The sequence below is a fragment of the Benincasa hispida genome, chromosome 11 (assembly GCF_009727055.1).
Source record: "Benincasa hispida cultivar B227 chromosome 11, ASM972705v1, whole genome shotgun sequence".
In the NCBI taxonomy this organism is placed as follows: Eukaryota; Viridiplantae; Streptophyta; class Magnoliopsida; order Cucurbitales; family Cucurbitaceae; genus Benincasa; species Benincasa hispida.
Window position 1 is genome coordinate 39,528,555 of NC_052359.1, and position 72,089 is coordinate 39,600,643.

Genomic DNA, 72,089 nt, shown 5'->3' on the forward strand with positions numbered 1-72,089 from the left:
TTGATAATAAGCACACGTATGACCATCTGCTGGATGCACATTAATACCATAAAATATCTAAATGGACCGCTTGGTGGGTTAATAGGTCCACATATATCACCATAAATTCGTTCTAAAAATGTAGGTGATTCAATCCCCACTTTAGCTGGTGATGGTCTAATTATCAATTTTCCTTGAAAGCAAGCATTACATAATAATTCATTAGATTAAAGAATCTTCTGGCTCTTCAATAGATGTCCATTTGAATTCTCAATAATTCTTCTCATCATTATAAATCCTGGATGACCTAATATGTCATGTCAAATTGTAAATATGTCTCAATTCATGAACTTCAAGTTCTTTGTAGTATATGTTTCAATTACTCGTATATGAGTATAATATAATCTAGAAGATAAAACAGACAATATTTCCAATATACGTTTTTCATATAAGACAGTAGATATGATATAAAGATATTCCATATTATTCTTTCTATCAGTCTCAATATGATAACCATTGCAATGTATATCTTTAGAAGTAAGTAGATTTCTCTTTGATTGACTAGAAAACAATGCATTGTCAATTGTAAATTTTGTTCCTCTAGGAAAAATAATATTTGTTTTTCCAAAACCTTCAATCAGGTTTGTAGAACTTGGTATCGTATTGACTTTTTCTTCCAACATTGTCACTATCTGTAAATATTGTATGTGTAATTGCACCTTCTGCCAGGCATAGTATTCTTTACTCATATTTTAGTCATCCAACATATGAAAATGATACAGGTTTCTTCATTCAAAGAAAATAATTACAATAAGAAAAATAATATTTGGAATATACAAAGGTTAACATATACTAAGAGAAGAAAAGAAACATGGAGATGAACAAAAAAATAACATTAAATATAGATATTTTCAAAATCAAAGGAAACACGTGATGTTCCATCAATATTGTCAATTTTCTCTTCAGAAAATTCAAAGAAGTCCGCCACAACCAAAATTTTCATATAGGACGGGTCAAATATGTCATTACTTGGTATGCAAAATTTACTTCCACATTTTTTTCCTTCAAGGAGGCTTGAATGAGATCTGAAGGAACTCTAAATTTAGAGAACCAGTGAGTGGAAGCGGATCGTTCCAAACTCCATTGTAAAAGAACATATACATTTATAGTCATTCCATACAGATTGTGCATTAAAGAATAAATTATAGCATGCTTCTTAAACAAAATACAAAGGATCGAGTACAATAACTTTGAAGAACCCTTTCTTCACGTATTTCCCTCGATCAGTCACCAATGCGTCCAAACAACACGAAAGCAACGATCAACTCGAAGATCCTCGATCACCAGCGAGTGAAACTCGATCCTCAATCCTCGAACAAAACTAGACACCACCACAAGATTACCTTAGTATTCTCGGTGTGAGAATCCAGAAGTTGTGGGCTCTGTATGATTTTGGATAGAGGGAAGGAAGAGGTAAACAATCGAATAGACGATCGAGTATGCGATCAAACAATCATGTAGAAAAAGAAGTCTATCGTATAGACTTTATACTCGATCGTGTAGAAGAAGAAGTCTATCGCATAGACTTGATACTCGATCGTGTAGTCTCTCAAGCTATCGTCTAGTATACTCGGTGCTATTGCATAGACACTCGATTAGTAATCCGATTGCGATTTCTGTGAGATATATCCAATTCAATGGTTTGAAAAAACTATTTTTCCTTTTATCTCACAGTTACCATAAAACCGTGAATAACCTCCCACCAAAGTCGGTTATTTAGAAAAAAAATATTAATTATTATATAATTAATAAATATAATAACTAACTTATCATATTATATTTATAACGTATAGTTTTAATATTGCATCATATGCAACATATAAACCATAGTTCTTTTTCTATTTTATGGTATATAATATAAATCGTATTTATATTGATTCCTCCGATCAAATAATAATATATCAAATACATCATATCAATTATATCATATATAATTGAATTAATTTAATTATATCATATATAATTAAATTCCCTTTCGTTAATTCGAGGGGACCTTATGGACTTGTAGCTTGAAGCTCCAACGATACGTGAATAACTAACTAAACTCTTTAATCACGATATCCACCATCCAGTAACTGTTGGACACTCCACTAAAGACCGACAGTTGCACTCTTCGTACTACAGATATATTTATGTGTTTATTGGATATAACCAATCAACAGTGCGATGACTCTTCACAAATCGCTCGTAAGTACAGGTAGGCCAATTTACTATTTTGCCCTTGTATTTACATCTAACTCCTTAAGTACCATTGATTCCTCTAATAAACAATAACTCATAGTCCCACTATGATTGAGTCTTTCCTATGACTGAGTTCTCTCTTCCCAAGAGAGGGTGTGGCCGCTATATTCAAGACCCGGAATCAGCCCTTAAGGGAGCAATTTATCTACTTATCCCTACATCAAGGAATAAGTGAATTTCGTCTTGTATGGCTAAGTTTCTAGCTTCCCAATTAGACGAATCCCCAAAATGGTAGGCTTGTTGAGTTGGCAATCTGGCCACTTTCACCCATACAAATCAAAGGACCGCCTTCACGAGCAGGAGTTTCCAACTCACTCAAGATTCAGGTCATGTCACCTATGGTCATCCTAGTAAAATGTAAGTCTCTCTTATCTTATATAAAGAGACTAATCATTTCATGGTCCGATCTTATACAAACTCTTTGTATAGGATACCCCATTCACGTGTCTCCACATGAATGATCAGGATCAGATCATTTATAGCACTTTACAATACTTGTAATACCTACAAAGTGGACCGTATCCGTAATGTCACCAAGATAAGGTTGTAGGATCTAAAGGCAACACTAGAGAGGGGTGAATATGGTTGACTACAATTTTTTTTTTAAATAATTTTATCTTCAAACAATGCTCAATAAAGTTAACCCACTAATTTGATTAAAAAAAATTTATACAAGACAAAACTTAAATCATGCTATGATAACTTCAAATTTAAAGACAATTTAATCAAGCATAAATTTAAATAACACATTAAAAATTAAATCATGTAATTTGGAAAGATTAAAAAAATAACTAAGACATGAAGCAAAAAATTTGAAAACAAGAAATAAAAGAGAGAGAGGAAGAGAAAACATCGGAAATTATAGTGGTTCGGCAAATTGCCTACTCTAGTCTCCAAGACTCCTTCTAGGGTATTTCACTAAGTGATCCTCTTGCAGGTGAGGACCAAACCGACACACGACCCTCTTTTTCCTAGGCTAAAGAGAAATCTAAGATCCTTTTTACTAGTTCAGGATCAAACCAATTTTTTTTCTCACAACCCAAAGTGTACCCACACCTTAATACAATTCCCAAAAATTAAAAGAAAACCTCACAATATTACCTCTTGAAGGCTAAATACACAAGTTGAGCACTAAAAAAAAAAACTCACAAAAATAACTCTAGGCCAATTTAGGAGCAAGGAGGACAAGAATTTAAGAGTAAAGAGAATTGAGAGCTTAAGACTTGATAGCTTTTGGTGTATCAATGAAGAGTAAAATCAAGTCGAATTTATAGGCGAGGAGAATAAATTTTGCCATTGGATATGATTGCAAATGAAGGGTGGAGATTGAATAAAAATAGAAAAGAAAAGGATTTGAAAAGGAATTTTGAAAGATTGTAATTATTGAGATTTGGAGAATAAAAAGAAATTGAAGGATGAAAATTTAGGAAGGAAATCAAATTTGAAAAGGCTGAAATTTGGTGAGAATTTGAAGAAAATTGAATCAGGAAATTAAAGGAAAAATAAGAGAATAAAAATGAAAATAAAAAATAGCCAGATGATATGAGCACCACGCACACAGGGGAGGAGATTGAGCGTCACACGCCGCATTCTGTGAAGAAACCGCAGGCACGTGCGGCGCACGCACGCATCCATGCGTGAAGCTAGGTGACCGCCACTTGTCATTATCTCATTCGTCCACAGTCGCCACGTCAGCAAAAAGTGACCAGTTGGAGCATCACGCCACCTGCCACGTCATCAATATTGACCGTTTGTGTGCCACATCGGATGCCACGTCAGCAAGGTGCCACATATCACTGCCACGTTGGATCTCCTCTCCAATCTTCTTTTGCTTATAACTTTCTCGTTTGAACTCCGATTTGAGCGATTCAAATTGCGTTGGAATCGTCTTTCCGAGCTCTACAAGACAGTGATCTGAGACACTGAAAATGTTAGTATAAAAAAAATCTGAATTTGTTATCATCAAAATACTTGGTTTGATTGAAGCCCTAAAACTAACAATCTCCCCCTTTTTAATGATGACAAACCACCATAATACCAAAAATACGTCTGCCTCTTTTATTATCAACAAAAAGATATACAATTGATTTTTCTCCCCCTTAATCATACAAATAATGCTCCCCCTCAATAAATTATAATATATAAATTCATAGAAATATGAATAATGCTCCCCCTATCAAATATAATTAGGCAATTCTAATAATACTAAGTACAAGTCTATTTTTACAAAAGGCTTCTTCATTTAATGCCTTTGTAAGAATATCTGCTACATGGTTCTCAGTATTAACATAATTAATGACAATATTCTTATTTTGCACATGCTCTCGAAGAAAATAATGTCTAATATTTATATGCTTTGTTCTAAGATGTTGAATGAGATTTTTAGTTAAATTAATTGAACTAGTATTATCACAAAAAATTGGCACTTGTTCAAAATTTAAACCAAAATCATGCAACGTTTGTTTCATCCATAAAACTTGAGAACAACAACTAGCAACAGCAATATATTCAGCCTCAGTGGTAGATAATGCAATAGAATTTTTCTTTTTACCATACCAAGATACTAAAGAACTACCTAGAAAATGACATGTTCCACTAGTACTTTTTCTATCAGTTAGACTACCAGCAAAATCAACATCAGAATATGCAATCAAATCTAAAGATGCATTTTTAGGATACCATAAGCCTAAATTAACGGTACCAAGCAAATATTTAAAAATTCTTTTTACGGCATGCAAGTGCGATTCTTTAGGACATGATTGAAATCTAGCACACATGCATACACTAAATATAATATCAGGCTACTCGCAGTTAAGTAAAGCAAGGATCCGATCATACCTCTATAAGCTTTAATATCTACGTTCTTACCTTTTTCATCCTTATCAAGCTTTGTAGTGGTACTCATCGGGGTCTTTGCTACTTTTGCATTATCGAACTTAAACCTTTTGAGTAGATCCCTTGTGTACTTTTCTTGATTTATGAAGATTCCATCTTCAAGTTGTTTAATTTGAAGCCCAAGGAAGAATTTAAGTCTCCCATCATGTGCTCATTTCAAACTCACTATGCATACACTTAGAAAATTCTTCACAAAGAGAAGAGTTAGTAACACCAAATAAATATCTATCAACATAGATTTGCACTAATAAGAATATCATTATCTTTCAATTTTTATAAAAGAGTAGTATTATAAGTCCCATTTTAAAATCATTTTCTAGCAAAAATTTACTCAAACGGTCATACCAACTCTAGAGCTGTTTAAGACCATAAAGTGCTTTATTTAATTTTAAAAACATGATTTGGATCATCAAAACTTTCAAAACCAGAAGGTTGTTCAACATACACTTCCTCCATTATGAAACCATTTAGAAAGCACTTCTTTACATCCATCTTGAATAAAGTAAAATTCTTATGAGATGCAAATGCAAGCAGCATGCAAATAGATTCTAATCCTTAGCAACATGGAGCAGATTTTCATCGAGTAATCTTTCCTTCTTCTTAACTATAGCCATGGCAACTAGTCTTAGCTCTTATTTACTAACAATTTACCAGATTCATCCATTTTATTTCCAAATATATCTCATTTATACTAACAGGATGATCACTTAGGAGCGCGGGACTAGTTCACATATGTATTCTTTTCAATTGAGTCTAATTCTTCTTGCTAGCAAATTAACCAGAACTCAATCTAGATTCGCATATTTAAAAGAACTTTGGTTCAATTTGAGACACCGAAAGCACATATTGAGAAGCATTAAAGGAAGAGCGACTTCTTTACCCTGAGATACATCACCTATTATTAACTCCTTTGAGGATGGTGAATGAGAGAACTCCCAAGTCTTGAGGGAGGGATTTTTCTGGGCTCGTTTCTTAAGATTCCATTTGATATGTTTTCCCTGATCTTTAATACTAAAATCTTCAACAGTATTTCTAATTCATTCATAGTAGAAAACATTAGTGGCAACATGTGTTTCATAAAAAACAACATTCATTGACTCTTCAAGTACATGAGTTCTTTTATTAAAAACTCTATATGCTTTACTACATGTAGAATATCCTAAGAATATGCCAATGTTCGTTTTTTACTCAAACTTTCCAAGTTTCCCTTTGCCTTTAAAAAAAAAACATTTGCAACCAAAGACTTTGAAATAGCTAATATTTGGAGTTTTATTATTAAAAGCTCATAAGGAGTTTTATCTAAAACAGGTCTTATTAAAACACGATTCATTACATAAGATGCAGTATTAATAGCTTTAGCCCAAAAAGATTTTGGTAAATCATATTTATTAAGCATGGAGGTAGCTAATTCTTATAAAGATCGATTTTTCCTTTCTACAATACCATTTTGTTGAGGTGTTTTTGGAAAGGAAAAATCATGAAAAATTCCATTTTCTTCACAAAAATTTTCAAAAGAAGCATTTTCAAATTCTCCTCCATGATCACTTCTAATTTTTGAAATCATAAAATCTTTTTCATTTTGAATTCTTTTTTAAAAGAGATTTTAAAGCTTCATCCTTATGAGATAAAAATAAAACCCATGTAAATCTCAAAAAATCATCAACTATAACAAAACATAATGTTTTCCACTTAGACTTGCAACTCTAGTAGGTCCAAAAAGGTCCATATGTAACAGTTGCAAAGGTCTAGAAGTAGAAACCATTTTCTTTGGTTTGAAAGAAGACTTAGTTTTTTTACCCACTTGACAAGCATCACAAACTTTATCTTTTTCAAAGATTAATTTTGGAAGACCTCTAACAAGGGATTTCTTAGAAATATTTGAAAATAAATGCATGCTAGCATGACCTAACCTTCTATGCCATAACCACGAATCTTCATGCAATGTAGATAAACATTTATTTTCTACTATAGGACAATCTAATAGATCAATAGTATAAACATTTTTATCTCTATTTCCTACAAACAGAACTTTTCTATCACATGCATTTTTTATTGTACAATTTTTATCACTAAAAATTACTCTATATCTTTTATCACATAATTGACTAGTACTTAATAAATCATGCTTTAAACCATCAACCAACAAAACATTTTCAATAAGAAAATTCGAACTGTTACTAATATTACCTTTGCCAACAATCTTACCCCTTTTATTGTCACCGAAGGTAACGTATTCTCCATCTTTCTTTTCTAGGTATGTGAATTTTGTGTGGTCTCCAGTCATATGTTTTGAACATCCACTGTCCAAGTGCCACTTATTCTTTATGGATCTCAAATATACCTGAGAGAATTAATTCTCAAGATGTAACCTTAGGTACCCAAATTTGTTTGGGTCCTTGGAGGTTAGCTAACAAAAATTTAGAAATCCATCTCTTTTCATTCATAATATTGATTTTTCTTAAATTGCATGAATAAGCTTTATGACTATGTTTTTCACATGCATGACAAATAATAGAACCTTTTTTGACAAAGTAGTTTGTAAATTTCTTTTGTTTTTGGTGAGGTTTATAACCTAAGCCACTTTTATCAAATATGCATTGTTGCTTACCCATCATGATATCTAAATTCTTTTTCCCATTTGTAAACTTTAAAAGATAAAAGAATAGCTTGGAAATAGTCTTCATCTTTTAATTTTCTAATAATTTATACTCTTCTTTTAAGCAATGCAATTTGATTTAGATAAATCTATAGATCTTTTCCTAATGTTCATACTTTTCTCTTTTAGATTATGCTAGCTCAATTAATAAATTATTATTGTTGCATAAGAGCTAATTCTTTAAGTATTTTTCTATCCTAAGAGACATATATTTGCAACTATTTTCAAATTCAATTTTAACTTATTATATGGCATCACATAGAGCTTCATCAAAAGTAAGGGTTTATCAGTGACTTACCTCATCGTCGTCGTCTCCAAAAGACATAACACACAGATTTGCTACTTCTTCCTCGCTTTCAGATTCGCTTTCATCGCTTTCGTCCCAAGTAGCTTTCATGGCCTTCTTGCTCTTCTTTGAAATGGCTTTTCTTTGAGGACAGTCCCACTTCACGTGTCCAAGCTTTTTGCATTCATAACAGATGATTGTATCTTTGTTGCTCTTTTCTCCTTTGCCTTCTTGATTATTGACTTTCTTTGAGAAGTTCCTTTTACTAAAATGCTTTTTGAACTTCTTGGTCAAGTAAGCGAACTCCTCATCATTTAGTTCAATTTCAGTTTCAGAGACCTCTTGTGAAACCCGGATTTCTATTCTCCTTACTTAAGCAAGTGATAAAAGGAATTAACTAAATGAAAGTTAAATCCTAAGTTAAGGGGAAGGAAATTTCTAAGTGTTAAGTAGATTTTCCTTGAATAATTTAAATTGAGCTTTAATTGGTAAAATCTTAATGAAATTTGTATAATAAATATGTTGTTGAAAACAGTTAGTGTGATTGGTGAAAGAAGGAATAGAGATTTGAAAGGAGAAAATAATATTGGAAAAGTTGGGGAAAAATATTAAGTGGGAATAAATATAGAAATTAAGTACGTGGAATTAATATGGAATAATATGAAGATTGAGTTTGGAAAATTCGGGGAAGAATATGGCTAAGTATGAAGAATTAGGTGAAGTACGGAGTAAGGAATTAAGAAAATATATAGAAAATATTATTTTGAAATTATCCTGGAAGATTCGTGTAAAAATAGCATTAAGTGGTAAGTAAACGGGTAAAAAAAAATATACAGGGAACATTTGTCACAGTAGCTAAAGATTGGAGAGAAAGATGGAAAAAGCGAGATCATTGAGATCGAGACCAGCGAGATTGGAGAGGAAATGAGAGAGAGCGAGACTGGATAGAAGATGGGAGAAAACGAGACCAGCGAGAAAGCTGGAGAGAGCGAGAGTGAAGAGAGCGAGACCAGCGAAAAAGCTGGAGAGAGCGAGAGTGGAGAGAAAAGTTGGAGAGAAAGCTGAAGAGAGTGAGATTGGAGAGAGCTGACCAGCGAGATTGCTGGAGAGAGCGAGACCAACGAGAAAGTGGAAGAGAGCAACACTGCCGATAGTGGAGTGAGCGACACTGCCGAGAGCGGAAAGAGCGAGAGCGCCTATGCATTAGCCTTACTTTTTCCGATTTGAACGTCACGCCCACACCTCGCCTATGCATTGAACGACCGAGCAAGCTTCTGGGCGATGTATTTGGATGCGTTAGGGTGGATTATGCATGTAAAAACCCTAATTTGAATACAAACAAAGTTTAAAGACGTAAGGGCAAACGTCAATTAAAATCTAGGTGTCCGATTAAGAGAAATTCTTAAACCCTAAGAATTTGTGTTGGATGCGTTTGGGAAGAATACATTGAGTCAAGGTGAAGTCAGATTACGTTGATAAAGAGAGGATTAAACATTTGGTCATGCAGCCAAGTAGGTGCTGTCAATCCCACGAGCAATTTGAACGTCTATAAATAGGGAGTTGGGATTTCATTTTCAAATTACACAAAAATCATAAATTTCGTAGAGAAAGTAGAGGGCAGTGAGGGTTTAAAGGAATGTGTCAAATTTGGACGAGGAGATCTTCCAATATACTCGTGCGTTTGGAGTGATTCTAAATCCATCTAAAAGTTCTGGAAGTCTAGTTTTCAGAGTAGGGCTGCCGGAGGAAAAGGCTCAAAGGAACTGGGCTGGAAGTTGAGAAGAAGGCAGAAGGGTCAGACTGTCGAATCAGTCTGAGCCAGTCTTGAAGCTTTTGAGATTCTGGCCAAACCACGAGGAATTCTGAGCTGAAAGTTTAGGGTAAGATTCCTAAGAAATTTTAGAATAAGTTTGTAGAAGGAAGTATTTCCATATAAGGTTCGGAATTATTAGTAATCTAAGTTGTAAGTTGAATCTGGATTCTAGGGGTGAAAAAGGGACCCGAGGAGCTACTAGAGTGAAAAGTTCCTAAGAATTCAAGGTGAGTGGCTAAAATATTTTTGAACTAAAACGTTTTTAAACTGTTTTGATTACAACATTTACAGAAAGCATGTTTACGAAAATAATTCTCATGCCTACTAGTTTTCTAAAGTGGTTCAAGCAAGTTTGAATTGTGATTTGAACGCATGCATATTGTTGAAAAACTATTTACATATGTATCTGTTGATTTGATCCAGCATGTGTTACCATCTTTAAAGCCATGTTGTATATGTGTTATACTCTACATGCTTTAAAGAAAAAAGTTGTTTATAAATAGTTTTGGTAAAATGCGATGCCGAAGTACAAGGAGAAGGCATCCACCCAACTAGATACTGAAGTACAAGGAGAAGGTATCTATTGGTACTGAAGTACATTTGAGAAGGTACTAAGCCAACGACATACTGAAGTACGTTGGAGAAGGTATCCTAGTAGCTCGATACTGAAGTACAAGGAGAAGGTATCTAAGTAGTAGTACCTAATGTGTGAAGGTACTTAATGTGGCCACAGGTGAATAAGATTTAGAGAGTTGAGCAAAAAGGAGTTTTCTTTCTCGGCTGCACTCAGTAGTTGTTTGTTTGGGGCCGCTACTCTTTACCAGCCTAATACTGAGGTACTTTTCTTTGAGAAATTGATGTGTTTACTGTTTTTAATGTTCTTAATACAATTGTGTATTATTACATTACGCTCTTGGAAATTATATTATGTTCAGAAAAACTATTTTTGAAATTTATGCCATGAGAAATTTACTACGTTTTCTGCCGGTCCACTCATTGGGCGTAAGCTCACCCCAATTCAACCATGTTTTATGAGTTCCCTCACCCCCCCCCCCCCCACAAGTAGCGGTCAATATCCTCGGAAGATAGCTCAGTATCTGCTCTTCACTAAAGGGACTAAAAGACTTGTAACCGTTTGCTAGGTGGTTACGGTTAAATATTGAACACATGTTATTAACTGTTCATATGATCGGGACTAGGGTTTGTGAGTTTTGGGACTTGTAAATTTAATGTTGTAAATACTCTAAATATATTAAGTTTCTAAGTTAATAAATTGTGGGCCTATAGCCATCCTGTTGCATATAATTTGTATTTTGGTATCAAGAGTTATTCTGCAAGAGTTTTTAGGCAGTAAGTGTCAGCCTAAGGGTTGATAACTATACTGAGTCACGCCCTTTTTAGGCTAAGAGGGTGATCTTGAGGCGGGGTGTGACACCTCTTGAACTTGAGTAGACTTTAATGCTAGCTCTTTCTTCTTTTTGACATCTTCTTCCACATTGGCCTTCATGATTATCTCGTGTCATGAGAGATCCAACGAGCTCATCCATAGTAAAGTTTGAGAGGTCTTTTGTTTCTTGGATCACCGTCACTTAGCTTCCCAACTCTTAGGCAATGATTCTAAGATTTTCTCCACATTTTCAGAGGTAGTATAAAATAGATTTTCCTAATCCTTCAAAGCATTAACAATATTAGTGAAACTAGTAAATATTTTCAGATATAGTTTCATTTGCATCCATTTTAAACAATTCATAATTATGACTAACATGCTAATCTTTGACTCTTTACTTGATTATTCTTCATGAGTTACTTCAAGCGTATCCTCCAAATTTCTTTTAGTAAATTACATGCAGAGACTCAATTAAACTCATCAGGACATAAAGCATAAAACAGACAGTTAATGGCTTTAGCATTAATAGAAAATTCTTTTTTATCTTCACATTAAACTCTTTTTCTTCCTTAGGAATATCTTTATTATCAACCATCTTAGTAGGAATTAAAAAAACCATTAGAAACAATTCTCATAGATTAATAGTCAATAGAATCAAATAAATTCTCATCCTAGTTTTCCACCATACATAATTATTTCCATCAAAACAAAGGTTGGCCTAGTGGTAGATTGACCTTCACCATACCCATTTATTCCAGTAGTTGCCATAAGTCGAACAATTAAGTTTTTCGAAAGAGGAAGAGAATATAATAAATTTTTTTTAAAGATTTTTGTAAAGAGAAATATTTTCCAAAATTTAGATTTTAATCAAAGATTTCAAAGATTAAGAAGTAGAGAAAAAAAATAAGGTTTTAATAACCAATTTTTAAGAAAAAAATTTCTAATGAAAACAGCTTTTAAAACTCAAATTTTCAAACTTTTTGCAAAAATTAGAAAAATTCAAGATTAATAAGATTAAAAACAGAATGTAAAATCAAGAAAAAAAATACAAAACCTTTTTTAAATAAGAAAACCGAGCTACCTGGTCTGATACCAATTGTAGGATCTAAAGGCAACAATAGAGAGGTGAATAGGGTTGCTACCATTTTTTTAAAAAAATTTTTATCTTCAAACATTGCTCAATAAAGTTAACCCACTAATTTGATTAAAGAAAATTTATGCAAGATAAAACTTAAATCATGCAAGCTATAATAACTTCAAATTTAAAGACAATTTAATCAAGGATAAATTTAAATAACACACTAAAAAATAAATCATGCAATTTGGAAAGATTAAAAAATAACTAAGACAAGAAGCAAAAAATTTGAAAACAGAAGTAAAAGAGAAAGAGGAAGAGAAAACACCGGGAATTATAGTGTTCGGCAAATTACCTACTCCATTCTCCAAGACTCCTTCTTGGGTATTTCACTAAGTGATCCTCTTGCAGGTAAGAACCAAACCGACACACGACCCTTTTTTCCTAGGCTAAAGAGAAACCCAAGATCTTTTTTACTAGTTTAGGATCAAACCAATTTCTTTTCTCACAACCCAAGGTGTACCACACCATAATACAATTCCAAAAATTAAAAGAAACCTTACAAAAGGCTAAATACACAAGTTGAGCACAAAAAACACTCGCAAAAATAACTTTAGGCCAATTTAGGAGTAAGGAGGACAAGAAGTTGAGAGTAGAGAGAATTGAGAGCTTAAGACTTGATAGCTTTTGGTGTATCAATGAAGAGTAAAACAAGTCGAATTTATAGACGAGGGGAATAAATTTGGCCATTGGATATGATTACAAATGAAGAGTGGAGATTGAATAAAAATAGAAAAGGAAAGGATTTGAAAAGGAATTTTGAAAGATTGGAATTATTGAGATTTGGAGAATAAAAAGGATTTGAAGGATGAAAACTTAGGAAGGAAATTAAATTAAAAGGCTGAAATTTGGTGAGAATTTGGAGAAAATTGGATCAGGAAATTAAAGGAAAATAAGAGAATAAAAATGAAAATAAAAAATAGTAGGATGATATGAGCACCACGCGCACAGGGGAGGAGATTGAGCATCACGCGCCGCATTCTGTGAAGAAACCGCAGGCACATGCGACACACGCGCGCATCCGCGCGTGAAGCTAGGTGACCACCACTTGTCATTATCTCATTCGTCCACGGTCACCACGTCACTGCCACATCATGTGCCACGTCAGCAAAAAGTGACCGGTTGGAGCGTCACGTCATCCACCACATCAGTTGCCACGTCATCAATATTGACCGTTTGTGTGCCATATCAGCAAGGTGCCATGTGTCACTGCCACGTTGGATTCCCTCTCCAATCCTATTTTGCTTATAACTTTCTCGTTTGAACTCCGATTTGAGCGATTCAAATTGCGTTGGAATCGTCTTTCTAAGCTCTACAAGATAGTGACTGAAACACTAAAAAGGTTTGTACAAAAAATCTGAGTTCGTTATCATCAAAATACTTGGTTTGATTAAAGCCCTAAAGCTAACAAAGGTATCCCTCCTTTATCCATATACTACAGACTATTTAGGTTATTATTTAAACAAGATCCACCTATATGTCTCTACATACTTGTTAAATTTACATAAAATAACCTCAGATCTTAGTTTATTGGATTGAGTAAATGCTTATAAAATAGCACTTATTTTATTTATAACAATATGTTTACATAAAGTTTACAAACTACAAGATTACAAGGAGATTTAGGACACCATTCCCAATAAGATCAACTAAATGTTTTGACATACAACAGGAATATGACTCACCCAGTCATCCGCATCAGAAGCATTTATTTTCAACACTTTTTGAACTCTTATCATGTGAAGCTTTTCCTTTGTGATCATCATTTTGCGTGGTTCTTTTGAAATTTGAATGATTAAAACGACCACCATGAAAATAATAATTATTTCTTCCTCTACCATGGTCACAACCTCGATTACGACCATGACCTCAACCACGATTATTAACATTCACAACATTTACGTCAGGAAATGGTGTTGTTCTAGTTGGTCGAGATTCATGATTTTTCATCAATAACTCGTTATTTTGTTAGGCCACGAGAAGATATGAATTTAGTTCATAATATTGTTTAAAACATTTCTCTTGATATTACTACTGTAGGAGCATATCCGAAATATAGAATAATGTCTTCTCTAATATATTGATTTAAAACTTTAGAGCCTTAAGTGCATCCATTTAAGATGAGCTTTAGGAAGAAAAATTGTTTTATGATTATCAGATTTTTATGGCATTCAGGTGTATTTTGGCATCAAACACTAATGACAAATAATTATTACCTTTATATCAAATGCTACAAATTCTAATTTTATAATATTTTCATAGTAACACTATTACAAAATATTATATTTATATTAGAAATTTAATATATATCAAATATGTAAAACAACATTTAATTTATAAATTATAATGAAGAGAGAAAAACCCACATACTTTTAGAACCTATTTTTAGCGAGGAAAAAGATAAGAGCACGTGTTGATAACGTGTTGTGAACTTGAGGAACACAACAAGAACACGAATACCAATAAAATATAATATTAAAATAAATAAAACATCATAAAACAAACAAATATTAAAACAAAGTAAACATAATATATAAATAAATAAAATAAAATAAATTAACAAAATATGAAATAAGAAATTTCACTAAAATCTAAACTTTCCCAATTTTCATGGATTTTGCCCAATGTGTGTCTTTTAAAATCCATCAAATGCCGCTATTTATAGGCAATTTGGCAAGTAGGGGTAGATTACATAGACACTAAGAATGAGTATTTACAAGAGCTATATACAAGGCTATATACAAGACCCATCAAATGGCCTATTTACCGCGATAGACTGTGATATTTTGCTATATTTATAAATATTGACACAGATGGTAGTCTATCGCGGTGTATCACAGATATACTGTGATATTTTGCTATATTTATAAATATTTTCTTCTCATTTAAAATAATTTTCCTTTAATGACTAAAATATCTAACTCAAATTAAATTTTAATTTTAAAATAAAATTAAATAAGATTAGACTTTTTTTTAAAAAAATTAAGATCAATTAATTTAAATAAATTAAATCTATTTTAAAACAAGATAAAATCAGCATGAGAGGAAGAAATTTAGAGGGAGGCAGCCTATGAAGCATAGATACAGATACGGATACACGATACAAATACGATCGGATATGGCAATGCGTCAATTTTTAAAAAACTAAGATACGGATACGTCTAAGGATACGTCATTTTTTTATATATATTTTTAATATATATATTTCTAAAAAATGAGGATACTGATATATTGAAGATACATTTTTTTTTCTTTAAGAAAATATAGAATATAGATAAATTTAGCATATAAGTTAATAACAATAGCACAAAACAGAATACAAACACTGAAATACAATACAAAAAAGCAACATCTAAGATGTTGAAGTACAATAGTTAATAAAATGCAATAAAAAAGTGACTCATATTACAAAGAAGAAGAAGAAGATTAGAGGGAGAAGTATGAAGATAAAAAAAGAACTTCTTCATTGAATTGTTGAAGATATCTAAATGGTTTATATTTTGGTGGATTTTGTGGGGACTCAAATGTGAAGATGGAGATTATATAATTCTAGTCTAGGGTTTGGTCCGTTATTTATTTACTTTTTCTTTTAGTTTTGGACTCGAGTAGTGAGCTTTTTGAATAGGTTGCCTAATTTTAGATTAGGAAAGATTAGATGAGTTACTTGTCTTTTTTCTTTAAAAAAAAGTACGCATAGAAATAAATACGTCAAATCACGTGTCAGATACGTATCTGGAAAGTATCTGAAAATATAGATACGTCAAATTACGTGTCAGATACGTATCTGAGAAGTATCTGGAAGTATCGGTATCCGATACGTGTCTAATACTGATTCTTTGCCTCACATGAAGGATATGTGCTTCATAGGAGATAGCCATGGAAGAAGACTTTTTTTAATTAAAAAAAAATATATGTTACCAACTTTCTGTTACACATTAAAATAAAATCAATCGTTGACCAATGACTGTGCCAAAATCAGTCTTCATAGATAAATTTGTTGAGTTTGAAAATTCATAGTCTAAAAAAAAAAATCTAAATCAAATTTCAGGACTATAATGTTAGATTTATTTAAATAATAATATGTTTAATTAAAGTATGAGTTATGTATGTGGACTAATAATTTATCATATTGAGTTATTTTATTAGATTGGGCTATATTATGTGTTCTAATTAGGGTTTAGTATATAAAGAGACCTTAGGCTATCGTTCCCAATATACCAAAATAATAAGCATGAATCTTTTTCGAATCCCATCTCGAGAAAGATCCCAATCATGGCATTTGGAGTTTTGGTTGAGGAAAATCATTTAGAGCCATTATCAATTCGTCAACGGAATCTGTTACGTATATATTCTTGACAATTTGGCATGAATGATCATAGGGTTTATCTATTTAATATAGATATAAAGTAATTATGCTAACATATAAGTGTATTTTTCTCATTGAAATCATTAAATTCTATTTGGATCAAAAGATAATTTAGGTCCCATTTGATAATCATTTCATTTTTCGTTTTTAGTTTAAAAAATTAAGCATATTTTCTCCTCATTTCTAAGTTTTTCAAAGCTACTTTTATTAGTTTTTAAAATTTAGCTTGATTTTTTAAACCATAACAAAAGAAGAATTTTGGAGGTGAAAATAGTGTCTATAGACTTAATTTTAAAAAATAAAACAAAAACCAAATAGTTACCAAATGGGGCCATAGCTTTTTTTTTTTTTTTTTTTTTTTTTTTGGAATTTGGCTAAGAATTCAACTATTCTATTTAATAAAAGTGCAAATCATTATAAAAAATAAAGAAAAAAGGCATAATTTTCAAAAATCAAAACCAAAAAACGAAATAGTTACCAAACAAGACCGTAGAATTTCTATCCCTATCTTTCAAAATTCTGCCATTTAAAATAATATCCTTTCAATTTCAGATGTTAAACAAAACTTTAACTCTCTAACAATTTTTTTTTTTCATTTTTTTTCCCTTTTAATGGTAGGCTATTTTTGAGATCTAATGTTTTTCCTTTTCAACATTTTTTCTCCATTATTTCAATAAAAAGAAAAAAAAACATCATTCTATTTTTTTCTTTCCATAGTGATAACTAACAAATGTTTGGTAAGTATAACTTTAGGAACAAATATATTGTTGTTTGAAATTTATTATTTCAAGTTTTATTCATCATCGTCTTTAGCACTCTTTTACTCATTCTTGGAATGATAAATCAACTGGTATATGAATATATTAACGATTAAAACATTTATAGTTTGAATCCCTCTACTCTCCATTGTATTAAAAAATATTTGTTGATTGCTTTAATTATTATTTACTTTAAACTAAGCATTCTGGACATGCCTTATTTATTTATTGTAGCCGATTGAGCTTTTAGTGCATATATTACCTAAGAGACTAATTTAAACATGTAATTTAAACTTTTGATTTCTTGGTCGACGACAATATAAGCATCAAAAGAGTTTTTTTTTTCCTTTTTTGAATTAAAAAACATGTGAGGTAGAAATTTGAAATATTTGACTGTTTAGTTAACTACATAAACCTTAAATAGTGGATGAAGATTGACAAAAATGGGGTATATGGGAAAATATTTTTAAAAATAGGTAGATGTAGAAAGTATTAACAAAAGTAGGGTTTAAAATCGTGTATGGGATACATGATTACCATGTGGCAAAATCATGTACGGGATACACAATTAACGTTTAATCCAGTCAGCACCACGTCAGCTGACTTGGTTGATCGGTCGCATGGAGACTCGTGGATCGGGTCCACAATTGCCATAATCGTGGACTCGGTCCACGATTTGTTTTTCTTTTTTCTTTTTTAAATAGATTGACTATTTTTTTTTTAATTGGAGATGTACAACAATATTAAACTTTAGGAACGGGTCCACAAATTTCTTCATTATTAAACTTAATTATATATTTAATCTACAATGAAAACATAATTATTCTGCACTCATATTAAAAAAAAAGATGCATGATATTAAATAAGATTTACAATTAGTTCTTTAATTTGAAAATAAAAGTTTACCTGAAATTTAAAAACGACCCCCCTGGCCCTTACCTCTCATGGGATTGTCTTCGTATCCCTCTAATTAGGTTCATCCTGTCATTGTCGTCTTCGATCGATGTCAACAACATTGAGTCATCTTGTTTGTTGAATAATACCTTATATGTTGACCAATGTTTGCTGACACATTGAACCCAACTCTGGTAAGTTGTGCTGTATTGAATATTGTTGTACATCTCCGATAAAATTATTCTGTACAATGAAAAAACAAATATTAAATAATATTCATATCATATATATGGAAAATGTCTGATTTTAAATCTCTTACCATGCAGTAATAGTAAGCGCCATCAGGTGTGATAAATCGCCTCATGATTGAATCGTACCAGGAAAAGTAGTCAACTAATACAGCTGGCCCATTTGTTAATTCTCCCCGTGCACAACGATCATGTCGTCCATGCCAGTAAGATTATATTCTGCGTGAATCTGACGCCAGTCTTGATCGTGCTTACCTCTTAAATCAATTATGGTGTAGTGCTAGGAGTGTAATATAGGACAATGAAGGTATCGTTTGCCGTAGACTGAATTGTCTCAACACACGATCTAGATGATGCTACTCTACTATATGGAAGCATATAAGAAGACAAACAATCAACCAGATGTCTTCACCATCACGATAGTAAATCAGGTAGTGATGACCAAACTTGTTATGTGTTATGGCGTCCAATTAATCTGACAAAAAAAAAAGAAGATAAGTATATGAAACTGGCAGAAATATCAGTTATTATAAGCCTTGTATTTAGAATCATGAGGGCTAATAAGTAGAAAATACGGTGATAATACTTAGCATTTGCGAAAAATTGAGTTTTGCATCGATTAACACCTAAATCCTCATTGATCCCAATATTATGCATTACTCCAAGCCAAAGTGTCATTTTTGTAGCTATCGCAGGAATCAAACGCATGCGTTTGAAATAAGCAATCGCAAACAAACGCATGCGCTGAAACTAGGCGATCGCAAAGACAAATGCATGCGCTGAAAATTGGATCACATGCCGTCCATCGCATGAAATTGCGGTGATCGATATGCGTCCATCACATGGAAGTTGCGGTGATCGAATGCGTCCATCGTATGGAAGTTGTGGTGATCGAATGCGTCCATCGCATGGAAGTTGTGGTGAATCGAATGCGTCCATTGCACGAAAGTTGCAGTGATCAAATGCACTCATCGCATGGAAGTTGCGGTGATCAATTGGAAATTGCGGCCACAGAGTGACAACCATAATAGAAGGACGATGGCAAGATGGGTAGAACGCGTTGATACTTCAGCTAAATCAAGCTCGGACGCATACCTTGGGAGTATCAACAAGATAAGACGATGTGACATTGCCTATACCGCGACAAAAGCAGCAGTGAGCCATAACGCAATCATGATAACTGTCGGCATTTAAACTTTATAAATAGTCTTTTGGACCTTCATTTCAAGACATTCGAACTTCTGCCTCAAGGCAGAGGTTTGCAATCACAGATGAGAGCTTGAGCAAGATTTTCAGTGAGAATTCTTTACCTCTACAAACTAGATCGAGTGACGACCAGAGCTTTCGTCGGAGATAGAGCTTGAGAGAGACATCTCCACCATTCATCCATGGCACCACCGGCAGCCTTGACGCAGAGTCCTTCATTTCTCTTCTAACCTCTATATTGTATTACATTTTAGCTTAAGATATTAAGAAAATTTGAAATCAATGCATCTCTTGATTCCTTTAATACCATCTTCTTCATCATCTTTATCTCTATCATTGCTTATCTTCAGCGTTTATTTATCAAAAGTGATCACATACTTAATCGTGTAGCCTAGAGATAGGACACATGTAGCAACCCATCGAGAGGTATGCGTTGTGCAAGTATAGTGAGTTAATCCTCTTTGCTTGGTGAAAGGCTATAGCAACGCTTGTCTATGGGTTGTTGCATTGCTTGTTTATAAGTTAAATAGCTGCGTCTAACTGCCTGAGAAGGTAAGAGATGGAACGCACTAAAGCAAAATATGCATTGTTTCTAGAGATAGGCATAATCTTATGCTCGACGCAACCATGCACTATAGAGATATAGTCATGCGACTGACCACCGAGAGGTGTGCGATGCGTTAGTGCGATGAGCTAGGATTACTCGGGCGATTTAAGAAAATAAACATCACTATACGTTAATGGTTGTTGTGTATCTATCTATTCTCATCGCAAGTCTTTTATTGCTCAATCTATTTAGATAGGAGTAGGAGTAGTGTGTAAATCCATTAAACTTCTTTTTATTTTTTCTTTTCATCGCCTCAAACGCATTGCTTCACAAGCATTATTGAGTGACAAGTCCCTGTGTTCGACCTCAGATTATCCGAGAAACTTGCATTCGCGTTATATTTGGTGCAAGCGTAAGAAAACTTGTGATAGGAATGTATGGTCATTGCACACTAGATTAACGTATTTTCATTATGACGCATGACCTCTGATGCATGGGCATAAACACATAGCTTAAGCCATGTCTAACGCATGATTGCGTGCACAACCCCATCCGTCCCTAATAATTTTTTGAATCAACAGTATACATCCAAAATGTTTTAAATATTCATTTATATATACATTTGTTAACTGAATGTGCATCAGTCTGTCAAATATTTTTCAGTACACAAGCAACACATTTGTTGACTATTCAGATGCAACTAATATACAATTCCATCTAAAATTATAAAAAATACAATTAATTTATATTCTTACATAAAATGATAACAAAATAAATATATAAATGAAATAATACCTGGCACATAAGTGGACGATGATCCGGGGCCTGTAACTGGACTTGTGGTGCTATAATTGGAAATCTATCATAAGCCCATACGTGTAGTAGTATCGGTGGTCCCGCTATTTCCAACGTTTGTGCATTGATAGCCCGACAAAGTTCTCTATACAACCATACAAGACATGCACCACCCCACGAGTATGTACCAGCATGCTCGAAATCAGACAGTAGTGGGAGGAACATGAGATGTACTAGAGTATTTGACTTGTTAGCGAACAAAAATTCTCCAATAAGCTGCATCATGTATGCTCGTGCATACCTATGTATGCTGGTGTCATCGCCATCGGGAGGTAATTCTGGAAACTGAGACACCAACTAGGGGATACTCAATCTTGAACCTTTCAGATCATCTAGTAGAACGCCTAAGAGCTCTTCACAAACATTCATCCAATCATATTGTAGTGAACCTGTCAATGGTTGCTTGTCCACTCGTAACCCAAACTGTATGGCAACATCCTGCAGCGTGATTGTACATTCCCTACAAGGCAGGTGATATGTGTGGGATTTTGGTCTCCAACGCTCAACTAGAGCAGTAATGAGGTGCCAATCAAGCTGGATAAATCTGATTTATGCAACCCCAAGAAAACCTGTATGTTTAATGTAGGGAATAATGCGGTGATCAAATGGGATAGTATGTTGTGGAGATGCTTCCCTTCTTCGACAACTCAAAACTACTGTAGCAGAACTATCCATACCGATTGTGAACAATGCGTATTTTGTTGATATAGTTGTACAAGATTAGAAGGACCAGACTCCATTACCTAAGAAGTTTAAATTACATTACATAATAAAATCCATCACATAAAAGATATATAAAAAGTACATAAAAAGATACAATTACATGAAAAATAAATTCATTACATAAAAAGTACAATTATATAAAATGAAACTATTACATAAAAAATATAAGTACATAAAAGATACAATTACATGAAAAATACAAGTACATGAAATATACAATTACATAAAAAATATAAGAACATAAAAGAAACACTTAATGACCCAAAGACGAAACACCTAATGTACGTTGTGGACAAGTACGTTTGCTATGTCCTTCTCTCTTGCAAATTATACATTGAACTTTTTGGCTTTCCTCTATCCAATCCATTTTATTATGAATGCACGTACTTTTTGGCCGACCCTGTTCTCTTAGTAAGTCCGCATTCAGACAAACTTCTGTAAATAATAATTCTAGCCAATAATTTTGGTGTTCTATTAGATAGAAACGACCTTCATAACATCGTTTGAAATTGAACAATTTGTAGTATTCATCAATAAGTGGTAAGTATGTCAAAAGCATGTAATTACAAACTGTAATTACATAAGAGCATGGAATCTTGAATGACTACCACTTATTACAAGAACATGTCCCTTCTTTCAAGCTCAAAACTTGTGTATGTTGTCCTTTATAGGGAGAAATCATACTTATGCCAGTTTGTACTTCAAAAGTTTGACTTTCCCTGTCAATAAATGTCACCGTAAGTGCAGATGCTCGTTTTTCCCACCTCTTAAGTTTTCTCGAGGCATATCCTGTATACATATCCCCACGATCGAGTGTTTCACTGATTTCTTGTCTTCAACGTTCGAAATATAGTATTGTGTGATAAAATGTTAGCCTAACCAAAGAAGTAATTGGTAACATTCTAGCACCTTTGAAAACACATTCATGCAGCGGTACCCATCATCATGTGATTGGGTCCATATTTCTAAGTCCATATCTGAAAAATATTCAAGGCATTCAAGGTTCAATTGTTTCAATTCTTTCATGCATCGAATGAACTTGCGCCTTTGGTCTTGATTTCCTGCCTTAAACACCAAATTTTTTAGTTGCTTTGATTTATATTTCATATTGAAATTATTGGCCATATAGCGAAGACAATATCGATGGTACGCTCTAGGTTCACTCCAACCAATTTTCTCATTATTAATTGCAGCAAGAATACCCTTATGTCTATCAGAAATCAAGCAAATATCATTTCTTTGGGTAACATATTCACACAATGGCCACAAAAACCATGACCAACTGGATGAATTTTCATCTTCAACAATAGCAAAAGCAAAGGAAAATATATGCCCGTTTGCATCAATAGATAAGTCGGTCAATAATTTTTCCTTATACTTTCCATAGAGATGAGTTCCATCGATCTGAATTAATGACCTACAATGTTTGAACCATTCTCTTGTAGAACTGAATGACCAAAAAACCCGACTAAAAATATGCTAGGATACTGATTCTTGAAAGTCTTTATTAATGTAACGAGTTGATTCAATCTTCTGAAATAACAATTGGACGATGAACGAATTCTTTATTAAACGATAAGAGTAAAACAGTGACTAGACGATCGCTTATTAGATTCCCCACGATCGTTTAGTAAACTCTATACGATCGTTTGTAGTCTCTACACAATCGCTGAGTAACACTAGATGATCGCCCACAAACACCTCGTGATCACTTACAAGATACTACACGATCACTTACTAACTACTACACGATCGCTTACCAGGTATTACATGATCACCTACCAAATGCTACACGATCGCCTACCAAATGTTACATGATCGCTTAGCTCTCCTACACAATTGCTTAGTAGAAGTAGATGATGAGCTGCACACTACGATGACTTCTCCACGACAGAGACTTCCAAACTCCCATTCTCAAGAGCTCCCCTTCCTCACTCTTGATAATTCATACTTCACTGCCCTTCCTTCTAGTTTCTTACTTCTTTTTAAACCTCAACTTCTCCCAACAGCATTGTTAATAATCCTTAACCAATTTAACCGCCGATTTCATCTTTTCTCTTTTATTCTTTCTTTTTTGATATTGCAACATAATTGGAGACCTATCATTACCTCCCCCTCCACTTTTACCTTGTCCTCAAGGTAAAGTTCTGTCTGTCCAACTACCTTTTTTACAGTCTTCTTCATTTTCTTTTGAGCCATCCTCAAATGCTTCTGAAGTACTCGCAGGGCCTCATCCCATATGTTCATCGTACATTTCAGACTAACCCCTGCCTTTGTCAGACTTGGATTCTCTTGCAGAGTAATCTTCCGATCCTCATAAACAAATGACAATGTTAGGTTCTGCCAATCGACCTCTATTTTCCCCAAAGAATGTAGCCATTGCATCCCCAAAATCACGTCAACACTTTCCAACTCCAATGGTATGAAATTGTCACACACTCTCCAATCTCCCTGCCTCATTTCCACATTTGTGCATACTCTCTTTCCTCGCAGAGCAGTTCCAGATCCTAAAACTATTCCGTAATTGGTCATGGCTGTGATGTTCAACTACAGACGATTCGCTAGGCCCTTTGATATGAAGTTATGTGTAGCTCCACATTCTATCAACACCACTACTGATTCTTCTTTGATATCCCCTCTAATCTTCATTGTTCGTGGGTATGTCAATCCCACAACTTTCACGGATAGTTCAACAATAGATGAAATTTCCTTACTCAGCGTTAGCACACACAATTCTAACGTCTCTTCTCTTGCTTCATCGTCTTCATACAACTTCCACTCCTCACCAAATGCCTGCACTACAAGCAACTCAATCCTCTCAACTCTCGCCCTTTCACCGATGTCCAACAGTGTACTTTTCATTGCACCGAAAACAGAGCCTTTTTTTTTTTCTCTTTGACTGAAATTCAGCATCTGTTAATCTTCTTACTGGAATTTCTCTCTGATTATCATTATTCGATGTTCCTTGCAAGGTGATGGTCCTCATCGAAAATGATTCTCTAGTCTTCTCTCCCTCTTTCGATTCACTTTCGCTTACTGATTTACTCACAGTTTTAGTATTGAGTTTTGAAGAGTTCGAATTTTGGAACTTACCTTTGTATGTTCATGCTCGTCGCGCTTCAACCCGCGCATTTTCTCTATCTTCAACACGTTGTACCAGCGACATCATTTGTGCTAACCCGGTGGGATCCCAACATTCAACTTCCACCTTTATCCATGGCGCCAAACCGTTCATGAATGTCTCCTCAAGAACTTCGTTCGGCAGATGTGGCAACGATGCTACTAACTTATCGAACAAATTTCGATATGCCTCCACTGTCGTTTTTTGTTTAATAGCCAAGAGTCTTCCACAGATCGATCCTTCTCTTAAAGATAGGAATCACACTAACATCTTTTTCTTCAAGTCTTCCCAATCTTTGAACGACTCTCTACCTTCCTTCGATCAGTACCAATCTAATGCGGCACCGTCGAAACTCACAACCTCCACTGTCATCTTCTCAGATTCAATCAACTTATGAATTTAAAAATAGCGGTCTCCTCTGAATAACCACGCGTCTAGATCGCTTTCGCTAAACACTGACATTTCTACTTTCTTGAATTTTCTTCGGTCGCAAATCCCATCTTCTCCGGTGGCTTTCACTAAACTATTTTCTTTGCACACATTATGAGTATTCGATCTTTTTGCCTCTTCCATTACTTTTGCCTTTCCCTTGGCCATTTTCGTAACATAAGAAATGAGCATTTGTTGATGTTTCTCTGCTTGCAATCCCAAACTCTCAATGCTCTTCGCTAATGACGCCAAATTCTCCTCTATGGTTGGCAATTTCTGTATTTCGACTCGGAACCCCAAAATCTCTTGTTCTAGTAATTCCAATTTCTCCTCAAAACATTTCTGAACCATGCTTGCCCAGGTGATTGCTCTGATACCAATTTGTTAGGATACTAATTCTTGAAAGTCTTTATTAATGTAACGAGTTAATTCAATCTTACGGAATAGCAATTAGACGATGAAGGAATACTTTATTAAACGATAAGAGTAAGACAGTGACTAGATGATCGCTTATCAGATTCCCTACGATCGTTTACAGCCTTTACATGATCGCTGAGTAACACTAGATGATCGCTCACAAACACCCCACGATCGCTTACAAGATACTACACGATCACTTACTAACTACTACACGATCGCTTACCAGATGCTACATGATCGCCTACCAAATGCTACACGATCGCCTACCAAATGCTATACGATCGCTTAGCTCTCCTACACGATCGCTTAGTAGAAGTAGACGATGAGCGACACACTACGATGACTTCACTCTCAAGAGCTTCTCTTCCTCACTCTTGATAATTCATACTTCACTGCCCCCCTTCCGGTTTCTTCCTTCTTTTTAAATCCCAACTTCTCCCAACAGCATTGACAATAATTCTTAACCGATTCAACCACCAACTTCTCATTTCTCTTTTATTCTTTTTTTATATATATATTGAAACATAATTGGAGACCTATCAAAATAGTCGTACCTGATACATTAGACGGAAGAAAATACCAATCTGTTCATGTTCCTGGATTGTAATGAACAAGAGCACTTAACCAATAAGGAAGCTCTGAATATGATTTCTCCCAATCACCAAACAGAGCAATCAATGCTTTTCTCTTGGCTTACTACACCTGTCTATAATTAATGTTATAGCCATATTGTTTTTTAATTGCTTCTTGAATAAGGCCACAGGTACCCCAGGATCAACTCTAACCAAATTTTGGATTTCGATACTCATAAAATTTGAATCAAGCTGTGAATGTTCCCGTGTTAATTTTGAAAACAAACATGAGTGTTCCCTTTGAAGTTGGTGATTTCGAACATCTCATGAGTTTTACGCCGACATGTCCATAACCTCCAATCACAACCATCCCTCCATGATTTACATCTGACATACCAAAGATCTTGATTTGATTTCACTACAATAATCTCGTGGTGTTCTGTCACATAATATTTTTTTACAGCAAGTTATAAATCTCCTTTAGTATTAAACAACATTCTTTTCTATAATAAACTACAATTATCTACACCTATACTTCTTTCCTCCAAAATATACCCTAGTTCACATGTTGAATTGATAATTTGCCAATCTATTTAGGTGAATATATCCGATGGTACCAATTCAAGATCATGTTCCCCACTACTATCGTTTCCAAATAATTCATCAATTTCAATATCAATGTCACTGTCTCCATCATTTCCAGGTTCAAGAATAACTAAATCTTCATAATGCATCGACATATTTATTATGATTTTTCAACTGTTATAGTTGACAAAAAATATGTTAATATGTCAACCTAACAAAATCCAATTTCTAAGTTCAACATATAAGATCTAAATATTATACATTTAAATCAACCCAAATCTAAGATCCATAAACTATCCATAAACTATACATTTAAATCAGCCCAAATTTAAGATTCATAAACTATACATTTAAATCAGCCCAAATCTAAGATCCATTAACTAGCCCAAATAATAAAAAAATAACTAATCATGAATCGAACATTTAATCAGCAATTGCATAATAAAATAATATATATAGTATATCAGTTATTAACATTTTATTTTTATAAACATATACATATATTTCTAGGTTCAACCCAACAAATTAATCATAAAAAAAAATAGCCCATCAAATAGGCCAACATAATCATCCAGAAAAATAGCCCAACAAAGTCTAATTTCTAAGTTCAACATATATCAAAAACTAAATCATGAATCCATAAACAACACATTAAGTTCAGCACAAATGCAAACAAAATGATATATATATATATATATGTGAAGATTATACATTTAAATCATGAATCCATAAATTATACATTTTCGAACTTCATCCTCATTTTTATAAACGAATACATATATTGGAAAAAATTAAAGAAAAAATTTTACCTCAAAAGAAAATTGAAGGAAGACGGACGGTTTAATGGAGAAGGAAGAAGACGGAGGAAGATTAAAGTTTTCGGACGATGTTTGGACGGACGGTTAAATTCTCGAATATATTGGGAGGTTTTTGGACGATGTTAGACGGAGGAAGACGGAGAAAGAACGAAGTTTTCGAAGGAGAAAGGTTTCAGATGGAGGAAGAAAAAGGGTCGTGGCGGTTTAATGGAGAAGGAAGTCGTGTACCTGGTATACGACTTAAGGTAATCGTGTACTGGGTACCATGACTGCCACATTGGCAGTCTGCGCGTGCTAGATCAACAGGTACTCGTGTACCGGATACACGATTTAGAGCTAATCGTGTACCAGATATACAATTCAGGCGTAATTGTGTACCGGGTACACGATTAAGAAACCTATTTTTGTCCATCTTTTCAACCCTACCCTATTTTTGTTAATATATATTAAAATAACATTATTTTAAAAAAAAATCTTAAATAATTGAATTATGCTCAAGTTACATTTTTTTTTTGTTGGATATGTATTGGCAAGTTTAGTTAAAACGGAGTAAAGTTTATGTATATGCGAGTATGCACTTTTTCCACCGAGTCCCTCCCCCTTCTTCTATATTGTGAAACTCGTTCTACCTATGATATTAAATTTTCTTTAACATGCCAACATTTGTATCGAGATTTCCAAATTTGCAAGGGTTCAAGGGATAAATCAACTTATCATCAACATTTCCATTTTGTTCCTAATATGAATATAATTTAAATAATAAATATTATTTTAACTAGATTAAAAATAAAACTATTTTTATTTATTAATTTAAATAATTTCATTGAAATTTTATAATATTTTTTTTTAGATTTATCCACCGATATCGATATTTTATCGACATTTCCATAAAATTGATGCCTCAACCTTTCGTGTACTAATTATTTTTTTAGCGTACCATCAAAATAAAAGGAGATTATTTTAAGCACACCAATGTTTTCTCACTTTTAATAATAATGATAAGGTTAAAATACTACTTTGGTTATTGTATTTTTTACTTTCGTTCATTTGGATTATCTTATTCGTTTAAAATGTTCAGTTTGGTCCTTTATTTTTAACTTTTGTTCATTTTAGCCTCTTGTACTTTTAAAATGTTCGTTTTTGTCCTTAGACTTTTAAAAGTGACCATTTTGGTTTTTTCATTTTCATTTTTAGGGGGACTATAATGGTACTTTTTTAAAATTCAAGGACCAAAATACACTAAAATTGAAAGTACAATGATATTTGAAAGTATATGAACTAAAATAAATAAAAAATAGATTGTCGGTAAATTGGCTTTTTGATGTATATAGATACGATTGGGATCCAGTAGATTTTTGGAGGTGGATTGTCAATCCTCTCGATGAAAAAAGAAGTTAGAGCGGTTGTGACCTCGCTTTGGTGTCTATGGGAGTCCTAAAACTCTACTAAGTTTAGCCATTCAAAAGTCTCATTGGAGTAGTTAATTATGAAATTTCAAACTCACATGGATGAAATGAATTCAAATCAGAAGTTGGGGGAGCATACCGTTCAAATGGAGAGCTTGGTGAGTCAGGTATCTTGGAGTCCTCCTGGGTGAAACGAATGGAAAATGACTATCGACTCTTTTTGGAACACTGGTATTGGTCATGGAGGGTTGGGATGGTTGGTACGCGACTCTCTTGGAAATTCGATCTATTTTGATTTCAAGCATGTCTTACGTGAGTGGCCAATTCGGGTACTCGAAGATCAAGCAATTGTTGAAGGCCTCAGAAGTCTCCTGTCCTCTAATCATGATCTCTTCCATTCTATCTTGGTTGAATCCGACTAAAAATGGGTTGTGGACTAAATCAACCAATTTGCGGTTGATCTCACTGAAGTTAGGAACTTCATCGATGAAATCAAAGAGCTATTACTCTCTTTGGGACCATCCATATTGTCTTTTTCATTTTGCCACAAGAATGTGAATCACATAGCTCATTGTATAGGTTGTGTTACAGCTGGTTTTGTGAACCTTTTTTAGGAGAATCTTTCTTCCTATTCGAAAGGTGATAGTGTAATTTGAGATTTTTTTTTTCACAATTGGTTGTTGAACGTTGTAAATGAATAGTTTCAGTTTTTATGGCACTTGATTTTTTTTTTCTTTGAATGAAATTCTCTTTCAAAAAAAAAAAGGAAACATATGAACCAAAATAGTATTTAAACAAATCGACTCAATTTGCTATCACTCAAGTCAAAAACAAGAAAGTAGGACATCTGTTAGAATATAAGGTTACGTAGTTAGGTTGTACTAATTAGAATTTTAAAACTCACCAATTAAAAAAATGTTAATTTTTAACCATTAAAGGATACTTAAATTAGTGAAAAATTTACAAAACTTACAGCTTCCAGAATTAAACTAATAAATCCCTTGAAAAAATTAATATCCTCTCCAAAAACACCGTGAGTATTATAGATATCATAAAAGTAGATGTCCATAAAAATAGGTCTCCAATGTTTAGTCCTAAAAGTCATGTGTCATTTTTCATATTGTCCATATATCTTGTAATAATTCATGTTTGGTGTCCATGTAAATTCACATCCTACTTTCCATTTTGTCTATAAATAGTGGCATTTGGTGGATCTCAATATAATGCACATTGGTGAGAAATCCATTTCAAAATTCTATTAATTTTCATATCTAATTTTATAATTTTAGTTATTTTATTTTAGATTATATTTTATTTATTTATTAATTATTATATTATATTTTCTCCATATCCGTATTCTCGTTGTGCTCCTAAATTTCACAATACGTTATCAACACGAGCTCCTGTCATTTTTCCCGCTAAAGGTAGGTCCTAAAGGTATGTTGATGTTTTTCCACATCGTTATAATTAATAAATTTAATGTTATTTTGCATATTCAATATCTGTTCAATTTATAACCTAAGTACAATATTTTATGATTGTGTTGTCATGGCAAATCTCACAAAATTAGAATTTGTCGCCCTTGATATTAATGGTGATAATTATTTGTCATGGGTACTTGATACCGAAATCCACCTGAATGCTATGAATCTTTGGGAGACTATTAAAAAAAGAAATTCGACATCCAATCAGGACAAAACAAAAGTTATGATTTTCCTTCGTCATCATCTCCACGAGGGATTGAAAATGGAGTATCTTACAATAAAAGATCCCCATATATTGTAGAAAAAATTGAAAGAGATGTATGATCATTAAAAAAACAATTATTCTTCCTAAAACTCGTTATGAGTGGATGCACTTAAGGCTACAAGATTTCAAATCAATAAGTGATTACAACTCCGCATTATTTAAAATCAGTTCAAAATTGTTGTTATGCGAAGAGAAAATTACTGATGCTGATATGTTAGAGAAGACATTTTCTAAATTTCATGTCTCGAATATACTCATGTAGCAGAAATATCGAGAGAAAGATTTTAAACAATATTCTGGACTAATTTTATGTTTTCTTGTGGCCGAACAAAATAACGAGTTATTGATGAAGAACCACGAATCTCGACCAATTGGAACAACACCATTCCCTGAAGTGAACATTGTGAATGTTAATAATCGTGGTCGTGGTCATGGTTGAGGTCATGACTGAAGGAGTATTATAACATGCAATGGAAGAATTCATAATCAGTAAGCACTTAAACTACACTTAATTTGAGTTTTAAACATGCTACTCATGAGGTTTTCATAAAAGGGTTTGAACAAGGCAACACCTTTGTAGTTCTCTTCACGATTTCAACAGAATCCCCACAAGTTTGAGCTAGATTCTTTAGATAGGCCACCAACAAGATCTTTTCCATTATGCTCAAGAAGGAATGTGTGGTGGAAACATTCTAAACAAGTTGAATTGAAGATGAACTTGAGAGAGGGTGTTAGGGTTTTTAGTTTTGCAACAACTTGGATAAAAATCTCAGAGATCTCTCTAAATTCCATGCATGAAACTTCATTATATAGACTCATTTCATGCATTAGAACATGGCTGCATGTAGGGCAGCTCCTACTTGGTATTGATTGAAGAACTCATGGTGGAATTTGGTGATAAAACACTATAAGAGATGTTAGTGGAATTTTCCAATTTTTGGGAAAAATCCAACTCAAATCAATTTCAATGAAATTGATTTTTAAATAAAACTATTTTATTTAAAATTTAGTTCCATAAAATTTAATTCAAAATTTATTTAAATAAAACTAATTTAATTAATTTAATATCTTAATAAAAAAACATCAATTCTACCAATATGATTCAAATTCATATAATCAATATTTAAATCATAATTTAAATATTAACTGATTCTCGAATCTCGTTTTAATTTCAACTAAATTAAACGTTTTAATTGCATCGTATACAATTAATTGAAAACCCTAAAACCGAATTTGAACATTTCAAATTCATAACCCTAAAATCTAAATTCATCCAATCAATGCTCAATTTATTATTCCAATTTATGAGCTAGTAGAGGGACCTATTAGACTTACAGATCATGAGCTCCAACGATTTGTAATCAATTGGTTAAACTCTTTAAACCGAATTAATTACTATTCGTTAACCATCAAGACATACTACTATAGCTCGATAGTTGCACTCTCCTCACTGTAGATGTGTTTCTGTTCATATTAACTATAATCATTAAGTCGATCCTTCACAGGTCGTTCGTATTTACAGTTGAGTCAAAATTATCGTTTTACCCTGTAAATACATCTTGTTCCTTAAGTTTCCACTGACCCTTTAATGAACACCTGATTCATAATACCACTTATGAATTATGTTCCTATCTATCATGAGAGGACGGGGCCCCGATTGTTCAAGACCAGGATTTAGCACTTAAGAGAACAACCTATATGTTAACCCTAAAACGAGTAGGAGTGAACTTCATCTCGCAAGGTTATGTCCCCAGCTATCTATCCGGTCTTATCCCCAAAATGGAAGGCTTATTGAGCGGTGCTATTGGACTACCCTCATCCATGCAGATCAAAGGACAATCCCGAATAAACAGGAGTTTATAGCTGGCTCAGGATTAAGATTGAGTTATCCTAGGTTACTTTTGTATAAAATAGTCAGTTTTAACAGTAAATGACCGTTATAAAGAAAAGTGACTATTTCGTGGTCTAGTCTTTATGCAAACTCATTGCATAGGATGCCCCCACTCACATGTCTCTACATGAGTGATCTGTGGATCACATTATTTGTATTACTTATACACAATGGGCCGCATCCAATAGTGTTACTAGGATGAGATACCCAATTTCATCCATATACTTATAGACCATCTAGACTACATATTATTAACTTGATCCTGTTTATGTCACTATATAGAGTTAAAGTATTCATACTATAGCCATGGATATGTTTATTAGATTTTCATAATAGAATGCAATATCAATCAACTTCATCGAATAAGATACTCAATAATATTTTATTGATAAATATAATGTTTAACATGAAATTTACGAATTGTGAGTTCTAGGATATTCCCAACAATCTCCCACTTGGACTAAAACTCTAGTGAGAATAAAAATATATACAATGTTGAGAAATATAGAGGGAAAATACAATAAAATAGGGCATCTATAATACCATAGATATTCTCCCACTTGCCCTAGATTATGTTGCTCGGATTCCTAGTCCAACCAGGTGGCCCTCGAACACTTTAGCCGAGAGGGCCTTCGTAAATGGATTCGCAAGGTTGTCTTCAGAGGCTATCTTCGTGATGATCACGTCTCCTCGGTGTACTATCTCTCTAATGATATGGTACTTTCTTTCAATATGTTTTCCACGTTTGTGACTCCTTGGTTCTTTCGAGTTGGCAACGACACCACTATTTTCACAATATAATGTGATGGGTAGGTGCATATCTGGAACTATTTCCAAGTCAGCCAAGAATTTGCGTAGCCATGCTACTTCCTTAGCAGTTTCACATGCAGCTACGTATTCTGCTTCCATTGTGAAGTCAGCGATACAACTCTATTTAATGCTTCTCCAAACTATAGCTCCTCCATTGAGAGTGAAAACTGATCCTGAAGTAGATTTCCTTGAATCTACGTTAGTTTGGAAATCAGAATCAGTGTATCCAGTAAGGATCAAATCCTTAGGTCCATACACAAGCATATAGTCCCTCGTTCTCCTTAAATACTTGAGGATGTTTTTAACAGCAGTCTAATGACTGTGTCCTGGATTGGATTGGAACCTGCTGACGATTCCAACTGCAAAGCATATGTCAGGACATGTACATAACATTGTGTACATCAAACTTCCAATTGCAGATGCATATGGAATTCTTTTCATTTCCTCAACATCTTGAGGTGTCTTAGGACACCGTTCCTTTGACAAATGAATTCCATGTCTAAAAGGCAACATACCTTTTTTTTGGAATTTTGCATATTATATCTTGACAATATCTTGTCAATATAGGATGTTTGAGATACTGTTAGAGTTCTATTATTTCAATTTCAAAAAATTTGTATCCCTAGAACATATTGAGCATCACCTAAATATTTCATTTGGAATTTTGTTGCTAACCATCTCTTTAAGTCAGCAAGGAAGCTTGTCTCATTCCCAATGAGTAAGATATCATCAACATAAAGTACTAAGAATGCTACAGTTTTGTTGACTTTTTTTTTTGTATACACAAGGTTCGTCAACATTCTGTTCAAAGCCAGAAGATTTGATCGCAGTATCAAATCTTATATTCCAGGATCTTGAAACTTGCTTTAACTCATAAATGGATCGTTTAAGCTTACATACTTTCTGTTCCTGTCCTTGTTCGATACACCCTTTTAAAATACTTTCATCAAGATGGTCGTTCAGAAGAGTTGTCTTGACATTCATTTGTCATATTTCATAGTCATAATATGTGGCAATGGATAGAAGTATTCTTATAGATTTTATCATGGCAACAGGAGAAAAAGTTTCTTCATAATCAACCCCTTCTCTTTGGGTAAAACCTTTTGCCACTAGTCTGACTTTGTAGGTTTGCACCTTGCCAGTTTGGTCTCATTTTCTATTGTAGATCCATTTGCAACCTATAGGTTTAACCCCATGTGGTTGATCTACAAGTTTCCAGACAGAATTGAAGTACATTGACTTCATTTCAACATCCATGGCTTTTATCCATTGTTCCCTATCAACATCTTCCATTGCCTTTTTAAAGGTTAATGGATCCTCTAAACTATCAACATGTATGATGTTTTGAGTTTTTGTTAAACCTATATAGCGTTTAGGTTGCTGAATAACCCTCCCACTACGTCAAGACATACTTAATTCTTGAGAAATACGTGACGCGGCAGCAACAGTAGATGTATTTCTCTTCAAGTTAACCATAATCAGTAAGTCGATCATTCACAAGTCGTTCGTATTTACAGTTGGGTCAAAATTACCGTTTTACCCTTATAAATACATCTTGTTCCTTAAGCTCCTACTGACCCTTTAATGAAAAATTGATTCATAATACCACTTATGAATTATGTCCTTTTCTATTATGAGAGAGTGAGGCCCCGGTTGTTCAAGACTAAGATTCAGCACTTAAGAGAACAACGTATCTGCTAACCCAAAAACGGGTAGGAGTGAACTCCATCTCGCAAGGCTATGTCCCCAGCTATCTATCCGGTTTTATCCCCAAAATGGAAGGCTTATTGAGCAGTGCTGTTGGACTACTCTCACCCATGCAGATCAAAGGACAATCTTGAATAAACAGAAGTTCATAGCTAGCTTAGGATTAAGATCGAGTTATCCTAGGTTACTTTAGTATGAAATAGTCAGTTTTAACAGTAAACGGTCATTATAAAGAAAAGTGACTATTTCGTGGTCTAATCTTTATACAAACTCATTGCATAGGATACCCCCACTCACATGTCTCTACATGAATGATCTGTGTATCACATCATTTGTGTTACCTATACAAAATGAGCCAAATCCAATAGTGTTACTAGGATGAGATACCCAATTTCATCCATATACTTGTAGACCATTTAGGCTATAAACTATTAACTTGATCCTGTTTATGTTACTACATAGAGTTAAAGTATTCATACTATAGCCATGGATATGTTTATTGGATTTCATAATAGAATGCAATATCAATCAACTTTATTGAATAAGATACTCAATAATATTTTATTGATAAATAGAATGTTTAACACGAAATTTACGAACTGCGAGTTCTAGGACATTCTCAACAATGACCGTGGTAAATGAAGAAATAATTATTATTTTCGTGGTGGTCGTTCTAATCATTTAAATTTCAAAAGAACCACATAAAATGATGATAAAAAAGGAAAATCTCCACAAGATAAAAGTTCAAAGAGTGTTGAAAATAAATGTTTCCAATGCGGAATGACTGGGCATTACTCATGTACCTGTCGTACGTCAAAACACTTAATTGACCTCTATCAAACCTCCCTGAAGGAAAAAGAGAATAATGTGGAGGCAAATCTTGCATACCAGGATAATGACATATTTGACCCATCCCACATGACAAATTTGGATATGGCGGACTTCTTTGAATCTTCTCAAGAGAAGATTTGGAACAGTTGGTCGAACATCAAATGTTTCTTTTGATTTTGAGAATATCTAGACTTAATGTTGTTGTTTTCTTTTATCTATCTTCATGTTATTTTAGTAACTTTTATATATTTTAAGTGTTGTTTTTCTTATTGTAATTATTTTCTTTTAATGAAGAAACATGGATCATTTTCATATGTTGGGTGTTTAAAAAATGAGTAAAGAAAATCTATGTCTAGCAAATAGTGCAACTACACATACAATACTTACAAGTAAAAATATTTTCCAAATTGACACTGCTGGAAGCAAGTCAATACAATATTAGGTTATGCAAACCTAATTGAAGGTTTTGAAAAAGCAAATATTATTTTGCCTATAGGAACAAAACTTGCAATTGACAATGCATTGTTCTCTAGTCAATCAAAGAGAAATCTTCTAAGTTTTAAAGATATACGTTGCAATGGTTATCATATTGAGACTGATAGTAAGAATGTGGAATATCTATATATCATATTCATTGTCTCAAATGAAAAATGTATATTGGAAGAGTTGCTTAGTTTATCTTATGGATTATACTATACTCATATATGAGTAATTGAAACATATGCAACAATGAACCTGAAGTTCATGAATCCAGATATATTTATAATTTGGCATGACAGATTGGGTCATCTAGGATCTATAATGATGAGGAGAATTATTGAGAATTCAAATGGGCATCCATTGAAGAGCCAGAAGATTCTTCAATCTAATGAATTATCATGTGATGCTTACACTCAAGGAAAATTGATAATTAGACTATCACCAGCTAAAGTGGGGATTAAATCACCTGTATATTTATAACGAATTCATGGTGATATATGTGGACCTATTAACCCACCAAGTGGAGCATTTAGATATTTTATAGTATTAATAGATGCATCCGGTAGATGGTCACACGTGTGCTTATTATCAATTCGAAATCTTGCATTTGCAAGATTACTTGCTCAAATAATTAAGTTAAGAGCACAATTTTCTAATTATACAATTAAGACCATTCGTCTTGATAATGTTGGTGAATTTACATCCCAAGCTTTTTATAATTATTGTATGTCAATTGGGATAAGTGTTGAACATCCTGCAGCTCATGTTCATACACAAAATGCTTAAGCATAATCGTCCATAAAACGTTTGCAATTAATTGTAAGACCATTACTTATGAGAGCTAAGATTTCTTCATCTGTATGGGGACATACTATTTTACATGCAATGTCACTTGTACGCATTAGACCAGTAGCTTATCATAAGTACTCGCTATTACAATTAGCTTATGGTCATGAGCCAAATATTTCCGACCTGAGAATTTTTGGGTGTATAATATATGTTCCAATTGATCCACCACAATGTACTAAGATGGGGTCCTTAAAGAAGGTTAGGAATATATGTTGGATATGATTCCTCATCAATTATTAAATATCTTGAACCCCTGATGGGTGATATATTTACTAGACAATTTGTTGATTGTCATTTTAATGAGACAAATTTTCTATCATTAGGGGGAGGAATTAAGAAATTAGAAAAAGAAATTACATGGAATACATCGTTATTGTCTCATTTAGATCCCCGTACAAATCAATGTGAATTTGAAGTTCTGAAAATAATTCATTTGCAAAATATAGCAAACCAATTACCAGATACATTTATAGATGTAAAGAAAGTAACTAAGTCATATATACCAGTTGCAAATGTTTCATAAAAAATTGATATCCCAACACAATAAATTATTGCTAATGAGTCTGGAACATGCTAGAAGCGTGGTAGACTAGTAGGTTCCAAAGATAAAAATCCTCGAAAACGAAAAATAATTAAAAAAAAGACTTGGTTGAGGATGTAAATACCCATGAAAAAAATCCTCGACATGACTAGTGAAGAAAGTGAAATACTTAAAGATAATAATGAGATTTCAATAAACTATGTCATGACAGGAAAAAGATGGAATCAAACTAATGTAGTTATTGACAACATTTTTTGCGTATAATGTTGCTCTTGATATTATATCTAAAAATGAGGATCCTGAACCAAAATCTATTGAAGAATGTCGACATAGAAAAGATTGGCTTCAGTGGAAAGAAGCAACCGAGACAGAATTAAACTCACATTCAAAACGATAGGTTTTTGGACCAATAGTCCGAACACTAGAAGGTGTCAAACTTGTGGATATAAATGGGTATTTATGAGAAAAAGAAATAATAATAATGAGGTCACAAGTTACAAAGCAAGACCAGTTGCACAAGGTTTTTCACAAAAACATAGTATTGATTATGAGAAGACATATTCTCCAGTGGTGGATGCAATCACACTAAGGTATTTAATTGGCCTGACTACGTATGAAAGTCTGGATATGCATATTATGGATGTAGTCACAACATATTTATATGAATCTCTTGATAATGATATTTATATGAGAATCCCATAAGGATTTAAGATGCCTAAAACATATACATCAAATTCCTGAGAATTGTATTCAATAAAATTACAAAGATCACTATATAGATTGAAACAATCAGGACGGATGTGGTACAATTTCCTGAGTGGATATTTATTGAAAGAAGGATATCAAAATAATCCAATATGTCCGTGTGTTTTTATAAAGAAATCACAATCAAGATTTGCTATTATAACTGTATATGTTGATGACTTGAATATAATTGGAACTCCTAAAGAGCTTTAAAAAGTAATAGAATATCTTAAGAAAGATTAAAAAGTAATAGAATATCTTAAGAAAGAATTTGAGATGAAAGATCTTAGAAAAACAAAATTTTGCCTTGGTTTGCAAATTGAGCATTTAGTAGATGAAATATTTATTCATCAGTCAACTTATACAGGAAAAATTTTGAAAAGATTTTATATAGACAAAGCACATCTATTAAATATTCCAATGGAAGTCCATTCATTGGATATAAAGAAAGATATATTTCGACCTCGAGAAGATAACGAAGAACTTCTTGGTCTTGAAGTATCACATCTTAGTGTAATTGGTGCACTTATGTATCTTGCTAATAATACAAGACCATATATTGTATTTTCAGTAAATTTATTAGCAAGAAATAATTCTTTTCCAACAAAAAGACATTGGGAAGGAATTAAGCATATATTTCGTTATCTTCGAGGAACAATCGATATGGGTTTATTTTATTCAAATAAATCAAATTTTGATCTAGTTGGTTATGTAAATTCTGGATATTTATCCGATCCACACAAAGCTAGATTTCAAACAGGTTATCTGTCCACATGTGGAGAAACTGCTATATTATGGCGATCGGTGAAACAAACCATAACGACCATTTCCTCAAAGCATGTTGAAATTCTTGCAATTCACGGGGCTAGTTGAGAATGTGTATGGCTAAGGTCAATGACTCAGTGCATTCGTGAAACGTGTGGCTTGTCTTCTAATAAAAATATTCCAACAATATTGTACAAAGACAACATAACTTATATAACCCAAATCAAAGGAGGATATATTAAAGGAGATAGAACAAAGCATATTTCGCCAAAGCTTTTCTACACTCATGATCTTGAAGAAAATGACGATATCACTGTACAACAAATTTGTTCGAAGGATAACCTGACAGACTTATTTACAAAGGCATTACCAACCGCAACTTTTGAAAAATTGGTGCACAACGTTGGAATGTAACAAGTCAGAGATCTTAAGTGATGTTTTCGTGAGGAGAAGTAAATATATTGTATTCTTTTATGAGTATGTATTATATGAAATATGTATTCTTTTTCCTTTTCTAGGGTTTTTTTCCCATTGGATTTTTCTTAATAAGGTTTTAACGAGACATATTTCATATATATATATGGGCAGGGAAGTATTATAAATATCATAAAAATAGATGCTTAATGTTTATTGTCCTAAAAGCCATGTGTCATTTTTCATATTATCCATATGCTTTGTAATAATTCATGTTTGGTGTCCATGTAAGTTCACATTCTACTTGCCACTTTGCCTATAAATAGTGACATTTGGTGGATCTCAATATAATGCACATTGATGAGAAATCCACTTCAAAATTCCATTAATTTTCACATCCAATTTTATAGTTTTAGTTATTTTATTTTATTTATTATTATATAAATATATTATTGTATTATATTTTTTCATATTCGTGTTCCCATCGTGCTCCTCAATGAAATGAAAACCAATATTTTACTTGCATCACAAAGCACCACTCAACGATAAATGATTTATTCGTGATTGTGGATCTCTCTCATCGTAAATTGATGACACTTCGAACACGATTTCAAATTCGAAAAAAGTCAAAACATCCTGAAATTTTAACGATAGACAAGAATTTGTAATTTTTTTAATATAAAAATCAGGATGTGCCAAATTTGGTATGAAAAGAAAAATCAACTGTCAACCAAACGGCCAGTTTCGAACCTGCGCCGAGGAAGAGGAACCAAAGAAAGAATATGAGACTTCTCTCTCAAACATTTCGTACCCAAAAACCCTCAAATTCAAATTCACAGCTTTCCAAATCTTCTTCTTCCTCAACTAAGGATCCAATATTGATCGTCAAATCAGAGCCGAAGCCGAAGCAATGGTGTGTGTATCTCATCATCTCCTCCAATTCCCCCATCAAAACCTATGTAGGCGTCACCCTCGACTTCGATCGGCGGTATCTCGAATTTCTTCCCTTGCGCTTCTTCTTTGAACCACATATTACATGATTTGATGTTGAAAATTTATCTGGGTCGTATCCGATTAGCCTCAAAAAGTGATATTTCGTGCTTTAAGCTTAGCTATTTGACTTGATATTGTTAAATCATCGATTCAAGCTCTAAAGAATGGTTATCAATGTTAAGTTGAGAGGAAATGACATAACACTATATTTATCACCAATCAAAAAGCTCGAGCTTACATTGGTGGATTATGGTGGTTTTAATATTTTGTCAATACGATACACTACACAGCTCGTAACTAGGTGAGATAGTGCAATTTCTTTGAAGAAACATGCTCAAATTGTGTCGTTTGTTATGGATATAACCTTCTCTAAAGAATGGTTATCAATTTTAAGTGGAGAGGAAATGACATAACACTATATCATTTTTTATCACCAATCAAAAAGCTTGAGCTTACATTGGTGGATTATGGTGGTTTTAATATTTTGTCAATACTATACACTACACTGCTCGTAACTAGGTGAAATAGTCAATTTCTTTGAAGAAACATGCTCAAATTGTGTCGTTTGTTATGGATATAACCTTGTAAAGTTTCGATTGGTGCATGTATGAAATAATGATATTAAACTAAAACAAGAATACCATATTCATGCATATTGAATTGTTAGAATTAAGAATATAAACGATCAAACCTAGAACAACAATTCAACGTTCAAAGTAAGATCCTCCTCAACTAAACACACAAGAGTTCTAAATTCTTTATATGAAATGGGAAGCAAGAGAATTGAATATGTTTAGCATATTGGAGACCATAATCCTTTCATCCTATTTATAAACCTTTCACTGGACCCTATTAATCCAGTAAGAGTTATTGGGTATCCACTTAATAAAACTCCATACTCCATAATAGTTTATGAGCCTATTTAATTATAGGCTATTTTAATTAGCCCATTTAAATAGCCAAATAATATAAGTATACCAATATGTTGTCCACATTTTGATTATCACAATAAAATTGATTAAATATTCTAACGGTGTGAAGATGGGGTTGTTCATTGAAAAAAAAAACTTGGGCCTTAGTTGTTGAACTCTCGATTAATCAGTTGAGGTATTGATTTTCAGTATACTTTGTAAGTTAGGGAAAGTCTTGGGATGATATTCACATTGTTGTGTATTTTAGAAGTAATGTTATGAGAGGATAGTGGAGGTCGAGGGAAGAGATGTTTCAGTAAGTGTAAATATGCTTCTGACTGGAAATCAGTAATCATTTCTGAAAGTTAGATATTTTGTTCAAGATGTTTCATGGTTCTTATTAAGAGATATGCTTCAAATGCTTTTTTTCCCCCTCCAGATCCTATCCTCTAGTGAATTCCATTGCCAAAGAAATTTGCACTTTGCAACTTTTAGATGTTCTTTATGTATAAGAGGTATTCAAATATTACTTAATGTCATAAATTTGTATTCTTGTACAGTTTGAAACAACATAATGGTGAAATAAAAGGTGGTGCAAAAGCAACTCGGACAGGACGACCTTGGCTTTGTGCGTGTACAATTCATGGTTTTAAAGACCAAGGTCAAGGTATTCATTTAGAATAGAACTTAAGAATCATGCTGCGAGTTGGGCTCCAATGTCGAGGACATTGCTTGATTGTTTGTGATTGTAGTCATTCTAGACATTATGTTTCCTTGGGCTTTTGAAAACATGAGATATTTCCTTGTTTCTTTGTTGTGGCAGTGATCTTGCTAAGTTAGACAACAATGGTAAGTTGTATTTCATATTGTATGGCATCGTGAGAACTATTTACTTGAGGAACAGTTTTTCTTCATTAACCTACCTCGATATTTATTATAAGATGCATCCTAATTACCATGAGTTGGTGTTGTGGTTAATGAGGACCATGTAACTGATGAAAAAGAAAGAGATGAGAGAAAAAGGACACACAGATTTACGTGGAAAACCCTAGTACAGGAAGAAAAAAACCACGATATAGAATTTTCTTACTAGAATTGATACACAGGATACAAGGAGACTGCACGTATAAATAGAAAAGTAGGAAACCCTAGAGTATTGTAAAAAGACAAAAAATACCCCTAGGGTACAAACCCTACCTTCAACACTCCCCTCAAGTTGGGGCGTAGATATCAACAAGGCCCAACTTGTCCAACACAAGAGTCAAAGTTCTGTTTGGGAAGCCCTTATGTGAGAATATCTGCTTTTTGTTGACTGGAAGGAATGTAGGGGATACAGACGTTATCATTGTCAAGTCTCTCTTTGATGAAATGTCTATCAATCTCCACATGCTTTGTTTTGTCATGCTGCATCAGATTATTTGTGATGCTTATTGCGACTTTATTATCAAAATAGAGTTTCATCGGAAGATCACTATCTTGATAGAGATCAGTTAGGACCTTTTTCAACCAAATTTCTTCACATATCCCAAGACTCATGGCCCTGTATTCCGCCTCGGCATTGCATCTGGCAACAACTCCTTGTTTCTTACTCCTCCAAGTAATGAGGTTACCCCACAAGAAGGTACAATACCTAGATGTCGACTTTCTGTCTATCACAGAACTTGCCCAATCAGCATTCGTGTACTCCTCGATGCATCGTTTGTCAGATTTCCTGAACATCAACCCCTTACCAGGAGAGGTTTTCAAATATCTCAGGATGCGCTCCATTGCTTTCATGCGTTCTTCGTAAGGAGTTTGCATAAACTGATTGACTACACTGATAGCATAAGATATGTCTTGTCTAGTATGAGAAAGGTAGATCACCAACAAGCTGTTGATAACTTTCCTTGTTGACGGGAACACTGTTATTCAAGTTACTGAGTTTAGCATTAACTTCCACAGGGGTATCAACTAGTTTACAACTTGTCATACTTGTCTCTTTAAGTAAGTCGAGAGTGTATTTTCGTTGAGAAACTGAAATCCCTTCTTTTGACTGAGTCACTTCCATTCCGAGAAAGTACCTCAATTTTCCAAGGTCTTTAATCTCAAATTCCTTAGCCATTTTCTTCTCTAGCCTGTCGATTTCTGAACCATCATCACCTGATATGACAATGTTATCTACATACACAATAAGAACTGCAATATTCCCTGATACTAACCTTTTCGTAAAGAGGGTGTGATCAGAATGTCCCTGACTGTACCCTTGTGATTTTACGAAGGTAATGAATTTGCCAAACTAGGCCCTTGGAGACTGTTTCAATCCATACAAGGACTTTCTCAGTTTACAAACTCGGTGATTAAACTGTTTCTCGAACCCCGGGGGAGGACTCATGTAGACTTCTTCTTCTAATTCTCCATTAAGAAAGGCATTCTTCACATCAAACTAGTGGAGAGGCCAATCTTTGTTAAATGCAACTGAAAAAAGGACATGAACAGTATTTAACTTTGCCATTAGGGAGAAAGTCTTGGAATAATCTATTTCGAAGGTCTAAGTAAAGCCTCTAACAACTAATCTTGTCTTGTACTTGTCAATCGTTCCATCAGGTTTGTATTTAATGGTAAACACCCATTTGGACCCAACTGCCTTGTATCCCCTTGGAAGAATAACCCGGTCTCAAGTGTTATTTTTCTCAAGTGCCTCCATTTCCTCCATAACTGCAGTTTTCCATTCAGAAATCTCCATCGCTGCATGGATACTGTTTGGTATCGTAACTGTGTCCAGGCTCGTGGTAAGGGCCTTGAATTCGGAAGATAGGTTACTGTAAGATAGGTAACTTTGCAGTGGATACTTCGTGCAAGATCTCGTACCTTTTCTCAAGGCAATGGGATGATCAAGAGAGGCATCATGGCTTTTCTTCCCATTCTCCACCACATTCAACCTTTTGCTCATGAGTCTTACCTTCTAAGTGATCTCTTTCACCTTTAAGTGTACTATCCATTGGAATAGGTTTTTCAAAACTGTCATCACTTGTACCTACACCCTCGTCGCATAAGGTGTCCTTGGTACAATTTTCGGTACTATCACCATTTTCTCTATCTTTACTCACATCATCTTCAACACAAACGTCATTATCAACACAAATGTTACTATCATCAGGAATAGGAATACCAGTAACTGGAACTGATGTTGGATTTGACTCCTGGGCTGGAGCCGAAGAGGTGACAGGCGACACTGTTTCCTTTCTAAGATTCTTCCTATAGTACGTTATCCACGGAACTTGTTCAGTAGGAAGGATAGTCTCGTTGACACTTATGACAGGTTTAGTAAGAACAAGTTCAGTAAGAATGCCTCACTCCCAGGTTCAGTAACACTAGTGAATTTGGTCTCCAATTAGTCTCTTCACTAGTACTCTCCCCCTGAAGATGACCAATGGGGAAGAATGTTTGATCTTCAAGGAAGGTAACATACATGGAGACAAAATATTTTCGTGAAGGATGGTAACATTTGTACCCATGCTGATGAAGAGGGTACCCCACAAAGACGCATTTCTGAGCAGGGGGTAAACTTGGTGCGATTAGGACCATGAGTATGGACAAACACAACACACCCAAACACCCGAAGTGGTACATTAGGAATAAGGCGATTATTGGGGTAGGACTCCTCGAAACATTCCAGGGGGGTTTGAAACTTTTGAGACACGGGAAGGCATCCGGTTTATCAAATGAACTGCTGTTAAAACATCTCCCCATAAGTAGGAAGGAAGAGAAGTTGACAACATAAGGGAGCGAGCGACCTCGACAAGGTGACGGTTTTTTCATTCAGCTACCCCATTTTGTTGAGGAGTATACGCACACGAACTCTGATGGACAATCCCCTTCGAGGCTAAGAATTCCCGAAAAGACTTATTGAAAAACTCCCGACCGATATCACTCCGAAAAATAGCAATTTTTGTGTCGAATTGGGTTTCTACAGTAGTATAGAACTGTTGAAAAACCGATGAGACCTCAGACTTATCGATGAGAAGGAAGACCCAAGTTAACCTAGTATGGTCATTAATGAAGGTTACAAACCAGCGTTTGCCAGTAGAGGTAGTAACTGGTGAAGGACCCCAAACATCACTATGGAAGAGTGTGAATGACATGAAGGCTTAAGGTTGAGAGCTCAGTGAGACATGAGGTTGCTTAGCCTGAATACACACATCACAAGTCAAAGTAGAAATATTAACATGGTGAAATAGATAGGGAAATAAATATTTCATATAATGAAAACTAGGATGTCCGAGACGATAATGCCATAACATGTAATCTTTTTCAGAAGTAGAAAAACATGATGAAAGTAAACTAGTCCTATCACATATCCTAGAAGAAGTATTTTCAGTAAGGAAATAGAGCCCCCTGTCATATCGGATAGTGCCAATCGTCATCCTCAAGCTTAGATTCTGAAAAACAATAGCATCAGGTGAGAAAGTGACTCAACATTTCAAATCTCTTGTAATCTTACTAACAGATAATAGATTATAGGAGATTTTAGGAACATGCAACACATCTTGTAGAGTTGAATCCCTCAAAAGGAGACGGACGACCTTTCCCAGCCACAGGAGAGAAAGATCTATCAGCAATTCTGATTCTCTCACTTCCAGCACTTGGACAGTAAGAAATAAACTAGTCAGAGGAGCCAGTTAAGTGGTCTGTAGCCCTCGAATTTAGAGTCTGCAACTTGCTACCATTTATACTAACAAGGCCAAAGGATTGAATCGTACCTGACTGGGCAATCGCGCTCACACCCACAACACTGAAGTTATTTTGGCTAGTCTCTTGATTTTGAGGCTGAGGACCTCCATTTGCTGACTTACTTGCCAGTGCTCGTCTAGAACCTGACTGACGCCGTTTACCATTGGGTGGACGACCATGTAGCTTCCAGCACTGGTCTTTGGTGTGCCAGGGTTTCTTACAATGCTCACACATCGGGGAGACTTACTGTCTATGAAACACAGATACTTCATGTGAGGCAAAGAATCAGTATCAGACACGTATCGAATACCGATACTTTTCAGATACGTATCTGACACGCGATTTGACGTATCTATATTTTCAGATACTTTCTAGATACGTATCTGACACGTGATTTGACATATCTATTTCTATGCATATTTTTTTTTAATAAAAAAGACAAGTAACTTATTTAATCTTTCACAATCTAAAATTAGGCAACCTATTTAAAAAGCTCACTACTCGAGTCTAACACTAAAAGAGAAAAAAAAAAAAATAACGGACCAAACCCTAGACTAGAATCATCTAATCTCCATCTTCACATTTGAATCCCCACAAAGTCCACCAAAATATAAACCATTTGGATATCTTCAACAATAAGTTCTTCGTTAATCTTCATACTTCTCTCTCTAATCTTCTTCTTCTTCTTCTTTGCAATATGAGTCACTTTTCTATTGCATTTTATTAACTATTATACTTCAACATCTTAGATGTTGCTTTTTTTGTATTGTATTTCAGTGTTTGTATTCTATTTTGTGCTATTGTTATTAACTTGTATGTTAAATTTATCTATATCCTAGATTTTTTTAAAGAAAAAAAATGTATCTTCAACGTATCAGTATTCTTGTTTTTTAGATAAAAAAATGGCGCATCCTTAGATGTATCCGTATCTTAGTTTTTTAGAAATTGACGAATCGCCGTATCCGATCGTATCTGTATCGTGTAGCTGTATCTGTGTCTGTGCTTCATAGCTTGCTGTTCTGTTTGTCATTGACAGGACCTGATGTCTTAAAAGCAGCAGAATCAATTGACGAAATCAACATATTATTCATAACACTAGACCTGTCTTCCTCGAGGTGAATTTCAGAGCAAACTTCCATCAGGGATGGTATTAGACGATGTCCCAATATTCGGCTCCGTACAACATCGAACTTAGAGTTCAGCCCAGTAAGGAAATCATAGACACGGTCAGTTTCCTCAGACTTAAAGTGTTGGACTCCCCCACACGGACAGTCCCAGACCATCTTGCGACATAGGTCCATCTCTTGCCAGAGAAGAGACAAATTGTTGAAGTAAGCTGTAACGTCCATTGTTCCCTGCTTGCATTCGTGAACTTGCTTGCATAAAGTATAGAACCGGGAAGCATTTTGTCGTTTGAAATACAACTTTTGAACAACCTCCCAAATATCCCGCGCGGTGGCATCATATAGTAAAGGTTTATCGATCTGAGGCTCCATACTACCTATTAAAACAGACCGGAGTAAGGAATCCTCCCCCTTCTAGATACGTTCTTGGGGGTCACCTGGTCTCGGTTTCGGTATTTCGCCCATCAAGTATCCGAATTTATGACGACCCTCGAGGGCCATTTTAATATATTGAGACCATAAAAAATAATTGTGACCATTTAATTTTTCCCCAACAATAAAGCCTGCAGAATTTCCCATAGCCCCAGAAAATAAATTTGCTGTAGGTAAAGCAGGGAAGGAGGTTACCGGATTTCCTGAGTAAATCGGTAGATTGGAAGGGAGGTCTGACTGGACACTCGGGGTCGTTCCAAGAGCTTCTCCGAGAGCATCTATTTGTTGTTGAATAGATTCGTTTTGTTGTTTAATCTGAAGTTGGGTAAATTGATCTTGGATTGTACTGTCTTGACCTCGAGGGTAGTGAGATGATGACTCCCCAACTTCAAACGACTGACCCAGGCTACTGCTCAAATCCGGCTGAAACGGAGGGTTGCTACTGCTCGGCGCTGGGTGGCAGCTGCGGCTTGGATCGGCTCCAGCAGGCTCGGCTGGTGGTGGGAGCTGTGACTAGGGTTGGCTTCAGCAGGGTGGAAGTTTGTGTCAGCTGGAACCGACTGGAATCGGTTGGAATTGGGCTGCTGTTGCAGCTGGATCCAACTCGTCGGAAGGGTTGCACTCGTGGCTGTGACCGCCAAAGACCGTCCATCGAAGGGCTGCGCGGTTGGGATCGCGCCGATCAGCTGCTGTGGGGCAGTGTGGATCGTGCTAATCAGCGGTGGCTGGGGCATCGGCTGCGGCTGAGCTCCAGCCATCTGAGGCGTGCCGTGAATACCTGCTCCGGTTGGCTGGTCAAGTATGTGGAGATGCGGAAGAACCATCTGAAAATACCGTTCTATGGCATTCTGCACGAGAATGGCTATATCGGTGCCATTGTTGTCAACTAATGGCACTTGTGACTCTTTTGTTGGGTTCTTCTCAACGATGGCTTGGGTTTCGTCTCTATATTCTGATATCATGATGAAAAAGAAAGATAAGAGAAAAAGGACACATAGAGATTTACGTGGGAAACCCTAGTACAGGGAGAAAGAACCACAATATAGAATTTTCTTATTAGAATTGATACACATGATACAAGGAGACTGCACGTATAAATACAAAAGTAGGAAACCCTAGAGAATTGTAAAAAAACAAAAATACCCTTAGGGTACAAACCCTACTTTCAACGGTAACTAATAAAGAGCTTAGAGGGTATATGTTCCAGTCGTGATGGTCACCTATCTAGGATTTAATGTCCTACAAGTTACTTTGACAACCGAATGTAGTAGGGTTAGGTGGTTTTCTTGGGAGAATGGTTTAGGTGCGTGTAAGATGGCTTGAAAACTCACAAATATTTTTTTTCATTTAAAAAAAAAAATGCATCTTTTGATGGAAGCTTACATATGTCTATGTGAGAGTTGAATTCAAGCGTTACTCTATAGAACTTCTACATTTTCTTAAAAGCTTGAAAATACTTTTCGTGGAGGAGAGCAACCTGATAGCATTCCTCCTCTTAGATCCATATATAAGTGCTGATGTTTTCCTTTTTTATAAGAATAATGAATCAGTAGAATCAAGGCCAGAGAAGATATCTCTGATGAGTGAATCTGTAAGTACTGCAGAAAACTGTCCTCGAAGAGCCATGATTCATGAAGGATATGTGCCAAGTGCGAAAATATTTAGTACTTGCAATTGAAGAAGTGATGGGGCCAGAGGAGGCAAAAGATAACGTGGGTGACTTGGGATTTCATTTTATACTCTAAAATTTCATCATCACACCATAATAACCGGCGCATGGAATAGGAAGAAACTTTAGATCATCACACCAGCACACCCTAAAATTTCATCAATTAAAGGGTGAATTTTTTCTTTATCTGTTTAAGATACAAATATAAGTCCATTCAAGGTTGAAGATACTACTCTGGTGAGCAGACCATCAAGTGCCGCAAGACCTTGTGCCAAAATACTGTAGGCATAAATTCTGGTATCTGAAGCTCTCTTATTCTTGCAACTGTAAGTACTAATGAAACTGAAAATTGGCAAATCCTTTCCAGAAATGGCCAGAGTCTTTTGACGGGAGATAGTATTGAATCCGAATTCAGTGATTTCTACTCAAATTTATTCACCAAGAAATCTGGCTTTCGATTTCTTCCTACTAATGTGGACTGGAGCCCCATCACTAGTTCCCAAGCAACCGAGCTCGAGCGTCCATTTACAGAGGAGGAGGTTTTTGGGGCTGTCTTTTATGGATGTGGATAAATCTCCTAGTCCTGATGGTTTTACTGTAGAGTTCTTCAAATTTTTTTGGCCTACTAGAAGCTTGATATTATGAATATGGCTCAGGATTTTTTTTTATGCTGGAACCATAAATGCCTCATTGAACGAGACCTATAGTTATCTCATCTTGAAGAAAATTGGTTCCAAGTCGGTTTCTGATCATCGCCCTATTAGTCTTATTCCTTGTGCATACAAAATTCTTGCACTTGTTTTGTCTAATCGTTTGAAGCAGGTTCTGCCTTCTATCATTGCTCTGAATCTGCTTGCTTTTGTGGAAAATGGGCAGATTCTAGATGCCTCTCTCATGGCTAATGAGTTGATTGCTGATTGGTCTCAGAAAGGTAGGAATGGTGTGGTTCTTAAGCTTGATCTTGAAAAAACTTTTGAATTGTTGATTGGAATTTTTTGGATGCTGTTCAGGCCAAAGGTTTTGGATCAATTTAGAGAGCTTGGATACAGGGTTGCATCTCTAGTGCAAATTCTCTATTATCATAAATGGACGACCTCGTGGTAAGATTATCCCTTCTCGTGGAATCAGATAAGGAGACCCTCTCTCCTTTTTTATTTATCTTGGTTGCGGATTGTCTTAGTCGTTTGTTGGATCATAGTATGTCGAGGGGTCTTATTGCAGCACACCCTATTGGTGATTCCTCCTTCACCTCGAGTCATTTACAGTCTGCTGATGATACTTTGCTTTTCTCTACTACTGATAGATCTGTTTTACAACATCTCTTTGAGGTTATTCATATTTTTGAGCATGCATCTGGTTTGTCTATTAATTTATTTAAGAGTGAGATATTGGGGATTAATCTTCCGGTTGATGAATTGGATTGGTTGGTGAATACTTTTGGATGTAAGCAGGGTCATTGGACTGCCCTTGGGTGGTAATTGATCATCGCCTAGGTTCTGGCAACCTGTGATTGAGAGGATTCAACAGAAGCTTTATAACTGGAAGTATGCTTTTATCTCTAAGGGTGGTAGGCATATTCTTATTCAGGCTACTTTATCTAGCTTGCCAACCTACTATCTATCTCTTTTTCGGGCTCCTTCTGAGGTTATTTTAAGTTTGGAGAAATTGACCCGTGATTTCTTCTGGGAGGGTTCTCGTTGTGATGATGGATGCACAATGTGAATTGGGGGACTATCCAGCATCCTAAATTATTGGGTGGCCTAGGAATAGGAAATTTCAAGTGTCGTGATTTTGCTCTATTGGCTAAGTGGATTTGGCGGTTTTTGCATGAACATGATGCTTCATGGAGGATGCTTAATTGTGGCTAAATATTACTCTCCTTGTATTTGGCCATTTGTTATTCGTGGTTCAGCTAAAGCTCCATGGTGGTTTATTTGTCAAACCATTGATATGGTGGCTTCTCGTACTTAGTGTTGCCTTGGTATTGGTTCCACTATTTCATTTGGGAAGGATCATTGGCTTAATCGTGGTGTTCTCTTTGTGACTTTCCCATATTTATTTCGACTTGCTCGTTTTCCTGATATTAAGGTGTCAGAGGTGTGGGTTGCTTGGGACTTGCGTCTTCGTCGTAACCTTAATGACCTTGAATTGATTGAATAGGCTTCATTATCTCAATTGTTCTCTATCAGGTTTCTTCTTGTTTCTGATTCGTGGAGATGGACCATTGACCCTTCTTCATCGTTTTTTGTGAAATCTCTCATGAATGACTTGGTGGGTCCAGTTGCGCATCTTGAGAATGATATTTATTCTGTCATTTGGTTGGATCACTACCTCAAGAAAATAAAATTTTTCTTCTGAGAACTTAGCCTTGGTGCTGTTAATACTATTTATCGGCTTCAATGTTGTATGCCATATATGTCTATTTCTCCATTTTGGTGTATTATGTGTCAGTGTCAGTGTCATGCTGAATCTCCAACTCATTTATTTTTGCACTGTACCTTTGCTTCCTGTTTCTGCCATATTGTTCTTGATGCTTTTGGTTGGGCTACAGCTTGCTCTAATAACATATTCGACCTCCTTGCTTCTCTTTTGATGGGTCACCCGTTTTCTGGCATTTAGAAGACAATTTGGTTGGCTATTCTTCGAGCTTTCTTCTGGACATTATGGGACGAGCATAATAAGCGTCTTTTTAAAGATTCTTTTTCTTCCTTTGATTCTTTCGTAGATTTAGTCTTGTCTACTACGTTGTATTGGTGCAAAACTAAGCACCCGTTTAAAAACTTTAGTCACTCTTATTTAGTTTCTAATTGGCAATCTCTTTGTAATCACCATTAGGTGCTTGGGTCTCCCCTATTTCATTTTATCAATGAAATGTTTCTTATTTAAAAAAAAAAAAAAAGAAAAAAGAAAATAGGCAAACACACAATGTAGTATGAGACATTTGAGACTGAAAATAGGCAAATACTCTTAACTTTTTTGAAAATAGGAAAATAGGAAAATAGGAAAAAAGAAAGTATGCAGCATTTGAACTTTTTTGTACTCTTAACTGCCCCCGAAAACAGCACTGGCAATTGGATGTCTAAATTAAGGGTGCATTTCAGGGTGGAAACTAACGCAACATCAAGTAAGAAGTAAAGACGTTTAGCTTGTATGGGCCATCGTCATGTAACCACATCCATGGAAATGGTCTCTCATATTGGTTAAAAGTGCAACATTTATAGCTGCAAAAGGAGGGACGATGGTACCAAAAATAATAGTGGGCTAGACCTTTCGGGGTGTGGCCCAAGGAGTTGGAAGAGTAGATTTGGGGGAGTGGAGTTTACAACTCTACTCCTTATTTGGCCTAAGGGGTCCCAACTATGCGAAATCAATTTTATGTCTTATTAACTCCTTACACTGTGGGTCCCAAGTGTTCACTCTCTAGAGTTCTAGACTTCACAACTCCTTAGAGTTTACAACTCCACTACTTGCTCCAAACACCCCTTAGTAAGTAAGTGTGAAACATAAGAGAGTCGGTAAAGGGACGGCTTAGCATTAATTGTGAATTGTATTGGTAAGGATGGATGTAACTAGTTAGTTATAGACCAGTAAGTGGTGTGATTTGTGAGTTAGTATTATTTAGAAGTGAGATCAGGACAGTTAGGAAACTCTTGGATTCTCCCTTAGCTACACATTATTTAATAATTGAAAAGTTGCTATCATATTTGTTTCTTTTCATAAAGTGGAGATCTAGAAACACGCTCATGAATTTCATTAATATCTACCAGAGGAGCACGAATGAAGGCAATATTAAATACAGATACTGTGATAAGATTATAGTGGAATTCTTTTTCCTGTTTGGGAAAGGAACTGATACATTTTGCAGGTGAAATGACCAAGGGGACAGTTTCAGGGCTCCATAATCCATGCCCCAAATTTGTAATACGCCAGCCATGATATTTATGATTTCCATGGCTGAGACAACTACATGCATAAGAAGTACTGCTGTTTGGATTTTACTTATTTATGCAAAGAAACAAACTTATTCAATATTTTATACAGCTTGCTTGGTGCAAGTGGCATTCCTCTTGCCTATCCCTTTGGTTAATCATCAGCTCTCAAATTATATGCATGTTAGGATTCATACCTACCAAATTGGGCCTTCCATCTTTAGTGTATTTAACCCTTTTTTTTCCCTTTAGAAATGAAACAAGTTGCAATTTTTGCACCACCATATATGGTATCCCATTTATCAATCACATGATATTGGAAGGGAAGTAGTTTGGGGTGTATTTATTGCCGACGAAGCAAATGAAGCAACTAGGAAGATTTCTAGCCCTCCTGTCGTATCATACACCCTTTACTCACATTATAAGTTGATCTTCATAAATATCAGCGGATTCCACTCAATTTTTAAAAACTTGTTGGCGTAGCATGCATACAATAAATGGAGTATGAAAAAATCTCCATACTCCTCCAGTATAGGAAGATTTCCCCAACTTGTCATTATATTGGACGTCTTTTGGTAAGAAGTAATTCATAGTAATCACTGTAGAACAAAAACCGTCGATTTTCACTTGTGTCTAATGATTGTATGTTATGTATGGGGTGCTGAATTAATTTGATGAAGGTCTTGTTACTGGTTGCATTTACTGTCTTGTATTCTTTATATGCAGCTTGTGAGTTTGAATCAAAATGGAAAGAAGTTTCAAGGAAAATATCCTACAAGAAGAAGGAGGATGATATGGGAAAGCAAGTAGATGATCAAACATTAAGGTTGCTCAAACACAGGCAAAGAGCTCTAGGAAAAGTGAAGTGTCTGTTTGATTGCAGTCAATTTGAGTTTAATTGGAAATTGGATCCTTTCTGATTGTTTACATGGTTGGGGTTTTTCTTTTTCTTTTACAATATTTATATATTTATCTTCAATTCTATGAATTGAAATGATTGTTTATAAGATAAATACATCATCTTTAAAATTGTGTTAAAAGTAGTATTTATGATTATGTTTTAATTCTGAAGCAGCATTTATTTTCTAAATTCAGGAGACATTAGAAAAAGATGAGCTTAAAAACAATAAAATGTAATGAATTGGCATTGATGCATTATAGACCATCCATTGATGAAGAAAATAAATGGAAGACGTGTCTATAATTGATATAAATTTAGCTAAAATAAAGTAATTGAAAGGTTAAAAGACTAAATAATTTTTCTTGATCCAACTAGTTCAGCCAACACATATATGGTATGGTGGAGATTGGAATCTCTAACCTAATTGAGAGCAAAAATGACTTGACAAGGCAAAAAAAGAAAAAGAAAAGAAAAGAAAAGCTAGCTCATGAAAGAAATTATAAATTAAATGATTTTACTTCCCAACTTGAGATCAATTACAAACTTGATTGAAGAAATTCGAGGATGAAACTAAAAAATAGTAGAGAGCAAATAATTAGAGCCATAAATCGATTAAAATCGCTACTATTTCAGAAATTGATTGTTGGATCTAATATCGTTGTAATTTTTGAACAAAAACACTTTTGGCCTTAGGAATTTGAACTTAATTTTTATTTGGTCTTAGGTTTCAAAACTAACCATTTTGATTTTTAGTATTTGAATTTAATTTCTATTTGGCCGTATGTGTTTGATTTTTAATTAATCTCTAATGTTTGAAATTGGTTTCTAAATTATTCCCAAGCAACATTGATTATTAAGTGATATAACAGAGTGATGACATGAAAATTAAACTATATTGAAATAGAATTTGCTTATACATGTTTTTTCAATGAATAGAAAATTTTTAGTACTCAATGATCCATTAGAAACTAAATTTAAATCTTGGGAACCAATTATAAACCTCAATGACTAAATATAAACTAAGTTTAATTCTAAATATAATTAAAAGTGTTTTAGTCAAATATAACATAAAGTAGAAGATACTAGTGCCAACTTGAGTATAATTCAAATAAAATTAACTAAAGGGAAAAAAAGAAGCCTAAGAATATGACTAGCTAAACTAATTAACCCAATGCATCATTCAATCCAAATATAACTCAATTTGTTAAGACATTATCTACACTCTCCTATATTTGTAGCAGTAAAAAGAAACTAATTAAGATATCCTAGCCTCAACAAAATGGTCAAAATTTTCATTTACACTCCACATTGTTACAGTTGGAAAAAAAAAAAGCCTTAGTTCAACCAGGAATATAACTAAGCAGAGAATTTTCACTCATATATAATGTTGAACAAAAGATTTTATAGCTAATTCAAGTATGACTTGAATAAAATTGACTAAAAGAAAGAATACAATAAACGTAAGACATTATGACTCACTGGACTAATTTACTCAACACAAGTAGTCAATAAAAATTCACTATACTCGCGATCTAACTTGGACACTGTTGATGTCAAATCATGGATAATGAAAAATCATTTGACCTTCACGTGACACAAGTAGTGAATTTATTTTAAGGGGAGAAGAACGTGACCTGTAAAAGAGAAAACTTGTACACCGATGTGGCACTTGCCACAAACACTCTAATGCTTGAGTCATAGAATGGAAGGCTGTGGAAGCTAGCTAGAGATTTTGAGAGTATAATTCAAGTTATCTTATATGAAGTTATAATGATATATGTATAGAGAAAACTGACCTACATTGTTCCCTAAGATTTCAAGTCACCTCAGGATAATTAGATAACCTATTACATCAAGGGACGTGCTTGATTTCATGTTTGACTGGGGTCGATCTCGACCTTGGTCGAGGTCGAGCATCTTCTTTGGATTGTATTCCGTGTCTAAAATAATCCCTTGGGTGCCTCTTAAGTTATTTGGTAAGGTTCAGCCTTGGCCAGCTTGGCTGAGACCTATTTTGGTCTTAATAAGTGACATCTATATAGTATTAGTATAAATTCAATGACATCTAAACCCTAATATTCCAAATATTTTTGACAAAATAGTATAAATTAAAGGTTAAATTATAAAAAAAATGGCTACGAACTTTACACTTTATGTAAAAAATGCCCAGTTTTAAAAGTTTCAGATATACCTTTAAACTTTAAAAAAGAGTTCAAACAATACCCTTGTTGTTAGTTTTGGATGAAAACCGTTCAAGTTTTGTTTAAAAAATACTCCTAAACTTTAAAAACATTTAAAAAATACCATTAATTTAATAAAAGTTCAAAAATACCTTCACCGGTAGTATTTGAACAAAAGTCGTTATTTTTATTGGGTTGTATGTCCTAAAACTCACAGTTTGTAAAGTTAAACATTTTTATTTTTAATAAAGATGTTATTTTATATTTATTCAATAAAGTTGTTGTTTAATATGTAAATTGCACTTGTAAAGACTAAACAAACTAATATCCATGACTTTTATATGAATACTTGAACTTTATGTAGAGACATAAAGATGGATCAAGTTCGAGTAAATAGCCAAAACGGTCTATAGTATATGAATAAGGTCTGGTACCTTATTCTGGTAACACTATCGGATGCGGCCCGCTTTGTAGATAGTACAAACGAGGTGATTCTGAATCATTCAAGTAGTGATATAAGGAGTGGGGGTATCCTATGCAATGAGTTTGCATAAGATCGGACCTAGAAATAAGTTACTCTTACTTTATAACGTTGTTTACTGTTTTGGACTGACTATTTCAAATAGATGACCTAGGTAACTCGACCTTAATCCTGAGCTAACTATGAACTCCTATTTTTTTTGGGGTCATCCTTAGATTTGCATAGGTGAGGGTTGACTCAACAATGACGACTTAATAAGCCTCCCATTTTAGGGGTAAGACTAGGTAGATAGCTGGGGACGTAGGGTGCAAGAAGGAATTCACACCTACCTAATTTAGGGATAGGAAAAAAATTGTTCTCTTAAGTACTGAATCCAAGTCTTGAACAAGGGGCCCCATCGTTATTACGAACATTGATTAATTCGATATAAAGAGGGATTCGGTTTAGTGGTTGGATTCCAAACCAATTGTTCATTAAAGGATCAGTGAAACTTAAGGAGCAAGATGTAATTTCGGGGGTAAAACAATATTTGACCTAGTCGTTATTACGAACATCTGTGAAGGGTCGACTTACTAATTATGGTTAAATCAAGTAGACAAAAATATATCTACAGTGAGGAGAGTGCAATTATCAAGCTATAGTGGTGTATCTCAGTAGTTAACAAATATTGATTAATTCGGTATAAAGAGTTTAGCCAATTAATCTCAAATCGTTGGAGATCATGATCTGTAGATTCATAAGGTCCCTTTACTAGCTCGTAATGAAGGAAACTCGACATTAGAAGATCCTTGAGCGGAAGCAGATCATCCAAATTCCATTAATTATTTAATATAAAATTTACAGTAAACATACAAATAGATATGCATTCAAGGTTAAATTACAACATGCTTTTACAAAGAAACCAGATTTCAAGAAACCTCACATTTGAAAAACCTTTCTTCAAGTAATCCCTTGTACTAGTCACGAACAAAACTTCTTCTTCGTGCATCTCCTTCTTCACGCACGAAAACTACCAGTCGAGAACCCTCTGTATTCTCTTTTTGGATTAAAAAACTCAAGCAGGAGTCGTGGACTTTGCTTGAGTCCTAGGAAGAGGGAAGTAGATGGAGAGGATGAGAGGAGTTTTCTTTAGAGAATTTTTCTCTTTCAGATTGTGGATTCTCTGTATCAATTCATGGAAGAAGATGATCTCTTAACTTCTTTTATCACAAGTTAGTTGTTGAGAGAATAATGGGAGAGAATTATAACTCCTTCCCTTTTATTAATTTCAAATAAATTAATAAAATAAAATATATAATAACTACTTTCTTATATATACACTATATGTTATATCAAATATAACATATAACCTATAGTTTTATATTGCATCAAATACAACATAAACTATAGATTTTATTCTCTCTTAACTATATATGAAATTTAATATAAATCACATTTATATTAAATCCATTTATATGAATCTCATCCATATAATTGATATTTAGACCATATCCAAATATTTTAATTCCTCTCAATATAAATCATATTTATATTTAATTACATGAATCTCATTCATATAATTGGTATTTGAATCATATTCAAATTTCTCTCATAATGTGTCAAATACATTATAATTAATTATATCATATATAATTAATTCCCTCAATTAATTTGAACACTTCAAATTAATCCAAAGATTAAATCTCTGTTGAGCTACAGTAGGGATCTTATAGACCTATAGATTGAAGCTCTAACGGTACTAGGATAATTAATTAAACTCTTTAATTAAATTACCCAACATCCGTTAACTACCGGTCACTCCACTAAAGACCGACAACTGCACTCTTCGTACTACAGATAAATTTATGTTTCCACTGGATATAACCAATCAACAGAGCAATGACCCTTCACAAATTGCTCGTAAGTACAGTTGGGCCAAAATATCGTTTTACCCCTGTAGTTACATCTAACTCCTTAAGTACCACCGACTCCTCTAATGAACAATAAGTCATAGTCCCATTGTGACTAAGTCCTCTCGGGCTATGAGAGTGTGTGGCCACTATGTTCAAGACCCGGAATTAGCTCTTAAGAGAGTAATTTATCTACTTGCCCCTACATCAGGGAAGAAGTAAATTTCGTCTTGTATAGCTGAGTTCCTAACTTCCTAGTCAAATGAATCCCCAAAATGGTAGACTTATTGAGTTGGCAATTTGGCCACTCTCACACATACAAATCAAAGGACCGCCTTCATGAGCAGGAGTTCACAACTCACTCAGGATTCAGGTCATGTCACATATGGTCATCCTAGTGAAATATAAGTCTCTATTATTAACGACATTATATAGAGACTAATCATTTCATGGTCCGGTCTTATACAAACTCTTTATATAGGATACCTCTGCTCGCATGTCTCCACATGAGTGATTAAGATCAAAACATTTGTAGCACTTTCAACACTTGTAACACCTAGAAAGCGGGCCGTATCTGTAGTGTCACTAGGATAAGGTACCCAACCTTATTCATCTACTACAGACCATTTAGATTATCATTTAAACAAGATCTACTTGTATGTCTCTACATACTTGTTTAAATTACATGAAATAACCTCGGATCTTAGTTTATTGGATTGAGTATATGCTTATAAAATAACACTTATTTTATTAACAAAATGTTTATACGGAGTTTACAAACTACGAGATTACAAGGAGATTTAGGACACCATTTCCAATATGTAAAACATGAACACCTTGGATCAGTGAATTGAGTGATGTTGAATTGTTCAAAATTAAAATTAAGTTTTCAGTTTGAAGTGTTCAAATTGAATTTTAATTTAGAATGTTCAAATTGCAAATTAGGGTTTGATTTTGAATTGTTCATTTTCAAATTAGGATTTGAATAATTATATTTGATATAATTAAACGTTTAATTTCGAAAAATTAGGTGTTGAAATTAAACGAAATTGGAGAGTTTAAAATATTTAAATATTGATTTAAGTATTAATTACATAAATAGGATTCACGTATAAATTAAGTGTTGAATTAATTTAATATTTGATATTAAATTATTAATTAATTAGTTAATTAAATTTATTTAATTAATTTTTTAAATTAAATAAATTTCAAATTAATAAAATTCAATTTTGGAAATTTATTATTAATTCAATTTTAATTGAAAATTGAATTAGTTATAATTTGAAATTGATTTTTAAATGTTGTAGCGGAAATCTCTAAGATTTTGAAGTGTTTTCTTCTCTATGCAACACGTAGACCACTTCCAAGGTTAAATTGAGGTGTCTATCAACATTAGAGCTGATGAATTGCATGTATCAGATACAAAACACCTCAATTTTGACTTGAGGAGAAGAGAATGCTGGACATCAGTTTTGTTGCATAAATTAGTTTCTGCTCTAACCCTCTTCATTTCTCTACTAAATTCACTTCAGTCTTGAGTTCCACTACTCAAATCTAAGATTGAGAGTAGTATAGAAGATCTCTTGGTAGTTCACTGTGGATTTAAAGCTTAGAATTCGTGGAGAGTAGCTTGGATTCAAAGAAATTCTTCAAAGGTAACAATTTTGAAACCCTATTTGTTACAAAAACTGTTTTGCATGCTTTTAGAACTCAAATTAAATGTGTTACGAAATTGACAATGAAAGAATACAAAAAGAAACATAAAGATAGAGAGATCGATACACAGATATACGTGGTTCACTAATGGTGTGTTAGTTACCGTCCACAGGCAGAGGGAGAACAGTATTATTAGGGAGAATGTTTTCAGAAAAATTACATCAAAACGACGCCTCTAGGATTAGAGCGTTTACATCAAAACGGTGCTCTGAACCCCCATCAGGGCGCGCCGCCCTTGGACCCCGGCTCGCTGACCGGGCAGCGAGACCCCCATACTTGGTTGTTCAAAGCGCCAACAAACAAATTCAAGGCATTCTAACAAAATGTAATTAGAGCGCTTATTGATTTTGATTGTTTCCGTTGCATGCTTGTATGTTCTATAAATTAGTATGAAGGCATGATTTAAACACTCAATTAACGTTAATTTGAGTTGCGTTGGTGAATTTCTATAGTTGCATGTTTGGAGACTGATATGGTGCTTCAATCAATTTTGGCATTATATTTCTCTTTGATTCATTTGTTAAATTTGTAACTAGCTCTTGATTGATGAGCTTATATGTGTGCTCTAGAGTTTGTAATTTAATTGGAGTCAATAGAGTTGAAATTAGGTTGTAATTGAAGTTTGAAGGAAGCTTGGTCAGCAGCAAAAACTGGGAAAAGAAGCCACTGTCAGGCAGTATTGCAATGCTGTCCACAGAGCGTTATGATGCTGCTCATCTTCAGCCCGTGGCATTGCAACGTTGGGATGGAGCGTTGCAATGCTGCTCATCCCAGCCCAACAACGCGTGCATTTGTGAACCGGTTCGCACGGGAGAAAACCAATTCGAACAGTCTGGCTCTTCTTCGGTTCAGATAATTTGGAGTCTGGTCCAACCCTTTTTTGATCTAGTTCAACCTCATTTGGAGCCTTGGAGAGTCGGTTCGAGCAGTTCGGGTCCATTTTAGGTTGGGTCGAGCGGTCCATAACTGTTTTGGAGCTATTTTTGTAATATTTAGTTATTATTGCTTGCTTAGAATGCCAAAGTTGAACCATATTAGTGTTGCTTAAATATTTATGCATATGATGTATGTTATATTTAAATTGAAACATATATGTACATATTGTATGCCATGCAAATTTTAAATCCCACCATAGGAAACATGTTTCATGTATTAGATATATATTATAAAGAGTTATAATTAGGGATGACAAAATTTCCCGCGAGTCCTAGACCCGATCGGGGTGAAAAATCCCCAGTTTGATCAGGTATGGGGGTCAAACCGGGGATTTTAAATCAGGTCCCCAGTCGAGGACAAGGAGGGGATCCCCACCCCGTCCTCAATCTCAACCTCGATCCCTACCCTCGTCCCGATTTTTTTAAATTGTTCATATATATGTAATATATATATTATAATAATAATTAAAAAAACTGACACAATAACTTAGCTACTGTTACTGATTTTGTTTTTAATTTTAATTATTATTATAATATGTGTCAACGTATCCTGCGGTTCGGCCCCGTTGCCATCCCTAGTTATAATATATATAATATGCATGTTTAAGGTTTCTAAAGTTTAATATAACACTTATATTAAATTTTGAATACATTTGTTGAATGTTATAGATGTAAAGCATGTCTATTATTTTATAAGTTGTTATAAAATTAGATTAGACATTAAAATTCATAACAAAGATAAGTTGCATGCTTATGTAGGTTAACCACTTGTTTTAATAGTTAAAATAAGTCGTTATCTTATAAAATATGGTTACAAACTCAATGGGTATATAATCCTGTCTAATGCTAGAGGTATTTAAGTTGACAGTCTACGGGACACCTCCTACCTGGGGATTATGGCCGGTTTATTGAGCGTTGTTAACCGATTTTATGAACAATATGTGAATGGTTTGAGGTAATAAAATCGGTTTATCACCTAGATATCATAGGTTAAATCCATTTATAAACGTTATACTTGGATAAACCACATAAATTTAGGTTAAACAATTAGTTGGAATAAACCTAAGTAAAAGTATACTAAAAAAAATGTTAGCACACTTCAGTGGGAGATTAATAGCATATATGATATGTTTGAACACTTTAGTGGGAGATTAATAACGTATGTGATATGTTGTTTTTAGCTCTCACATTTTTAAAAGTTCATAACGTGAGAATCATGCTTCGCTTCATGTCACCCTGGGAGTGACCTCCATTCAAAAAGTGTTTTGTTTGAGTCAAGATCAGGTGAATAGGGGAAGTAGTTCATAGTAAAATTAAATATATACGATATATTGATTTTAGCTTGCATGTCCCTGAAATTTCACACCATGAGATTCATGCTTTGCTTTGTGTCACCTTGGGAGTGACCTCCATTCGGAAAGTGTTTGCATGGGTTAAGATCAAGATGAATTGGGGAAGTAGTTCATAGTAAATAGGTGAAGGATATGTGTCAAAGTGTCACACCTCGCCCTGAGCTTACATTCCTAAGCCGGAGGAGAGGCATGATATTAACTAATGGTACTTTGGTTAACCTACTAGTTTCTTTTTAATAACTTTACTTAACAGCAGCGGAAAACTATTACATGTTTTACAAATTCAAGTTACATTTACATGAAAGACACTATCCCGACTACCAATCTTGATTAATACTAAATCTAGACTTGTGGCAGACCTTGTCCAACACCGCAACCTGGACTCGTCAGCTACCTGCAAGAGAAACACAGAGACAAACCATGAGCTTTACAAAGCTCAGTGAGTGGTAATATAAATACAAGTCTTTTACAAGCATTATCACGAGGTTCCAATGCAAACCTCCACCATTCCATGAGACTTTTCACCAACCCACCTACACACATGGTAGATGGTTAACATTTCATAATTAAAAACATCAACTTATGTGCACATAGTTTTCCTTTTCATGGGGTTAGAAGCTAGACCCGTCGGCCTTCTGACCATCCCATTCAAGGTTTTCTGTCCCACAGGCTTAGGAACTAGACTCTTTGGTCTCCTGACTATCTTGTAAGGATTGATTTTGGGCTCAGGTTCTAGGTCCACAGACCCCTTGACCATCACAATGTCATATTCATCTCATAATATAACTACAACATATTAACTCAAAATATGCTTAAAAGAGTAAAAGAAGTAACCACTCTCAGTGATCTTTTCCCAGTTCACCCGATTTCCCTTGTTCCTCTGCTGGACCCTATTTCAGGTTTAACTTTAAGCTTAGATTACACACTCTTTTGGGCCTTATCTCAAGACATTCTCTTCTTAAAAAATGTGTGAAAATGTCTTAACTATAATACCTTAAAGTTTCGCATTGAAATTCCTTGGCAAAAGTTCCGAGTCTCAAGTTTATTCCTCTTGGCCTGACTGATTCCTCATGAGCACCTTTCGGTTTTCCTTGAATTTGATAGCCTTTCGTTAGAATTGCGTTAAGGAAACCCTCACACCGAAACTACATTTAATTTAGAAAGTTTTAGTCCAAAAATCACCTGATTTGCACGAATAGTTTGGAAAAGCTTCCAATTAAAATTTAGCCTATGCGTCTGCCCTTACAATCTTGTTCCCTTCGACATCTTTGCTTGTACCACCGCCCGAACACTGCCTGCCCTCCTTCGAATATCTCTTACTCTTTCCTTTCTTCGTGGTTTTCATGTACTTAACTGATGTGTGTGTTGAAGTGAGGTGTTCTTCCCCTTTTATAGGCGTTCAACCCTTCTTCTTTACCCGACACCTCTTCTCTTGATCTCATCCAAGTGTTTTCCTTATCTTCTGCCAACTCCCAGCCTCTTCCACCTCCTACTTGATGTGTCTTCACCCTACACTATCAATGCATCCCTCACATCAATGCAATCTTAAGTGTCTTCCTCCTTCATAGCCAACACTTAAGGCTTAACTTTGCATGTCTGCTCGTGCACCCACCTCATTTACATAAGGCTTAAGACTCCTTCCTAGCAAGCCACATGTCTGGATGACATCCTTGGATGCATCCATCCACCTTCATATGCGTTTGTCCCACTTCATATGCGGTCATCTAGCCACAAATGCGCCCATCCAATTGCCGCAATATTCCTATGTCTGGACACATCAATTGGCACATGTGTCCATCCTGGCTCATTTTACTGCCGCATAGTTCATCTCCTAACACTGTTGTCGCATACTACCAACGCATAACGTTGCCACATAGCATCGACGTATAGCGTTGCCGCATAGCACCGACGCATGGCATCGTTGTATGACACCAACTCATCCATCGCCGCATGCCCCTATTACCGCATGCCCCCATCGCCGCATGTCTCTATCGCCGCATGCCTTCATCGCTGCATGCCCCCATCGTCGTATGCCCTTGCATCGCATGCCCTCACGTAGCATTACTGTATACCCTTGGTCACATGCCCTCTCGTAGCATCACCGCATGCCCTCGGCTGCATCACCGCAATGCCCTTGGCCGCATCATCGCATGCTCTCGTGTAGCAAGGCTGGCGCATACTCTCGCGTAGCAAGGCCATCATATACCCGACCAATGCGTGCGTATTTCTTCAGCGCCTTGCGCCCATGTCCGCACAACCTAAGGCTGCCGCATGCGTTTTCTAATCTCTTCAAGACATTAGCTGCCGTATGTACTACTAACCTCCCAAATAACCTCTCAAATTTCAATGGCCAACGCATGGACAACCCTTAGTCATCATTTTTTTTTCTTGGCTTCCAACACATGGTTGTACTTAGCCAAATTTTCACTAGTTATGGCTTATTTCCAAAGCTATTTAACAAATTCTATTTAAACACTTAGAGTTTTCCTACTCTTTATCTTAGGATCTAACTCATACTTAGTTAATCTCTTTTATTTCCTGCCATGAAAGAGAAAATGGAATTCCGGGTTACACACATCATGTTCTGCGGTCTCTTCCATTGGTTTAGACCGTGAGATTCCTATATTGTGTCAGATTGTTGACTTTAGGCAACCTTGCTAGTCATTTAACAATGGCTATCCCCTCGGAGGGTTGTAACATGAGATTTAGAATAACTCAAACTCTAGAAATTGATAGGATTTCTTAGGTCCAATCCCAAAACCTTGTCTCTCCAATTCGGTAGCATCGTTGGGACCAACCTTTAAAGTCTAAAATGGAGGGTTACACTTACAGAATTACTAAGTGTTAGTAAATTTTGACTGAAAACGGTAAGTAAATGACTATAAGCATAAAATTTGTTCTAGATATAGTATTTAGTCAAGATTATCATGCTTTAGTGAAAGAGTATTTGACTGCCCCTTGGTAGCACTTATTTTGACTCTCTATAGTATCGTTGCAAATAAATAATGAATTTTGGGTACATTATTACATTTTCTAACAATTGAATTTGGTTTAATCGAAATTTACTAATTGTTTAAAATTTCAGCATGTCAAATTTTTCAAATATACACGCTTCTAGTTTAGTTAACGATTTTAATCATTCAACATGCAATTTAAACATACTAGCAAATGATGATTCTAAATTTATTTTAATAGAGGAATGTCCTCTATCTCCCAACTCATCTATAAATAAAAAGGTTTTGAACATTATAGATGAGAATGCGAAAGTAGAACGGCCAAGTAAATATGATTTACTTGTCATCGAAACATGCTTAATGAAAAATGATAAAAAGACCTAGACTATATATTTAGGTGCTACTAAACATGTCTGTACTTTCTCTCAGGAAACTAGTTCCTGGAAACAGTTTACAGAAGGCGAAACAACCTTTAAAGTAGGGACCGGAGAGGTTGTTTCAGCTAAAGCAGTGAGAGATATGAAGTTATTTGCAGGAGATAGATACATTTTACTTGAAAATATATGTATTACATTCCTTATGTGAAAGGAATTTAATATCTGTCTCATGTTCGCTAGAACAAAACTACAAAGTTTCTTCTGAAAATAATAAAATGTTCATTACTTCGAAAGATACCAATTTTTTTTTTTTGAACAACTAGAAAATAACTTGTACATGTTACAACCAACTGAGGTAAAAGCTATCTTGAATATAGAGATGTTTAAAATGACTGAAACGAAAAATAAGAAATAAAAAATTTCTCCAGATGCCCATCTTTGGCACTTGAGACTTGATCACATAAATCTCAACATGATTGAGAGATTGGTTAAGAACAGTCATCTAAATCAGTTAGAAGACAGTTCACTACCACCATGTGAATCTTGTCTTGAGGGTAAAATGACTAAAAGATCTTTTTCTAGAAAAGATCTTAGAGCCAAAGAACCCTTAGAACTGGTACATTCAGACCTTTGCAGTTCAATGGATGTTAAAACTAGAGAATGGTATAAATATTTCATCAGTTTTATAGATGATTATTCAAGATTTGAGCATATTTACCTAATGCATCATAAGTCTGAAACACTTGAAAAGTTCAAGGAATATAAGGCAGAGGTTGAAAACCAATTATGTAAAAAGATTATAACACTTCAATCGGATCGAGGTGGCAAGTACATTTGATAGGATACGGAATTCAGTCCCAACTCACAACACCTAGCACACCTCAACAAAATGGTATTGCAGAAAGGAAAATTAGGACCTTGTTGGACATGGTTCATTCTATGATGAGTTATGCTTAGTTGCCAAGTTCTTTCTAGGGTTACATAGTAGAGATGACATATATATTGAAGATGGTTCCCTCGAAAAGTGTTCCTGGAACACCATACGAGTTATAGAAAGGACGTAAAGGTAGTTTACATCACTTCAGGATCTGAGAATGCCCAACACATATGTTGGTGCATGATAACGAACAGAAATGCACGTTATTACAGTGCTAAGTTATTAAACAATGTAGGTTTGCGTTAATAAAAATATACAAGATTGCGTCCAAAAGCATTAAGTTCACAATATTGCGGTCGCATGTGTCAATCGCATTAAAACAGTTAACTTGTGTATTTTTGTGCAAAATATGCATTGACGCAAGGCGAAAAATGTGATCACAAGAAATCAACGGTCGAGCGCATCAAGAAAATATTACATCACCGCAAGGCCATGCGGTGATTTACACTCACAAATATCTACTCAAGAAGATTGTCGCATAGAGCCGGCACAACTTGGTGGGCGCATCGGGGTGAAAAGCATAATAAATCATAATGGGACAAAAAACTGATGATGGTCGATTCCGAATTAAGTTGACAAGCCACTAACGAACTACTGTAGCAAGTACACTCAACTTTTCGGTGACAAATATTCGGTGCATCAGACAGAGAATTAATACCATCCCATCCGTGTAATCATAAGAGAGAAGAAGTCTTTCACCCAGAAGCTCTATAAATGCGAAGGCAACCTTCAGTGAAGGAGTTCAACAGTTCGGCTATTCGGCTAGTTAGATAGTCAGACAGTTCGACAGTAGATAATTTTCTCCATAGTTAGAAGTAGCCTTGTTCTTAGTTTTTCTTTTATTTTAGAAGGCGGAAGCGAGAGAAGTGAGATTGTACCGAGGGATCGTTCCAGTGAACTTGGAAGAGTGCCGGAAGCGTCGAGATCAGAGAGAGGGCCAACTCTTGCGGAAGCAGGAATATCTTTTGAATAGAATAGAGTTAATAGTGTAAAAGTCTTGGGAAGCAAGGGATTGCTACCAGGCTCTCTATCCTTATCTTCAATTGTCATTTTATACTTGAACTTATTTATAGAAATGGAATCTACTTCTTTATATCTGTTCACTCTTTGTTTATTACACATGAGTAGCTAAATCTGTCGAATGGGTTGAGAAACACTTAGCTAGCATAACTGGGGATCTTCATTTTATGCGATTATCTTGTATTATGTATGGGTCATTCGTCCATTAGAGATACTCGAGAGGGTAGTCTAAGGATAGAATCTAGGATTGGAAAAGTCAGGTTAGAATCTATGCTCGGGAGAGTCGGATTAGAACGCATAATCAAGAGATGGGAGCTTAGAAATTAGCTCTGTTTGCTATTAACGCATCACATGAATCCTAGAAATAGGTTATGATTGTATGCAGTCACCTTATCTTTGTATGCATCTTGCATCATCGAATAGGCAAAAAGTAGAGACATAGGAATAAGCTCTATGGACATTTCGCATTCATCGCATGCGTCATAGAATTAGGAGTTACCGCATTTACATTGGAAAATGATTTGCTGTCACATGAGTATAGCATGATCGCATAGTTGAACGCATTCTCGGGAAACGCTAAAGACCTTCTCAACCTGTTCCTCTGTATACTCATTGTATCTACCGCATAATCAATCTTTTTCTCAAATCCGCCGCATACTTTTATTACCGCATACAACAACCCAAAAACAACTCTTTGATTTATTGGTTACCACAAAGTCTTCTTAAAAATTATCATCGCATACCGTTTTCCTTAGTTCCTGAGTTCGACCCTGGACTTACCAGGAAACTCAGTAGGATTTATACTTGGATTCACCTGAGAAAACTTGTTGCACAACGCATTTCCATCACCGCAATTCATTTCATAAAATCACCGCATAAAATAACGCATCAAGTTTTTGGCGCCATTGCCTGGGACTTCGGCAATTCAGTGTGTTAACAGTAATTTTTCTGATTTCTTTGCAGCCCTCAATCTCTGGCAAATTACGACCTAGAGATTGAAAGGACGTTTCGACGAAGACTGAGAGATAGCCGCCAACAACAACCACCAGATAAAGACAACATGTGGAGTAGCCTGGAAACGGAGCACCAAATGAAAACAATGTCATGACGAATCCAATCCTACTGGCAAATGATACAATAGGCCCATTCAGGACTATGCATCGCCCAACCTCTAAGATTTCTCCCCAGGAATCATGAGGCCTGCTCTTGATGGATCTCGATTCGAAATGAAACCGGTGATGCTGCAGATGATCCAGACTATTGGGTGTTCGGAGGAAGGCGTGGCGAGGACCCGCACACCCACCTCTGGAGCTTCATAGAAATCTATAACACTTTTGTATTCCCGAATATCTCGATCGAAGAAGTTCAACTAACTTTGTTTCCATTTTCTCTGTGTGATCAGGCATGAAAATGGGCATATTCTCTCGAACCGGGGGAGATTACTTCTTGAGAATAAGTGTTAGTGAAGTTTATGAAGAAATATTTCCCACCAATTGAGAATGCTAGGAGAAGAAAATTAATAACCAATTTTGAACAAGAAACTGACGAATCGCTCAACGATGCTTGGGTGAGGTTTAAGAGCCTGGTAAGAGACTGCCTACATAACGGCTTACCAGACTGCTTACAGATGGAGATCTTTTACCAATAACTGAACCTTGCTTCGCAGACCACTGCCAATGCGGCAGTAGCTGGAGGTCTACTGTACAAAACGTATGAGGAGGTCAAGAATATCCTTGATCACATTTCAAAAAGTCACAAGGACTAGAGAGAAAGCGATCAAAGATTAAGAATTGGAAACAATGACACAAACAACAAGACCATCGCATCCCTTCAGAACCAAATGACCGCGATGATAAGTTTGATACAAGGCATCACAATTAACAGCATTGTATCAAAATTAACAGCACGGAAATGAACAAAGGGCAGGTCAACGCAATTGCTCAAACGTCCGCAAGTTGTGTCATCTGCAGAGACGCGCATCTAATGGAAGAATGCCCAGGAAATCCAGAGTCAGTATGCTTCATAAAGAATAATACTTATTCCGACACGTACAACCCCGGGTGGAGAAACCATTCCAATTTCGCATGGAAAAGTCAACAACAAAGCTTTCAACCAGTTGCGCATAAAGAAGGGCCACCCGAATTTTTCCCGTGAACCAACGGTCCAACGCACAACCAAGCCAGTAGTTCGCAGACATCGCAATCTTCGTCCTTAGAAAGCTTGCTGAAGCAATACATTGAGAAAAACGAATCAGTGCCTCAGAATCAAGCAACATCCATCCGAAACCTCGAAATTCAGCTAGGACAGATTACGGGCGAACTTAAAAATAGACCGCAAGGAGCTTTGCCGAGCTCAACTGAGCTCCTCGCAATGCTGGGGATATGGGGAAGGAACAATTCTTAGAAATTTCCTTATTAAGTGAGAAAACGACTGCGGAAGTAGAGGAGGAACCCATCACGACCAACTTGAATGCGGTAACAACCGAGAACCCGTTGACGTGTAATTCAGAAGGGCCCGAGCAGATGGAACTTGAAGTCGCGTCCACCCTCAAGCCTCTAGATCATGAGATAGAAAAAGTCCAGCTACCACTATTTCCGCAAAGATTGAAAAAGAAACAGAATGATGAGGAAAAGATCACGACAGTGGCAATAACGCAAAATGCAATGATCCCATAAAAAATGTGCGACCCAGGAATCTTCATGATACCATGCTCCATTGGAGGGGTCTATAGTGGCCAAGCACTATGCGCTTATACACATCTAGATGTGTATAAGAGACAGCGCATGCGCAGAGGAAAGGGTGGCGAGGACTCGCACGCCCACCTCTAGAGCTTCATAGAAATCTGCAACAATGTTGTGTTCCCGAATATCTCTACTGAAGAAGTTCGACTAACTTTGTTTCCATTTTCTTTGTGTGATCAGGCACGAAAATGGGCGTACTCTCTCGAACCGGGGGAGATTACTTCTTGGGAACAAGTGGTGGAGAAGTTTATGAAGAAATACTTCCCACTAACTGAGAATGCCAGGAGAAGAAAATTAATAACAAATTTTGAACAAGAAACTGATGAATTGCTCAGCGAACCAATGGTCCAACGCACAACGAAGTTAGTAGTTCGCAGACACCACAATCTTCGTCCTTAGAAAGCTTGCTGAAGCAGTACATTGAGAAAAACGAATCAGTGCTTCAGAATCAATCAATGTCCATCCGAAATATCGAAACTCAGCTAGGACAGATTGCGGGCAAACTTAAAAATAGACCGCAAGGAGCTTTGCCGAGCTCAACTGAGCTCCTTCACAACGCTGGGGGTATGGGGAAGGAACAATGCTTAGCAGTCTCCTTGCTAAGCGAAAAAATGACTGAAGAAGTAGAGGAGGAATCCATTACGACCAACTTTAATG

General features: G+C 35.1%; 1 protein-coding gene across 4 annotated transcripts; it reads left to right on the forward strand.

Moving 5' to 3' along the window:
• The first annotated feature begins 40,881 nt into the window (after window positions 1-40,881).
• Window positions 40,882-55,013, forward strand: LOC120090416 (structure-specific endonuclease subunit slx1). Of its 4 annotated transcripts, XM_039048057.1 has the most exons (4): window positions 40,882-41,169; window positions 42,646-42,752; window positions 47,832-47,910; window positions 54,676-54,748. In XM_039048057.1, the coding sequence occupies exons 1-4, from the start codon at window positions 40,964-40,966 to the stop codon at window positions 54,680-54,682; spliced, it is 399 nt and encodes a 132-aa protein (XP_038903985.1). In that variant the 5' UTR covers window positions 40,882-40,963; the 3' UTR covers window positions 54,683-54,748. The 4 variants fall into 4 exon arrangements, with proteins under 4 accessions (XP_038903985.1, XP_038903986.1, XP_038903984.1 ...); XM_039048058.1 differs by lacking the exons at window positions 47,832-47,910; window positions 54,676-54,748 and adding an exon at window positions 52,210-52,919; XM_039048056.1 differs by lacking the exon at window positions 47,832-47,910 and having other exon boundaries at window positions 40,884-41,169; window positions 54,676-55,013.
• Window positions 55,014-72,089: the final 17,076 nt, after the last annotated feature.

Bases quoted from the DNA above. Each gene is read 5' to 3' on its own strand.
- LOC120090416 (XM_039048056.1), top strand. From the start codon at position 40,964: ATGAGACTTCTCTCTCAAACATTTCGTACCCAAAAACCCTCAAATTCA. The intron at 41,170-42,645 runs GTATCTCGAATT...ATTCTTGTACAG, and splicing joins ACCCTCGACTTCGATCGGCG to TTTGAAACAACATAATGGTG. The intron at 42,753-54,675 runs GTATTCATTTAG...CTTTATATGCAG, and splicing joins TTTTAAAGACCAAGGTCAAG to CTTGTGAGTTTGAATCAAAA.